General features: G+C 40.8%; 2 protein-coding genes across 2 annotated transcripts; both read left to right on the top strand.

Annotated features, from left to right (window-relative positions):
• Positions 1-5430: 5430 nt before the first annotated feature.
• On the top strand, positions 5431-15580 carry LOC307170977 (nuclear factor 7, brain-like). The gene is made up of 6 exons (XM_079892315.1): positions 5431-6020; positions 13256-13351; positions 13462-13692; positions 13810-13832; positions 13914-14032; positions 14403-15580. Exons 1-6 carry the CDS (start codon positions 5625-5627, stop codon positions 14942-14944), a joined length of 1407 nt encoding a protein of 468 aa, XP_079748441.1. The 5' UTR covers positions 5431-5624; the 3' UTR covers positions 14945-15580.
• A 31050-nt stretch (positions 15581-46630) lies between these two features.
• On the top strand, positions 46631-65041 carry LOC307170969 (E3 ubiquitin-protein ligase TRIM35-like). The gene is made up of 15 exons (XM_079892304.1): positions 46631-47213; positions 47818-47913; positions 48026-48256; positions 48374-48396; positions 48478-48599; positions 48896-49163; positions 49984-50149; positions 51421-51509; positions 51768-51831; positions 52108-52244; positions 52325-52396; positions 59281-59374; positions 59971-60014; positions 61252-61376; positions 63979-65041. Exons 1-15 carry the CDS (start codon positions 46818-46820, stop codon positions 64104-64106), a joined length of 2055 nt encoding a protein of 684 aa, XP_079748430.1. The 5' UTR covers positions 46631-46817; the 3' UTR covers positions 64107-65041.
• Positions 65042-72089: the final 7048 nt, after the last annotated feature.

Here is a 72089-nt window from a genome sequence, read left to right as displayed (position 1 = left end):
CCCCTCCGTGCACACCGCATCTCCATGAAAACGAGTGTTCGTTCGACATTGAAAGCAAGTTCGCAAAAGGTTGGTATCTCTATCTTGTGAACACCTTTACACAATCACACATTAAAAAGTGGTATAAAAATATTTTAAATTCTGAATATAATTTTGTCAATGGGTTAATGTCGACCCGAGAAGCGATTGCACCTTCTTAAGAAAGTTAACTAGTCGCAAGTTTGAGGTAAAATGCACTTTTTGGTTGTGGTTGTCGATGTCAAAACACTATATAAGCTGTGATTCAAATATTAAATAATGTTATGTCATTTTTTTTACTTTTACACTGAATGTTTGCTGCTTCAATCCAGATGAGTAGGCTATTGACTGTATAGGGTAAATTTAGTATAGGGTGTGAAAATTGTACAGCTGTGGTATTTGTATAGGGTGTGAATTCTGTATAGAAGATGTGTAGATTTTTGGTGGGGTGTGGATTTTGTAAGAGGTAAAGGAATTTCAATGGGGTGTGAATTTTTTTTCTAAAATTGTATTATGTTTTTGTTGAGTTATTATTACACAGTACTTTTTCTGACCTTTTTGAATCTTGCCCCTGACAAATAACCAAATTACAAAAAAAGACTAAAACTAACACTAAAACTAATAAAAACTAAACTAAAACTAAGCATTTTCAAAAAATAAAAACTAAACTAAACTAGCAAACCCACTTTAAAAACGAATTAAAACTAAACTGCATTTGAAAACAAAAAGTGAAAACGAAATAAAAATAAAAACTAATGAAAAATGCAAAACTATAATAACCCTGGCACGCAGCAGGTTAGATGAGTGGTTCCTGCAGGGGCGCCGACAGGCCCCTCAGCAGAGACAACTCCCCGTTTTTCCCGGAAGTACACGACGAGCTCACTAAGTCGTGGAAGGCGCCACACTCAGCGCGCCTGAAGCATTCCTTTTCCTCGACGCTTTCTTCCGTAGACGGCGCGAAGGATAAAGGATACGTGGCGATTCCTCCCCTCGAAGAGGCCGTGACCGCTCACCTCTGCCCCCCCACTGCTGCCCGCCCACTGCTGCCGGATGGAAGGCCAAAGCTTCTCATCCGTCGAAGCCCTGCCATGCTACTTCAGCTCTTGCCGGTCGCACATACACCGCCGCCAGCCAAGCTGCATCAACGCTTCACACAATGGCTGTCCTCCAAGTGTTTCAGGCGAGCCACAAAGTCGACAGCCCAGTCCATTGGCCGCAGCATAGCGAACCTGATTGCTCTCGAGCGGCACCTGTGGCTCATACTAACAGACATAAAGGATGCAGAAAAGGCGGCGTTTCTCGATTCGCCTATCTCCCCGAGTGGGCTGTTTGGTCGAGCCGCCGCCTCCACATGTGAAAGCAGCACCGACGGTCACTCAGCCCCGGCCAGCGACTGAAGTCCGTCACCGCTCTCGCTCCACCACTCGCCAACAGTTCCCAGAGAGGCGGGGACCCCGACCCAAGATTGCATTGGACCCCGAGCATCACAAGACTTCCTAGCCATGGGAAGGAAAAGGGAGAGTTTGAGTCCCGCCGAGGCCAGACCGATCTCCCTAAAGTTTCTCAAACATTCCCCAGTCCCCTCCTCACAGGCGGCTGGAAATGTCTATATTGCACTCAATGGGCCGGTTACGAAACACGCTCACCTGCAAACAAACGCCGTTTTAACGGCGACACACCGAGGTGCTCAAACTGTTGGAGAAGGGTGCTGTCCAAACAGTTTCCCCCTCACAAAGCGAGTCAGGTTTTTACAGTCGCTATTTCCTCATCCTGAAAAGGGATGGCAGTCTCCGACCCATCCTAGATCTCAGACACTTGAACAAAGCACTTAGTGAGTGCCCGTTCAGAATGCTGACGACCAAACATATCCTCACGCAAATTCGCCCGGGGGATTGGTTTTTCTCAGTGGATCTGAAAGACGCTTATTTTCATATCCAAATATCGCCTCATCACAGGCCATTTCTGAGATTCGCTTTCGAGGGACAAGCTTACCAGTACACAGTACTACCGTTCGGCCTATCGTTGGCTCCCCGTACATTCACGAAGTGTATGGATGCAGCACTTTCCCCCCTGAGACAGCGGGGACTTATAGCACAATCAGAGGCACAGTTAATAACTCACAGATCTTGGATCCTCAGCTATCTGGAATGTCTGGGCCTAAATATCAACTTTTCCAAGAGCGCACTTTCTCCCAGCCAGAATATCTCCTTTCTGGGTATAGTAATAGACTCTATGCAAATGAGAGCGCCTTTCTATTCGGCGCCTAGCGGCATCTTTCAAAGCGAGCGTCCGCGCCCCCCTCAAAAGATTCCAGAGGATGTTGGGTCTCATGGCCTCAGCAACAGCAGTGCACCAGCTTGGATTGCTGCACATGCGCCCTCTCCAACGCTGGCTAAAGAACTGAGTCCCAGCTTACGCGTGGCACTCCGGCTACTTACTGATCAGAGTGAATCACGGCTGCATAAAAGCCCTGACTCCTTGGAAAGTTATCGACTGGTACCAGTCTGGCATGAGTTTAGGTGTGATTTCGAGGAGAAAGGTGATCACGACAGACACCTCCAACCAAGGTTGGGCAGCCCTCTACAAGGGCAGGCCTGCCTCTGGCCTTTGGTCAAGCCCAGAGAAGCGCCTACACATAAACTGTCTGGAGATGAGAGCGGTCGCTTTATCACTCAGAGCCTTTCTCCCATACCTAAAAGGCGACCATGTCCTGGTCCAGACGGACAACATGGCAGTGGTGTCTTACATAAATCGTCAGGGCGGCCTCAGGTTGAACACCTTGTACGCCATGGCCAAGAGTCTCATTCTATGGGCTCAGCACAACCTGTGCTCACTGAGGGCAGCGTACGTGCCAGGCATTCTGAACCAGGGTGCCGACATGTTATCCAGAGACAAGGTTTCCCTAGGGGAATGGTCTCTCCACCCTCTGACGGTTCAGCTGATTTAGAGCACCTTCGGCGAGGCAGAGGTCGACCTCTTCGCCTCCGAAGACAACGCTCATTGGCGAATATTTTTTTCAAAGAGCACGGACGCACTCGCCCACGAATGGCCGAATCGCCCGCTGTTTGCTTTTCCCCCGGTCACGATGCTACCTCAGGTCATCAAATGGATCAGGGAGAGCAAATGTGCAGTACTTCTTATAGCCCCTCTCTGGAAGACCCAGCTTTGGTTCTCCGAGTTGACGCAACTGCTGAAATCGGCCCCATGGCCGATTCCGCTGAGGAGAGACCTCCATACGCAAGCGAATGGGACAATCTGGCACTCCCGTCCCGACTTATGGGCCCTCAACGGGTACCCGGGTGCCTCCCGGATATAGTGCTGAAAACCATCACTGAAGCAAGAGCGCCTTCAACCAGGCATCTCTACGCCCAGAAATGGAAAGTGTTCTCTGGCTAGTGCGCCGCTAGGAACCTGAACCCCCACTCTTGCGAGATACCAAGTGTACTCGCCTTTTTACAGGAGCGTTTGGACGTGGGTCGCACCCCCTCCACGCTCAAAGTATATGTGGCGGCCATAGCAGCATCGCACGTTCCCGTGGCCGGGCAATCATTAGGAAGAAATGACCTCATTGTCCGCTTCCTTAAAGAGTCAAGGAGGCTAAACCCTCCGTGACCCCCCTCTGTGCCTATCTGGGACCTCTCCACGGTCCTGGAAGCACTAAAGGTCGCCACGTTTGAGCCACTTCAGTCTGCTGACCTGAAGTATCTCTCGCTCAAACCGCTCTTTTACTGGCACTCGCTTCCGTTAAAAGGGTGGGCGATTTACACGCGCTGTCTTCGAGCGTGTCCTGTCTTGAGTTTGGACCTAACGACTGTCGTCCTTAAGCCAAGGCATGGGTATATTCCTAAAGTGCTCTCCACTCCCTTCAGAGCACAGGTTTTTCCCTAGCAGCTCTTTCCTCACCAGAGGACAAAAGAGACGCGAATTTACTCTGTCCCGTCAGGGCTCTCAGAGTGTATCTAAAGCATTCTGCCTTGTTCAGACAGTCAGATCAGCTCTTTGTGTGCACCAAAGGTCTCGCCGTCTCAAAGCAGAGATTATCGCACTGGATAGTTGACGCTATAGCGCTGGCTTATGAGTCTAAGGGCATGCACTGCCCCTTAGGCATCAGAGCTCATTCCACAAGAGGCATGGCCTCGTCTTGGGCTTGATCGAGTGGAATACCCATCGAAGATATCTGTGCGGCGGCCGGCTGGGCCTCGCCGTCCACATTTATCAGGTTTTATAACCTACAAGTCCCTGCTCTGCATTCCAGGGTACTTTCAGTATGAAATGTGTAAGCACAATACCCCATGAAACGTGGGCCCGATATTATCCGGTCCTGTTTACATGAACTTAGTTTGTATATATTATACATCATATATATTACTTATATATCATTTATTTAGGTTTGGCCCTCATTAGGCCCACTCCTCCCTTTCCCTTATGAAGCCCGTCACTGACCGGCTTATTGGGTTCAAACTTTACTCTTTAGGGCTTCAGGCTTTTGCCTCAGGCTTTATTAGAGCAAAGTCAAGCACGCACCGCGTTTCAAAGGGAGTATTGTGTAACTCGCCATGCTTGTGCTTTGGTCAGGGAATCGCTTCAGTCGATTTAACCAAAGACTTTGACGGCACGATGGGCTGAATTTATAACCTCTGGCCACAGCCATCCTGGCGGGTTCTGACGTGTCAGGGCACGAATTGCCCTGATTGGACTACGTGTCTGAGCCACCCTGTCATAGGTTCATGCAGTTGCCGCAGCACAGACATGCACGGACGAGCCAGTACATTCTGAGTGAACTGTCTATGGTCGCGTTCATTGTGAAGGGGAACGACAACGGATGTTATTTTGGGAGACTTATTTCGGGTGACTGGAGCCCCGTGCACTGCTGAACGGAGCGAGATGCCGCTGGATGAATAACGCACTGCTGACGGCTGAATGTAATTTGAAAGAGAAAAGTTTTCCTGTCGGCATTAAAAAAAACAACAAAAAAAAAACATCTGAATTCAGAAGACCATACTAGTATACTACTCATACTACATTAAACATATTTCTACGGCAGAAATAGGAAGAGTGGTATGTTAGTATGATGTTCTGAATTCAGCAACTGATACCATCCGTGACCCCCCCCCACCCCCACCCCCACCCCACACACACACACACACACACACACACACACACACATTGACAGCCTCACTCTAAATAGGCAAATATACATTTTATTAAACTTATTTTGTTTTACATTATTAAATTATCTTATAATCTTTTTTATGCTACAAATTATCACTTGATTTTTTATTCAGTTCACTGAGTACATAATATGCTTGAAAGCACAAATAAAATAAAGATAAAACTATACATCCAGTCTGTCTTCAGAAACTCCACCCTCTTACAAAACCAACCAGGAAGTGACTAGTCTTTATTTCTGCCTTTCATTTTTACTGAAAGCTAAAACGAGTCAGTGTTGTTAAGAACAGAGGAGGACACATTATATTATAGCATTTTTGTTTATTTCTGAATTAACCCAGATTAGATTTTGATTGTAATAGTTGTTTACTCTTTAAACCAAAGTTCAGAAAGTGAAAGTAAATTGTAGATCATTGGATATTTTTCAAGACGAGGAAATGAATTCAAAATCTGTGGAAGAGCTTTCTTGTCCTGTTTGCTGTGAAATCTTCAAGACTCCTGTTATTCTGTCCTGTAGTCACAGTATTTGTAAAGAGTGTCTACAACAGTTCTGGACAACTAAGAAAACTCATGAGTGTCCTGTCTGCAGGAGAAAATCCTCAAAAGATGAACCTCTAGTTAATCTAGCATTAAAAAACTTGTGTGATTCATTGATAAAGGAGGGAAATGAGAAACGTTCATCAGGATCTGAGGAGATCTGCAGTTTACACAGTGAGAAACTCAAACTCTTCTGTCTGGAGGACAAACAGCCTGTGTGTTTAGTGTGTATTAATTCACATAAACATGACAATCATAAATTCAGACCCATCAGTGAAGTGCTTTCATCTTACAAGGTAAGACAGATATCTCTGATTTCATATGCTGAATACAGTGCTAAACATCGAGTATTATTTGTGTATACAATAGACCAGAATACATTTTTGTTCAGACTAAATCTCTGTGTCAAATCTGATCACCGCCAGAGGGCAACATCGCCTGAGTGGCCTACTTATCCATTTCACAGACTTAATTTTCCATGATCCCCCCCAGGAGTGTAATCAGCATCAGGTACGCCGTACCTGATGCTGATTACACTCCTGGGGCCGTATTCACAAAGAATTTTAAGGCTAAAAGTAGCTCCTAACTGGCGAATTTAGGAGCAACTCCTAAAAATAATGGGCGTGTCACTTGTAACTTTAGGACTCCTAATTTTTTTGACTAAGAGTAATTCACGAAGCATTTTAGCCCTAATAGTAGCACCTAAGTCTGGGACAGCTTAAAAGAAGTCGAGAGGACTCCTAGCTCACTAAGACCTTCACAAACCGCCTTTTGTGGCATTTCAGGTCGCGATGTTTTGAAATGCGTATGCGGCGGCTACAGGAGCTTCCAATCGCGAGAGAACAATTCTGCATTGTAGGCATAATAGGGATGCAATAACGCCACCAACAACAACCAAAGCTACTCATTGCATGTAAACTAATTGTAACGTTTTATTGTGAATCAAATTAAAATGTTCTTCTCTTTGCAAACGTAGGCAGAGGCAAATAGTGACAGATTAATTCAATAATGTTGCAAACATATTGCATCAATCCATATGTTTCATTAGGCTACTAGGCTGTTTGTTTTGCCTTACTCTTTATTCATTAGGCTATTTATTCAGTTATTCATCATCTTCCGTCCTTCGCACTACTTGTGTAGCGCACGCATTCTCAGACCTGTCACCTGTCACTCATCCTCGTAGGGGAGGTGTTTGGAATCATTCCCGCGTTACAATCATCAGCCAATCAAGGTGGTCACTTCAGTCAAGCTCGTGCATGAGTAATGACGTCATCCATAGCAACGAAGACTCACTCTTAGTTTAGGAGTTGTCATTTTTCTTTACTAAGAGTAGGTCTGAAAGGCGTTGTGAATAACTTTTAAGAGAAAACTCCTAGCTAAAATCTTTTAGTGCGATTTACAGTAGGAGTACTCCTAGTGGTAAGATAAAATGCTTTGTGAATACGGCCCCTGATCCCTATCCCATGGACTATTTAACCAGCACTCTCACAAGCTCTCATTGCAAAGTTTTGTTTAGCTGTGGCTTACATCTCTACAGTGGCGTTTTCTTGCGGAGGCCAAGGGAAGCCAGGCTTCCTCACTTTTTCAGAATATAATCGTCATTTAATAAACACTTTTGTTCTCACAGTTTACGTAATCCTTCTGTCATCTCCTCATCGTCTCTCTTCATTCATTACTGAGCGTTTTATGATGTGTAAAACAGCGCCCCTATAAAAGTGACATGGTGAATGAGCGTTGAAAACATGGTACTGCACCCTGTGTCTGTGAGGAGGCCAGGCTGAGTTGGCATCCCTTGATAGAAAAAAAAAAGAATGATTAACCAATCAGGTGACGCTATTGTCACGACACTGCTCCCCTGTGATTGGTCAGGACAGTGTCAAGGGAAGCCATGAACTTGTTGGCATCAGGCCAATCACATCACGTTATCATCGTCAATGAATGAATGAATGAAATAGCGGAAGATTTGTGGATTTGTGTTGACATCTTGTTTAGCTAGTTAGCTAAAATTATTAATTGTAATTATGGAGGGTGGAGATTTGGAGTATTTGGTAAAAAAATCTTTTACTAAACTGCCTCTACAGCAGCAACTCAGTTTAAGAGGACTGACTGTGTGTGTGTGTGTGTGTGTGTGTGTGTGTGTGTGTGTGTGTGTGTGTGTGAGAGAGAGCGCGTCTGGTCTGAACTGCCCATTTAGCGATGTGTTATTTTTTTAATGTGATTATAGTTCGTTTCTTGCGTGCTTTGATTAAGCAGCATGTGAGTGCACTTTGTTGTTTATTGTTGTGATTGTTTGTGAATAACCACTATTGTATATCCTTACATGAGCGTCACACCGATTTAAGGGTGTATTAAATGAAAAAGGTTATCTTCTTGTTGCTTACCGTTGGCGTTTCCTATCTGCGAATGTTTTAATAAAAAACACCATGAAAGATGTTTAAGAGGACTGACTGTGTGTGTGTGTGTGTGTGTGTGTGTGTGAGAGAGAGAGAGAGAGAGAGAGAGAGAGAGAGAGAGAGAGTGAGAGTCCGTGCTCGAGTGTAACAAGCGTAAGTCCCGGTAAGATGATGCTGGGCGCTCTAATAGTTCATCCAAATAGCAACATATAAATGGTAACGTATGATTTTCTGCCCCCACCCCTTAAAACACACAGCTTAGAGGTTGTGTCTTAATTGGCCTCCTCAGAAATTTTCCCCACGCCACGCCACTGCATCTCTGAGCGGTTTTCTCTGTTTGATCATTATTCATGTCGGCACTAATGATGTTCGACTCCGCCAGTCGGAGATCACCAAAATTAATATTAAAGAGGTGTGTGAACTTGCAAGTACGATGTCAAGGACTGTAATTTGCTCTGGCCCCCTTCCTGTTCGCAGGAGTGATGAGATAGTTAGTAGATTGTGTTCGCTTAACGGTTGGCTGTCTCGGTGGTGTCCGCTTAATAATATAGAATTCATAGACAATTGGAAAAGTTTTTGGGGCAAACCTGACCTGTTGAAAAGAGATGGTATTCATCCCTCCTGGGATGGTGCTGCTCTTCTCTCTAGTAATATGGCTCATAGTCTTAGAGCTCAAACATGACAATCTGGGGCTCAGGTCAGGAAGCAGACAGACTGGCTTAACCGACTGTCTGCTAGCGGCCTCGCGTCACCAAGGTCAGATAAATCCCATCACATAGAGCCTCTTTCACCTAGCTATCATCATATAGAGACTGTGTCTGTTCCCCGAATTTGGAAATCCAAAAAACGTTTAAACCCAACTAAGGTTAAAAATTTAATTGATGTTCAACAAATAAAAAACAGCTATAATACAGATGAGCAAATGCTAAAGCTTGGGTTGCTGAATATTCGATCGCTTACTTCAAAAGCACTCGTTGTTAACGATATGATTTCAGATAATAACCTAGATGTGCTGTGTTTGACAGAAACCTGGCTAAAACCAAACGATTACATTACTTTAAATGAATCAACCCCGCAAGATTACTGTTATAAACATGAGCCTCGTCTGAAACGCAAAGGGGGTGGTGTTGCTGTAATTTATAGTAATAGTTTCAAAACCACTAAGAAATCAAGTTTTAAATATAATTCTTTTGAAGCATTGGTGCTTAATGTAAAAATATATAGTGTAAACGATAAATCACGTTTGAGATTTGTGTTGGCTACTGTATACAGGCCACCAGGGCACCATACAGACTTTATCAAAGAATTTGCGGACTTTCTATCAGAATTAATATTGACTGCAGATAAAGTACTAATTGTTGGTGATTTTAATATACACATCGATAATGAAAAAGATGCATTGGGATTGGCATTTAAAGACATTGTAAATTCAATTGGAGTTAGACAACACGTGTCAGGACCTACTCATCGTCGTAATCATACTCTAGATCTAATATTATCACATGGAATAGATGTGGATGCCGTTGAAATTCTGCAGCAGAGCGATGACATCTCAGATCATTATCTAGTCTCGTGTAAACTTCATTTAGCCAAGGCTGCAAAGCCGACTCCGTGTTTCAAATATGTGAGACCTATCACTTCTGCTACTAAAGATTGCTTTATTAATAATCTTCCTGATCAGTTTCATCATCTCAGCATCCCAGATAGCTTAGAAGAACTTGATATTACAACAGAAACGTTTAACTCTCTCTTTTCCAGCACTTTAGACACAGTTGCTCCGTTGCGCTTAAAGAAGATTAAAGAAAAAAGTCCAACGCCGTGGTACAACGAGCACACTCGGGCCCTTAAGAGAGCAGCCAGAAAAATGGAGCGCAACTGGAAGAAAACAAAACTAGAGGTATTTCGCATTTCATGGAAAGAGAGCTCAATTACTTACAGAGAGGCTTTAAAAGCTGCTAGATCTGCTTATTTTTCAACCCTATTAGAAGAAAATAAACATAATCCTAGGTATTTATTTGAAACGGTGGCTAAACTAACGAAAAATAAAGCTTCAAGCACCGAAGTTTCCAAGCAACACAGCAGTAATGACTTTATGAACTTCTTCACTTATAAGATTGATAATATCAGGGACAAAATTATAACTATGCAACCGTCTACTACAGTATCACATCAGGCAGTGCATTGTAGTCTCCCTGAGGAAAAATTTGATTCATTCGTTGCTATAGGAGAGGAAGAATTTACTAAACTCATTAAATCATCTAAATCTACAACATGTATGTTAGACCCTATACCGACTAAGCTACTGAAAGAAATACTTCCAGAGGTCATAGATCCTCTTCTTAATATCATTAATTCGTCTTTGTCTCTAGGATACGTACCAAAAAACTTTAAGCTGGCTATGATTAAACCGCTTGTTAAAAAAACGCAACTTGATCCTTCAGAATTAGTCAATTACAGGCCGATCTCGAATCTACCTTTTCTGTCAAAGATATTAGAAAAGGCGGTATCCTCACAACTGTGTTCCTTTCTTGAAAGAAATGATATCTGCGAGGATTTCCAGTCAGGATTTAGACCGTACCATAGTACCGAAACAGCTCTCGTTAGAGTCACAAATGATTTGCTCTTATCATCCGATCGTGGTTGTATCTCGCTATTAGTGTTACTCGATCTTAGTGCTGCATTTGACACCATCGACCACAACGTTCTTTTAAATAGATTAGAACATTATGTTGGCATTACGGGAAATGCACTAGCATGGTTTAAATCATACTTATCTGACCGTTATCAGTTTGTAGCAGTAAATGATGAGATGTCTCATCGATCACAAGTTCAGTATGGCGTACCACAAGGCTCAGTACTAGGACCGTTGCTCTTCACTCTGTACATGCTACCCTTAGGAGATATCATTAGGAAACATGGCATTAGCTTTCACTGTTATGCCGATGATACTCAGCTCTATATTTCTTCAAAACCTAACGAAACTTACCAATTCACAAAATTAACGGAATGCATAGCGGATATAAAAAATTGGATGACTTGTAATTTCCTACTACTTAATTCTGAAAAAACAGAGTTTCTAATTATTGGACAAAAAACTTCCTCACGTAATAATCTAGAATACTGTCTAACACTTGATGGCTGCTCTGTTAAGTCTTCGTCGTCGGTTAGGAACCTGGGTGTGCTCTTTGATACCAATCTTTCATTTGAAAGTCACGTGTCTAGTATCTGTAAAACTGCATTTTTCCATCTTAAAAATATATCTAAATTACGCCATATGCTCTCATTGACAAATGCGGAACAGTTAGTTCATGCGTTCATGACCTCAAGGCTAGATTATTGTAATGCTCTACTGGGTGGTTGCCCTGCACGCTTAATAAACAAACTACAGCTAGTTCAAAACGCAGCAGCTCGAGTTCTTACCAGAACCAGGAAGTATGACCATATTAGCCCAGTTCTGTCAAAACTGCATTGGCTCCCTATTAAACATCGCATCAATTTTAAAATATTGCTGATTACTTACAAAGCACTGAATGGTTTAGCTCCGCAGTACTTGAGCGAGCTCTTAACGCATTATAGTCCGTCACGTCTATTACGATCTCAAAATTCCGGCCAGTTGATAATACCTAGAATATCAAAATCGACTGCTGGCGGTAGATCCTTTTCCTATTTAGCACCAAAACTCTGGAACAGTCTTCCTACCATTGTCCGGGAAGCAGACACACTCTGTCAGTTCAAAGCCAGATTAAAGACACATCTCTTTGACCTAGCTTTCACATAATACATTATAGACTTCTATAATTTAATGTTAGGCTGCATATAGTAGGTCAGCCGGAACCGGGAACACTTCCCAAAAATCCTGATGTACTCGTTACATCATGAGAAGAATGGCATCTACGCTATTTTTAGTGTCTGTGTTTATCCCGAGGTTTTCCTGCAGCCTGCCGGATCCAGGCCGTATCCAGATCTGACGAAGGACCTTCGCCTGGACCGATGACAACGCAGTGCTGAAGTGCCAACTAGTCTCTCCCTATGGAGGATCCCACTACCACTCTACAGATAAGGCGTTGTCGGGAAAATTCGTCTCGCGGTCCTACCCCAAAGCAACAAATAAAATAAAATTCCTTATCAAAATTTATAAGGAAAGACAAGTACTTTGTTTAGGCTTGGCTTGTAGGGAACTCCAAACCTGCGTATATTCAAACGCACATAACTATAGAACCCATTCTAAATGCGCATGTGAACGCCATCAGTGTTTCTCACAGGTTCGCATTTAAAGTCTGTGTAGAGAGAATGGTGTCGTCTTAGCGGCCCCTAATTTAATAACAAATGATCATTGCGACGGAAGCAAATCAATTAAAACTAACTTTAGATGGAAATAACTTAACTCTGCTGTACAGCCGAAACAATCTCTGTTGCCTTAAATTATACGCTTATCTCTGTAAAGCTGCTTTGAGACAATCTACATTGTTAAAAGCGCTATATAAATGAAGATGACTTGACTTGACTTTGACTGACCCACTGCCTGGTTTGTGATTACGTCTCTACTCTGCCTTGTATACCTGTCGCCGTTGATTGTTTGTTGTACGAGTATCTCTTTTAATAAAGCTGCAAATGGATCCTAACTCTGCTGACTCAGCGTTACACTCTGATTTTCTACTGATATAAAATTCTACACAAAACTTTGATCCTCTGATGTTCAAATCTTCTTGAATATAACAGCATTGGTTCAAAATAGAAAATAAAATTTTGTCATGGGTTATTAATATTTTTCATTAATAATATGTGATTAATTACAAGACACACCAAAAAGTGATTGATACTAACATACTTTCTCTTTCTGTATTTGTATTTGCACAACCACAGATTTACAACTGCATGGATATAATAATTAAGAATTGGCCATTGCAAAAAAACACATTTGTTTGGTAAAAACATGATTTATCGATGTTCACCTTTATGAATTATATAATTAAATTATATAATTAAAAATATATGTCCTGTCATTTTCAAGCACGAATGCTTCCATGAGAATGACCCATTCAACATATGAATAATATAACAATGAAAACATTCAAACATACAATGTTTAAACCTCTTAGAGCTGCATAAGTTTCACAGATTTTCATCTTAACCTGTAGGAGGAGTTTAATACAGCACTGACGTCCTTACAAAACAAGCTCAAACATGGAGAAGAAATGAAGAAAAATTGTGATGAAACAATTGAACACATCAAGGTGAGGATATAAAGAGTTTAATACTCAACATTCACACAGAGTTTATTATTGACATTAGTGGAGTGTGTGTTCATACAGCGCTGACTGAAGTGAATGTGATTTGATTTCAGTCTCAAGCTGAGCACACAGAGCGTCAGATTAAAGAAGAGTTTGAGAAGCTTCATCAGTTTCTCAGAGACGAAGAAGAAGCTACAATCACTGCACTGAGAGAGGAAGAGGAGCAGAAGAAGCAGAGGATGAAGAAGAAGCTGGAGGAGATGAACACACACATCTCAGCTCTTTCACACACAATCAGAGACATGGAGAAGATGATGAAAGACAATGACGTCTCGTTTCTAAAGGTGACAAATCAATCTGGCTTCATTCGTTGTGCATAAAACAACTTGTATAGAGAGACTCATTGACAATGAGAGTGTTTGATAAGATATTAAAATGTTTTCAAACTCTATATTTTCCAGAACTTTAAGGCCTCAATGGAAAGGTGAGTGAGCTGCTCGTATCTCTTCTCTCAGTGGATCTGAACTCAAATTCACTGCAGTTCTGACTCCTGAATGTTCCTCAGAGTCCAGATCTCACAGCCGGATCCACAGATGAGTTCTGGAGCTTTGATTCATGTGTCGCGTTATCTGGGTAACCTGCCGTTCAGAGTCTGGAAGAAGATGCTGGAAACTGTCCAACACAGTGAGTCTCAGCAGATTTGACACCAGTGCAGAAGATAGTTCAGATATAAACACACACAACATCAACATTTGATAGAAATATATTTAAAAATCACATAATTACAAAGTGAATCTGAACTGCATTTCAGAAGATCATCAGATCATACAGCGAACTCATAATGAAAAGTATATTCCTCATAATCTATATTTATCTATTAGGGTACAATAGTGTTTATTGAATACTGATATTAAACCTGAAGCCTCAATCCATTATGACAGTAACTGAGAGACCATTGTTATGATTTATGAATTCTTTCAACAAAGTCTTTATGTGTTTAACATTTACATTTCTATAATCATCATCCTGTAATCTGATGTTATTCTCTCTGCAGCTCCGTTGACTCTGGATCCAAACACAGCAAATCCTCATCTCACACTCTCTGCTGATCTGACCAGTGTGTCGCTCAGTGATGAAGATAAAACACTTCCTGATAATCCAGAGAGGTTTGATGAGTATCCATGTGTCCTGGGATCTGAGGGCTTTAACTCAGGAACACACTGCTGGGATGTGGAGGTTGGAGACAATACATACTGGAGTCTTGGAATAACCACAGCATCAAACCAAAGGAAGGGAAAGGATTTCTTTGAGTCTAATGTCTGGCGTGTGCGATACATAGAGAGCAAATACAGCTCAGAATCCCCAGAGCAACGCCTCACTGTCTTTACTGTTGAACAGAAGTTTCAGCGTGTGAGAGTTCAGCTGGACTATGACAGAGGAACAGTGTCATTCTCTGATCCTGTAACTAACACACATTTACTCACACTCACATCCACCTTCAACGACACAGTCTTTCCATTCTTCTATAATTGCTGCACAACTCCTCTGAGGATCTTACCAGTTAAACTGTTTATTACAGCAGAAAATCACAGTTAAATCTGATTCTGCTTATAGATAAATTCAGTTTAGCAAATTATGCTTCAATAACAACACTGTAATAAAAGGGTCACGTTCATCAATCACACTTAAATATAAAATTTAGAGTTAACTTAACCCTTGTGCGTCCTTAAGCCGGGTGCACACTGTGCGATGTATAATAGTCCTTTACGATTGTTGCTGGTCAGACTGTACGAACATGATCGTACATGAACTTAACACTTCCTAAGGACATTTTTGTCTGTTTTTTTTTTAAATATTTTTTTCCTGTGTTAATGCCAAATTCATGAATTTTGGCACAAGTGTTTATTTTTATTCGAATTTTCTTATTTTACTCTCATCTTTTCTTTCATGAATCAAGTTTACACTAGTAACACAACATATTTACACTCAGGACCTTATGGACTTGTATCCCCATTGAAAACTATATTTCTTTTTTTTATTTTATCCCAGGGCCATTTAACAAACAAACATTTAACATTTTTATTCTGTTGGTAAAGATACAAAATTTAAATTTGGTCTTTTTCACAAGATGGCGCCATTTTCTCAGGTTTGGTCTGTAAAGCAAATACTCGCTTTATTCATGTTTTCTTCTTCTGCGTATTTGCTTATCAATTGGATAAATAATGCAGCTATAATTCGTGTGGATGTCAGTGTGGTTTGTATGCATGTACTAGAAAAATTGTGTGTGTGTGTGTGTGTGTGTGTGTGTGTGTGTGTGTGTGTGTGTGTGTGTGTGTGTGTGTGTGTGTGTGTGTGTCTGTCGTGTGTAATATTTGATAGAGAAAATGTCTACTGTACTGCAAATCACAAATCACAGCATTGTTTATACCAGTGCTGGCATTTAATGGGGAAAAGTTTAATACTGAACCTAAACTAAATCTCACTGAATTATTTTTTTTAATATTTTTTTTTTATTTTAAAAACTTTTTTGGTAGCAGTTTTTGAGTTTGAAATGTTTTATTAAATATATATCTATATATACGTGTGTATATATATATATATATATATATATATATATATATATATATATATATATATATAATTTTCATAAATTTAAGCCTCTAACTTTTTCTTTTTTCACTTTTGTAACTTTTTTCAACAATAATCCTCCAAGAGTCTTCTTCTTCTTGAGGGTCTTCAGAATTAAATTTGTGCTCTGAAGCTTCAAATGTTTATGACAGTTTATTTTTTGACACAGACATTTTTGTCCTCTAAAAACCTCAAAGTAACTTTATACACTGAAGCATAAGGGTTAAAAATCTGATTTCTTTTTTTTTTTTTTTTTTATATATATATTATTATTATTATTATTATTATAATTATAAATTTGATAATTAAGTAACACAGTTGTCTGGCAGTAATAAAATAATGAAAGTATGTTTAAATCCACGTTTACAATATGTATGTAAGACAACATAAAGTGTGACACATTTTAGCCATAGACCCTTTTCAGATTTCCGGGTTTCTCAGAAGCAGAAGTCGTCATATTTGGGGAAACTTCTATAGCGGTGAATGAGAGACTACATTAAATATATTTTTTGTGTTTCCATTTGCTCAAATGGCAAAAGAAAAACTCCACAATAGATAAGATTGAAAAGAGAAAGATGTCAGTTTATCCGTCACTCCCACAGTCACTGTATTAGAAAACCCTCATAGCAGTAACTCGTTTTTTTTTTTTTTTTTTTTGTAATTTGATGCAAATATTGTTGAGATGTGGATGTTGCACGCAAAAATGAATGTGAGTTTACAGTCGATTGTAGAGTTTAACCCTCAGACGGTCCTCTTCTGACCGATAAATTTTCTGTTTTGAATTTCTAAAAATCACAGCTTCATCACTACACTTCCGGCTTCTGAACTGGTTGCAGTTCCACTCTGATTCCATATGAGGGCGCTCACAGGACGAGTGCAGAATGAATGGAGGTCAATGGAGGTATACCCCTAAAAATCCACTTTTCTCAGGATATAATTTTTTGTCTAGTAATTTGAATGTTGTATTCGAAAGGAGATGCAAAGAAATTACACATTGCTGGGTGTTAGATTTTTTAGAGTCACTTATTTGCTTTAAAAAGTCTTTCAAAATGTCAATGACGTCAGAATGCTGACGTCATTAGCAGAATGCTAGCGTGTTATGGGCAACAACAACTCAACCTGTGAGAAATCAAAAGGACATAAGTACTCGTTCATTCAACTTTCGACCTAAAACCCATGTTGAACTTGCAAAATCTACAATCAGATCTGAGATTTCTCAACGGCAATCGGGTGACAGAGACAAATTTAGCCGTCTAGCCCCATTGACTCCCATTCATTCTGCACTCATGGCGAGCGCCCCCAGTGGAACTCTGGTGGTACTACAACCAAAATTCGTTACAATAGGACTTAATAGGGAGTGGGCAGGCTCTCCGTAGACGGGCTCTGATACTACTCTGCTCGCGTACTGTTTTTCGCATACTATATAGTAGGGAAGTATTCGATTTCGGACGCAGCCTAAATGTTTATTTTCCATGGTCATGCAGGTTTGCGCATTAAACTCATGGCCCCGAAAAATAGTCTATCAACAATTATGTTGTTTCCCCGAACATGACCCCTCTCTGCCAACTTTTTGTACATTTGGTCATTTATTTATTATTTAAATAACGCATAGGCCTAAATAGAAATGATCAGAAACAAATCCACAGCTGAACCGCTTCAACACGTCGAGTTGTTTTTGATTCGGTGTATTTTAAGGAATCAAACGAGTGGATTGAACTCACTCATTAAGACAGTGACTTTCTGCCACCTGGCGTCTGTTTTAGTTTCATATTAAACGTAGGCCTATCACTTCATTGATTCCATCATGTCTTCAAAATGTAAAACACTTCATAATATGTTTATGCACTTGTAGGCTAATTGCTGTGTAAATGCATTAAGATCTGTTCTGTATTGATGGCTCTGATGAAGCTCTGGTTGGATTTTAGTGGTAGGCTAACTGCCCTACAGCAGTGTTAATTTTGACAGCAAATTTTGATTTAGCTTTAGTCATAGTCTTTTGACTAAAATGCCATTTAGTTTTAGTCATATTTTAGTCATCTGAATTGTTTTAGTTTTAGTCGACGAAATACAATAAGATTTTAGTCGACTAAATCTACAGTAGATTTAGTCGACTAAAATATAATGGTTTAAATTGAAATGCATTAATTTAGAATTTCTCTAAAATTCCCAAACCCATATAGGCTACTCCTGGAGAAAACATATATTAACCTGCTAATATGAATGATTTTAAAGTTTTAACATGCAATACAGATACAGATTTAACTACTGTAACTTAAAAAAAATATCTTAAAATTAAATAAAACCACTTTTCCTAAAGTAGAACACAGTCTTCTTTTCAATGAATGATATATGCATTCTTTATAACTACTTGCATCATTCTCTATTCTTTCAAGCAGACATATTTATTTGTATGAATGAAATATAATTAATCCTTATTAAAGCTATTAATGAGCAATGAATGCTTTTCTCTTTTGCTTTTGTTGCTTGATCAATATTAAGGACACAGACCGCATTAAGTTTATTGCACTGTCACTTTAAGACATCGAATCATGTCCAATGACATGCGGATCCAATTGCACTAATGCACATGCGATACACTCACAACTGTTTAAGACATAACCGACATAATTTACGTGAATACTCTCCAAAACTGACATTTAGACATAATGTTGTGTGTATTTGTCCATTCAGACACGAAAGAGAGCTCAATTCTGTACTCGCGCGCTGTATGTGTCTGTGAATGGCTGCACGCTTCGGGTCGGGTGTGTGCGCACAGAAAACCGTACCGAATAGAGCTCTTTTTTGCGTCGTCACTATTATTCAGATCTACATGTCTGCTCTCCTCATTCTCCCAGACGTGTAGGCTACATGTTTTAACGTTTTATGAGACATGCAGCGCATGCCAACTCGTGTGCCGCTGGGTAGATCATGTCACAGTACAATTGTGCGCATCTACCACAAATGCAGGACATCATACTGGATCGCTTTCCAAATCGTCACTATCTAACATTTTCGTCTAGTTTTTATTCGTTGACGAAAATGTCAGTAGATTTTCGTCATAGTTTTTGTCATTCAAAACTAGTTTTTATTTATTTATCGTCTCGTTTTCGTCTGTGAAAAAATGTCGTTGACGAAAATAATGAAATTACCGAAATTAACACTGCCCTACAGTCTTATCCTCTAACTGAATTTATCGATGTGGATTAACGTGACGTTCATACATTTAATAAGGTTGCCCCTGGACATGAGTTTATATGCTAAAGACTACCACCGCTTAAAGCTAGGGTAGGTAATCCTGTTCAGAAAAAAAAACATTCCAAATTTGTTTAAACTGTCTTTATATACCAATACATAATTAAAATGTAAGTACTCTGAAAAAGAAAGTATAAAAATCGAGTGTCTGTAGACCTCTCACGACTGTTGTAAACACAGGTCATTATTTCCATTCACTCCACCCCCTCCCTTCTGGGCTCCTTCCAAAGCCACGCCCCCAAAACACATGAACGCGCGACGCCAAACGCTCAGGCTCAGCTGAAGACGCATTTATTATTTACCTGAGACGAGCGGAGAGGAAGGAGCGCAGTGCATGCAGTGACATCATGTCAGAATCACATGTAATAAAATACCTAACTTTATCACTATGAATATAAACAAATATGATGGCTTTTAGTACTCACTATCAAGCTAGCATATCGATACTGGTAAAGTTTAAAATATATTTTGTTTGATTCGGTAACGAGCTATATTTATAAGGCAAAGCTAGGTTGCATTGATACACGTTTTTCCATTACCATCAGTTAAACTGTGATGAAGGTGAATTTCGTGTAAGAGTCATAACATATACGGTGTTTTGCATGTAAGAGTTTCCATGATGAAAACATTGTTGACTCTGATGAGGACTAACGTTAACGTTACACTCCGGTGACAAGTACCGCATCGTCGGTTCGAGGACAGGTCCACTCCGGGGTCGGGGACGAAGCAGAGGAGGTCGTTCAAGAGTGAGGGCAGGGTCCGAGGAAGTAGTTTAGCAAAGTAGCAAAGCTGGCATTGGTACTTTTTGCTGCATTTTCTCAGCCATTGTGCCGCAAACTCCTGCTTACTCGGTGTAGTGAGCTGAATATTTCCGGGAACGGTGACATGTGATGATGAGTGCACGCAGGGCTGTGCACGCACTGGTGCTCGGGCACGAGACATGAAGGCATCTGATTGGTTCTTTACATTCGCACCGAATGGCAGTGATTGGTCAGAGTTTTTACTGTCCTACAGCTGCTACAGAGGTCAGATTTTTTCCATTCCTTTTTCTGAACACATAATGTATTGACTACTATCAGAATGGAAGGACCATTTCACCCAGTATAAAAAAAAATGTTTCTGAACAGGATTACCTACCCTACCTTTAATAGAATTAAAAAAAAAATTCTGTTGCTGTCAGTATTGTTTTTGGAAATTAGGCTACATTAAAATGCAACGGTCTCGTTTCAAAAGCAGTGGTCAATATGCTTGCGTCGACTTCACTGTAGCCTATATGTGCCCTGCTTCCTTTCCGTGAGTTCTGACCGAAAAATGGAAAATATCAAGCGCTTCCGTTTCAGAGTCCCTGTTTCATGTTTGTTAGCCCAGGACATTTTACAAATCCAGACCAAACGATGTTCTACGGCCATGTCCGGAATAAAGAGTAGCCTATCCATGTCACACAGTAAGATTTAGGATTTTTACCATATACCTCGCAGTCACAGACCGCATCAACGTCAGTGAGCTATACGTATTGTATTTCGCCACAGGGTGTCACTGTGGCCTCAACCCTTCGCCTTCGCTTACTCTGAGCTCGATTGCTATGTCTGAGGTAAACCACGCCCTTCTCATGTCCCTGCGCAGGAAGAAATGTAGGAAGAAATAAATGAAGAAATAAATAAATGTAGAAATACATAAATGTTGAAATAAATAAATGTAAAAATAAATAAATGTAGAAATAAATAAATGTAGAAATGAATAAATGTAGAAATAAATAAAAGAATCTGTTATTATTATTTTAATCTGTTATTAAATTATATAGCCTACAGAAAGCGATCAAAGAACGATCCCTATTCAATCGCCCAAGCTGTCAATCAAACAGCACAGCGCGAGCCGCGAGAGCTTATCTGGACACTTACCAAACTCGTGATGACATAATGACACTGTTACACTACACAACGAAGCTCTTACTGTGTACTCACATCGTGTTTACATTGTGATTTGGTGTAAGCATTTGTGAGAGTGCAAAAATTGCGTTGCAATGATAAGATCTTTATTCACGCGATCAACAGACTGTCTGTCATCTGCTCAGTCAGTGCTCATCATGCTGCAACCTTTCATGTGATGGAATAGATTTAAATATAATGCTTTAAATGATACTTTTCACGATTTGTTAATCTCGATAGCTGTAATAGTAAAAACGTAGTAAAAGTTTTCGAGAGAGTTCCTGTAATACTAGCTATTTCATGCAAGCATGTCAGCCAATCACAGCAGTGGGCGTTTGCACTGAAGTCTCACAGCAGACACGCCCCTTAAAACTGAGCGTTCAAATCTGAGGCAGAAATCAGGCTTGGAAAAATGGCTTTTATTTATAAATTATGACAATTTTTGATGTAAAAATCATACTAACATTATAAGGGCACCCCAGGCAACATTATAAAATAATAAAACAATCCAGTTCATGACCCCTTTAAAGCTAACGACGAAATCTCATTTAGAGCTATTTAAATCTTTAACTGCCGTTTTCTCTAAATGAGTTTTTTGCATAGACTGTAAAAAATATGGACAAAGCGTCTGTGACGTCACCCATAGACTTTCTGAAGAACGGGTTTGAAGCCGTTTATGGGGGGTATGGGCGGCGCCATCTTGGGAAATCCTAACCCCGCCCACCTTCTAACGCAGCGCACGTCACTCAGCTCACTCTGCTACCCCGGTTATCTCTGTGTATATTTCAGGCAACGAAATATGTTATAAAACACCATACTAACTCTTTTCGTTTTCATTTAAAGAAATCTTAAACATTATAGCCACACAAATGTGGTTCAGGCAACGCATACTGATTATATTCAACTGCACATAACGTTTGCCTATTTATGAAAAATATATATATATAAAACACAAACCTGCCTCTTTTCATTTTAAATATAATATAAAAATATTAAACATTCTATGGTCCAGGCAATATGTGCATTTGTACTAAACAACAGATTTTGCAGTAAACAACATTACATATCATCTTCGTTGTATTAAAATTTAAAATGACAAAAACTCAACCCAGTCTCTTTTTGTTAAATTTCAGTTTTATCAATGTTAGCCATTTTAAAAGTATAAGTAAAAGGTATAAGAAGCTATACAAATAAAGCAAACAATTCAGTCAAACATACAAAGTCAGCGCTCCAGTCTAACCATACAACGGTAAAGTTAAATAGCTTATAAAGTTATGAAACTTCCCCTCAGCCAAAACGATTGCCCTGGGAAAAAAATATAGATTCACGAGACCAAAAATCGCCCGTTAGATATACACAAGATGAATTATATCTCATGTTTAACCACTACAGAGACGCCAGAGTCCGCGGCATTGGCGGCAAACCTCAGAACGTCAAGCCGATGAAAGACTGCTCCAGGCGGGGTACATCGCGCCGAGCGCCCGGTCATCGCTGGATCAACTGGATAAAATTTTCATAAATCTTTAAATAAACCACAGATTTGAGCTTTAAACAACTACATTCTCGCCTGAAAAACTCTTAAAACTACATTTCATGATACAGAAACAGTAGTATTATATATCAACTGTATTAAAAAATGGCGCTTCTTGTTGTCATTCTCCGTGGCGCTGCCTTGTCAGCTGTCAATCAAGCTGTCAATCAAAGTTAACCACGCCCTTATTGTCATATATTTTATAACTAAATATGATCTAAACTAACGAGTTAGAAAAAAATTCACCCCCCTCACAGTTGTCAGGCACTCGGAACCTATCGAAAAATACAATAAAAGTCCATGGGACCAACCTGTAAAAACATGAATTTATGCTGTGAAAACGGACATTTTAACATGGGGGCTATGGACTTTTGCTCCCTTTTGGGACCTGCCCCTAGCGGATTTTCGATGTATTGCAGTTTTTCGCACTTCCGGGTAGGCTTCATTTTTCAGATCAGAATGTTGCCGCTTGGTTTTTTGTCATTCTCCAGTAGAAACATCACAGCCTATGTAGCACCATGTACACCAAACTTTGTACACCAAACTTTCCAGTTATACACTTAGCAGTATTCTGAAGATATTTTCAGAGGGGTTTGTTAATAAATCATTCCTGGCCTGATTTATGTGACATTTTAATAAAAAAAAATGTGGCAAAAATCGATTTTTTATGGCTATGGACCTATGCTATGGACAGTATATTTTGATTCCCTAGGTAATGAAAGCATATCCTGAAATCCCTCTGAGTTTTTATTTTCATCTTGTGTGTAAACAAAATGAAAAAAGAATTTTGCATCTGGCTTTATCATATGTTCAGATCTATCTACCGAAAATATATGCAAAATCGTGCATATTTAATGAGATAATGCCTAATTTGCATAATTAAACATACAAATTTCTAAAACTTGTAATACATTTTTTTATACTTGTGTAAGTAATCAACTGAGGAGGTTTCATGGTGATATCTATTATTTTAAAATTTTACCCTATTCACCTGTAGTGTCTTGCCTTAAACACCTTTATAACGATCGCGTTAGTTGAGCTGTATGCGCGATGGGCGCCGCCATTTTAGTTTGTGCCGCAGACGCAGTTCAGAGGCCGTTTCTCAATACCAAGCAAACTTCGGACTTGCGTCCTTGGTAGTTCGGACTTGCCAAGTTCGACTCAGGAGAACGAACTCCCGAGGACGGGAGAACGCAAGTCCGATAATTCTGCAAATGGAACAGCGGCGTACTTGATAGCGTCACTCAGCTCGCTCTGGCTACTCCGGTTATCTCTTTATATTTAGGCTACAATAAAACAAAATATGTTATAAACCACCACTCTGCCTCTTTTCATTTTCATTTAAAAAAATCTTAAACATAATGGCCACACAAATGTGGTTCAGGCAACGCATTTGACCCTTCGCAGGGAGCTTGATTGACAGGTGATCTGACCAATCATAATCCGCCATCCGCCATTTTGTCCGACAAAGCAGTCAGGAGAGTTGATTAACATGGGAGAATTTGAACTTGAAAAACGGAATGTACTGACGCCTTTCCGCGGTTAAAACAACATTCCTACTTATGTTCAAGTTTATTTGATGCTATAAATTAACTAGAAGGAAGAGATGATCGGTTCACGAGCAGCTTTAACTGATGCTCTACAGCGATCTGTCAGACACATTTAAGAGCCACAAAACGTTTTATGTATCGTTTAAATTTCTTTTAAAAAATGACCAAATTTGAAAGGTGAGACTTTGTTTAATATGTCTAATATCAAAAGTAACCGAAAAGTAACCTGGTCTGTCCTGTCTGTCAGCGTGTTGTCAGTCTCCTCTCTGCTCCGCGATGTATTTTTCACTGCGTGAGAACCAAGCGGCAACCTCCCCGTCTCTCTCTTGAAACCATCATGGAAGTGAGTTAAACTGCAATTCATTGACTGGCCGCTTGGCCTGGCTGCAGAAGTGAGTCAAATCTGTATCTCCCTCATGTTAAAATTACCAACTTTATAGCAGAAAAAAATATGTTTACAGCCTGGATCTCTCTGTGGCTTTGGTCTATACAGCTAATTTTGCCCTTCATAACAACTGTGAGGGGGGTGAATTATTTTATAACTCGTCCGTTTAGTTGATTAATATTTAAATTTAAGGGTGTGGCGTGGCCACTTGAGTGACAGATGGATTGCCGCTGTCAGTGCTAGGCTGCTGCTAGCCGTTTGTCTGCTGTTACTAGCCGTCACTTCACCTCAGCAAATGTTAGCTGCTGAACTTGCCTTCTCTGCAGTGTTTGTGCTTTTTTTCGGGATTATTTCATACAATTTAATACTTGGGTACAAAGCCCACGTCTTTGGATTCCGTCGTTATCGTTCGAGAGAACAACCAGCGCTGTATTCAGTTGTTTTCCTCTGTGAACATGCACTAGCCTACTGGATGTCTGACAATTTCGTTGCTTTTTGGGGTTTTCAAATTTAAAATGTCAATAAATGCTCGTTCGTTCTGCTCTCATGGAACAGATGGATTATAATATGCTTATGTGCCGTCAGATGAAATCATGCAGGCGTCGGCGCTTTCTCCGTCCATGCAATAAATGCACATGAATGAGCGCGGATTTTCTAGCACATTTACTTGCACTTCAAAGGCAATATATCTATGGTTTAACCCATTTGAGAGGCGGCCAAAATCAGAATTTAAAATGGACTGAATAAGCTCTCTACGAACTTGAGCAATGCCGCGCTGACGGACCATGAAATAGTGACGGACATGTAACTTATGCACATAAATCACTGTCACACACAAACACTCTCGAAGTAATACACAGTCTCACTTGTAGCCATGTCTTTTAACTATTATAATATTTCGAAGGGCAAAAATAGGAACGTTTAATTGGCTTTACATCATCAGCTAACTCGATCACGTCGAGCTAGGTGATTTCAGATAGCCAGGCCAGGCTCCTCAGTCAGCTCCACTCACGCTCCGCCTGTTTGCCTATTTTCTGTTATCCGGGAGTGACGCAAGGCCAAGATGGCGACGGCCGGCTCCGCCCACTTTAGGCTTCAAAAATGCTCTTCAGAAACCTACGGGTGACGTCACGGACACTACGTCCATATTTTTTTACAGTCTATGGTTGCAATTTGTTCAAGGTTGACCCCCATTTTGGCTTAAAATGACTGGACTATTTGGTGCCATTCTGTAGATAATATCGCCATAGTCCAAAATTGGCAGTACTGTCATCTTAACGAGGATGCATTTGGTAGCATGAGTAAAGGAAGCTTTAATGCAGAAAAGGAAGGCTAGTCTAGCTCTGACTTTTGTTTGAAGGTTATTGATGTGTGTAATGAATGACAGGGATGAATCCAACCAGATGCCTAGGTATTTATGTTTTGATATACTCTAGAGCAGGGGTTCATAACATTTTGATGTCAGGGCCCACATTTTACAGTACAAAGTGGCCCAGGGCCCATTCAAATATTAGCACTGTATTGGTTTATTGATCTCACCCTTGGTTTGATTTGTATTCAATAACTAAATGAAATCCACTTGCAGTTTAACAGTTTACTATTCATGTGTATGTAAACCTGCACATACAACAAGATGCCAAACACACAACAATTCATGGAACAAATCAATCTGCATCAAGAACAAATTTAAAGGCTCAAGTCAGGCATATTAACACAAAAATCAGTTAGATTTGACAAATTTTACTTACAAAAAAATAGAAAATGTATATAAATAAAAATAAATAAAATAAAAACAATAAAATGTGTTGCTAAAATAAATAAATTCAAAATATTTTTCAATTTAAATAAATAGGTTGTAAATGAAAATTGAAATAAAGTGCAAATGAAAAAATATAGCTTTATAATCTGCAAAATAATTGATAATTGTTTCAGCAGTCTACATTTTTGCATGGCAGAACCTGAAGTTGCTCTTCATATCTGTTATAAATGAACAATAACAGTCACAACAGTCCAATTTGAACAAGCTACAACTCCCTATTTATGTTCCCCTCTTAATGAGACACTTGGGCCTGCTTCACAGACATTATCAGATCCAGCCTGGGTGGAATGGGGGAAAGGCTCACTCTCAGAGTAGCCTCCAGTGATGCTTTGAGTCTGTTTCGGGCCTTGGTCTTAGTTGTGGCCACAATGGAGAATCCTGATTCACACAGGTATGTAGTTGTGAATGCGAGGAGTAGTTTCACAGCCCTCAGTGCTAGACATGGGTACTCTTTTGAGACAGCAATCCAGAAGGAGCCCAGATCCAGTCTGCCCCACTGCAATTTTAAAGTACTGTCAGTACTTCCAGAAGCTGGGATTCCAGATGTGAGGGCACAGCAGCATCATTTTTAGTGGGATCCACAGAAAATGGGTCCACAATCCACATGTGTCCCTCTCTGGGATCCTCAGGAAAGTAGTCATAAAATGTCACTGCCAGTTGTGAGAGGTGCTGTGAGACAAAGTCACTAATCTTCACCTGGGGGGAGTTTTCCAAAATGTCAGTCAAAAGAGGAAACATGTCCATCCTTTTTTCCTGAGCCCTCTTAATCCACAAAGCAAGTTTCCTCTTAAAAGCTTGAACTTTATCTGCAACAAAAAATATGTTGCTATTTCTCCCTCGAAGTGAGATATTCAGCTGGTTTAACTCTGTGAAAAAATGTCACAGAGTTAGGCAAGTTTAGCTGTGAACTGTGCATTGGCATAATAATGTGCAAAAGGAGAATTTCTTTCAGTGAGAAAAGATAGGACCTCATTCCTCAGTTCAAACAAACGCTTGAGGACCAGTCCTCTTGAGAGCCATCTCACCTCACTGTGATAGAGCAGCTGGACATGATCTGCTTCCAAGCCTTCACAAAGTTTGGCAAAACATCTGGAGTTCATAGCATTATTTTTAATGAAGTTTATGGTTTTCACACTTACATCCATCACCTCGTAACTCTGGTGACATTTTTTTTTTGCCGCAAGGCTTTCACGGTGAAGAAAACAGTGGGTCCATTTAGCTTTTGGGGCACAATCTGCCTGATGACACCGTGATTCCTGCCTGTCATTGACGTGGCACCATCGCTGCACACCCCAACACAGTTCTGCCAGTCTAGGCCGTTCTCTTTGAAGTAGTTATCCATGCAGCGGAAACATTCCTGAGCCGTAGTCTGTGTGGGTAGCTCTCCACAAAACAGTATGCCTTCGTGCAAACTACTGTACCAGCGATAGTGAACAAAAACCAGTAGCAGTGCAGCATTTGTGACATCAGTAGACTCGTCTAGTTGCAAAGAGAAAAATGGGCTGCTTTTTATTCTTTCTAGCAACTGATGCTGTATGTCTGTGGCCATGTCCGCGATACAGTGACTAACAGTGTCGTTTGAGAGTGGGATGGTTAGCAGCTTTTTTGCAGCAGCCTCTCCGATCATCTCACGGCACATATCCACAGCGGCAGGTAAAACCAACTCCTCCGCTATCGTGAATGCTTTCTTAGTCTGTGCCACTCGTCTGGCTACGAGGTAGCTGGCTTTCAAAGCGCATTTAGAATTTCCAGTCAGTGACACAACAGACCTTTTCTGCATCTGAAGCCCATTTTCTTTTCTCTTGAAAAATTCCACCAACTTTCCCACAAGCGATGGATGTTTGGTTTCTAGATGCCGCTTTAGTTTTGAAGGCTTCAGTGCTTCATTGGATAGCATTAGCCCACACTCCACACTCCACACACTGGGCTCTCGGCTCTGCCTCATCATCTCCAATCACAAATCCGTACTTAATGAAGTCAGGATTGTATTTGCGGCAAAATCTTGACTTTTGGGCCGGGTTGGCGCGACTTTGGCCTCCCCTTTTCCGCTTTAAAAATTTCTCCATAACTTCTGCTGCAAGCTACGGTTGACTGAGTGTCTTCTTCTGCTTATTGGCGCTTGTTAAACAACTAACTGAGGCATTACTGCCACTAGTGGTGGGATGGTGTATTGTAACTGTCTCATGGATAACAGTGGTCATTCTGGTGTCTTCAATTGATAACTTGTTTGGTCCCGCGGCCCTCGCGGCCCACAGGTGAAAAACATCAAGTTTTTTGCGGCCCTGTGGTTAAGAATAGGTGCTCTAGAGCCATATACCGTTCATGCAGGTGATTATAAGTGGAGTCTTGGTAACCGGTTTTCGGCTTAAAAGGATACATTTTGTCTTACTGCTTTTTATTTAAACTTTATTTTAAAGGCACAATATGTAACTATTTTGCTTTAAAAATAGCAAAAATCACTATATCTATGTTATATATATTTTTTTAGTTGTGTACTTACATTATCCCAACTGTTTCCAACAACTTTCAAACCAGGAGAAATTTGTAATTTAATTCGAAGACACGTCCCGTTTCTTTATTTCCGTTTTGTCGCCGTCAATTGCATCATATCTGCGTTCTCCCTGGTTTCTGCTCGTACTGCCATAGCAACCAGAGCTATGAACCAGAGCCCTCTGATAGTAACCAAAGCGACAGACGCAGACAATTGTGTAGTTCGCAATGTCTATTTGCACGCTGTTGTTGTTTCGTTCAAACATTATGGACCATGGCAAGCAGACTTTGGATAAAAAAGGAGAACTAAAATGAGAATCAATTCAGCGCGGTGTTTTCGAGATGCAGAGAGCTCCCATAGACAGTATATTAACGAGAGCTCCACGTCCGAGACTTCGACCGCTCCTACATGTACTTTATTAAACAGGTGAGCACATTTACATAAAACTAATCAATGTTATATAGTTCAACAATGATAAAATGTTAGAATATGATCTGTATGTTATTCTAATGTTGATCTAGCTTACTGCTAGTCTCATACAGACAAACTAACACATACATTTCAACACATTTAAATGCAGTTTAGTGTGATAGTGTAATGTTAGACCAAGTGAAACAGCGCTGTGTTACCTTACAAGTTTAATTTGTCTAATAAACTGACCTGTGAGTAGTAATTCTGCACTTGCGTGTAGTTCGGTAGAATGAAATGTCCATATTCCTTTTATATCCGCGGGACTCGCGTCGCGTGTGGAGCTGATAGCTGTCTCTTAGCAATCCCGAACTGCTTCACATCATCAAACTATGCCTTTGTTATTGTAAAGAGGTTAGCTACCCCTAGTGGCGATGGCGAAAAATTCCATACTGTACGTTTAACAGGAGAACCAGACTGAGACCAAGATCTCTTTTTCAGCTGAGCCCTGTGAAACATGTAAACAATGTCACACAATAAAAATACATACACAATGAAGACATCCAAATCACCAAAACAATCACAAACACATGAAACATCATATAAATCCTCCAATACATTTTTAAAATGGACCAGGGACACAAGATTGTTTATCTGAAGTTTGATCTGCAATTTGTTCCATATATAGGGGGCAAAATAACTAAATGCAGACCTACCCAGCTCTGTTGAGATTGATGGGGTCTTTAATGTAATCAACCTTTGGGATTGTAACGATCACCAGCTGGAGCTGCCCTTGTGAGCCACCAGAGGGCAGTCCACATCAGATTCACTCACTAACTACATTTCCCATAACTCACTGCCCGGACTCATCATCACTTATCACTGATCACATTCACCTGTACCTCATTCACTGATTGCATTCACCTGTCTCATCATCCTGTTAGTCTGTCTATATATACCTTGTTCATTCATTCACTCACCGCGAAGTCTGGTTAAGTGTTACACTGCTATTCTGAGCGTTTCCCTGGTTGTCTTTTTTCTTGTTTTTGGATATCTTGCCCTGTTTCCTGGATTACTCTCTTGCCTCTGGTCCCTGGATTACTCTCTTGCCTCTGGTCCCTGCCTGTTTTGTTTGTTTGTTTGTTTGTTTCTTTGTTTTGGACTGCTTTCCTGTGTATGACCCTAGCCTGTATGTTGGATTACGCCTCTGGATTGCCCCACAAAATAAAGCTGCATTTGGATCTCCTACTTCGTGTCTCTGAGCAGTACGTGACTGAAGACTTCGCCACACTTCAGATCCAGCAGCTATGACCTCCTGTAATACAGCAGTACGGATCTCACCTGATCTTCCCAGCCTGAGCCGGGAGTTCGCTGGACAGATCGCGGCCTTAGCCCTGGATAGCCTCGATCTGTTCCAGTACACCTGGGGGTTTTTTCCTCTCGCTGCCTCTTGCTCTCTGGGTGACGAGGCTATTAAGTTATGTTACCGGCTGGGGGCTAAGGAGGTCGACCCGAGGGAACTCCCCGATCTCTCTGGTCTGGATTGGAGAGAGGCACTCTCCAGATGTCTGGAGAGCTTCCTTCCGTGGCACCCCCGTCCAGCCGAGCCTGCACTTCACGCCAGTCCAGCCGAGCCTGCACTTCACGCCAGATCTGCCGAAGCCAAGACAGCAAGCGACATGCCCGCCAAGCTAGAGTCTTCACCGCTGGTCCCGTCCAGCACAGAGCCTTCACTGCTGGTCCCGTCCAGCTCAGAGCCCTCTTCGCCGCTGGTCCCGCCCAGCTCAGAGCCCTCTTCGCCGCTGGTTCTGTCCAGCTCAAAGCCTTCTTCATCGCTGGTCCTAACCAGCTCAGAGTCCTCTTCGCCGCTGGTCCTACCCAGCTCAAAGCCCTCGCCGCCGCTGGTCCCGTCAAGCTCAGAGTGCGCTTCTGCTGATCCAGAGACTGTTCACGTTGCTTCTGCTGATCCAGAGACTGTTCATGTCGCTTCTGCTGATGCAGAGACTGTTCACGTCGCTTCTGCTGATCCAGAGACTGTTCACGTCGCTTCTGCTGATCCAGAGACTGTTCACGTCACTTCTGCCGATCCAGAGAGTGAGCTTCACGTCACTTCTGCCGATCCAGAGACTGTTCACGTCACTTCTGCCGATCCAGAGACTGAGCTTCACGTCACTTCTGCCGATCCAGAGACTGAGCTTCACGTCACTTCTGCCGATCCAGAGACTGAGCTTCACGTCACTTCTGCCGATCCAGAGACTGAGCTTCACGTCACTTCTGCCGATCCAGAGACTGAGCTTCACGTCACGTCCGCCCGTCAAGTGTCTCGTCCCACCGAGACTGAATCTGTTCCTGAGCCTGAAACTGATCCGGATACTGAGCTTGAATCTGTTCCTCTTCCTCTTTCTGCGCCTGTGTCTACAGACAAGATGGCCGACTCCACACCTGTGTCTTCGGACAAGATGGCCGACTCCACGCCTGTGTCTTCGGACAAGATGGCCGACTCCACGCCTGTGTCTTCGGACAAGATGGCCGACTCCACGCCTGTGTCTCCGGACACGATGGCCGACTCCACGCCTGTGTCTCCGGACACGATGACCTCCGCCACCGAACCAGTGTCTCAGGACGAGATGGTCTCCACCGAGCCAGTTTCTATGGACAAGATGGCCGCTGACACGTCTGTTCCTGAGCCGGAGCCAGTGTCTGTTCCTGAGCCGGAGCCAGTGTCTGTTCCTGAGCCGGAGCCAGTGTCTGTTCCTGAGCCGGAGCCAGTGTCTGTTCCTGAGCCGGAGCCAGTGTCTGTTCCTGAGCCGGAGCCAGTGTCTGTTCCTGAGCCGGAGCCAGTGTCTGTTCCTGAGCCGGAGCCAGTGTCTGTTCCTGAGCCGGAGCCAGTGTCTGTTCCTGAGCCGGAGCCAGTGTCTGTTCCTGAGCCGGAGCCTGTGTCTGTTCCTGAGCCTGAGCCGGTGCCTGTGTCTGTTCCTGAGCCGGTGCCTGTGTCTGTTCCTGTTCCTGAGCCGGTGCCTGTGTCTGTTCCTGTTCCTGAGCCAGTGTCTGTTCCAGTCCCTGAGCCGGTGTCTGTTCCTGTGCCCTGGCCGCCCGAGGGATCGTCTCCGCCCTGGCCGCCCGAGGGGTCGTCTCCGCCCTGGCCGCCCGAGGGGTCGTCTCCGCCCTGGCCGCCCGATGGACGGTCGTCTCCGCCCTGGCCGCCCGATGGAGGGTCGTCTCCGCCCTGGCCGCCCGATGGACTGCCTGCTCCGTCCTGGCCTCCCGTATTACCACAGTCTCAAGGTCCTCTTCCGCTCCACGGACCTGGCCCTCCATCCCGCCCCCGGATCCGCCTCCGGGCCACCTCCCACCTGGACAGTTTTGGAGCGTCTGGAAGCCGCTCTTTGGAGAGGGGCTATGTAACGATCACCAGCTGGAGCTGCCCTTGTGAGCCACCAGAGGGCAGTCCACATCAGATTCACTCACTAACTACATTTCCCATAACTCACTGCCCGGACTCATCATCACTTATCACTGATCACATTCACCTGTACCTCATTCACTGATTGCATTCACCTGTCTCATCATCCTGTTAGTCTGTCTATATATACCTTGTTCATTCATTCACTCACCGCGAAGTCTGGTTAAGTGTTACACTGCTATTCTGAGCGTTTCCCTGGTTGTCTTTTTTCTTGTTTTTGGATATCTTGCCCTGTTTCCTGGATTACTCTCTTGCCTCTGGTCCCTGGATTACTCTCTTGCCTCTGGTCCCTGCCTGTTTTGTTTGTTTGTTTGTTTGTTTCTTTGTTTTGGACTGCTTTCCTGTGTATGACCCTAGCCTGTATGTTGGATTACGCCTCTGGATTGCCCCACAAAATAAAGCTGCATTTGGATCTCCTACTTCGTGTCTCTGAGCAGTACGTGACAGGGATCTTGTTAAAATATTTGTATGTCAAATAAAAAGCAAAGAAGATATGTAAGGAGATAATTTTAAAAGAAGAGCTTTGTAAATAAAAAGGAGAGCATGTTTCTCACGTCTCACAGCAAGAGAAGTCCATCCCACATGTTGGTATAAAATACAGTGATGAGTTTTATTGTTATCACCAGTGATAAACCTAATTGCACAATTATATATAGCATCCAGAGGTTTTAATGTGGCAGTTGAAGCGTGCATATAAATGATGTCACCATAATCTAGGACAGACATAAAAGTGGCCTGAATAATTTGGCTTCTATGAGACAAACAAGCCCTGTTTCTATAAAGGAACCCCATTTTGATTTTTAGCTTTTTACTAAGTTCAGTAATATGCTTTTTAAAAGAAAGCCTATCATCTAACCATACACCTAGATATTTATATTCGGAGACCTGTTCAATTGGAGTACCATCCAGGCTAGTAAGTACAAAAGTATTTCTTAAGGAAAGTTTTGACTTAGAAAAAAACATAAAATTTGTTTTCTTAGCATTTAAAACCAATTTAAGTTTTAAAAGAGATCTCTGTAAAATCTTAAAATCAGACGCCAACTTCGTTAAAGCTTGCTCTGCTGATGGGGCAGTAGCGTACAACACAGTATCATCTGCATAAAAATGGATTTGACATTTTTTGATACCATCACCAATACTGTTTATATACAATGAAAACAACAATGGACCAATTATTGAACCTTGAGGCACCCCTTTTAGTAATGCTAATGGCTCTGACTTAACCCCATCAACCATGACGGCTTGAGTTCTATCTATCAGGTAGTTAGAGAACCATCTGCAGGCATCAGGACCCAGCCCGATAAATGAGAGATTACTCAAAAGTATATCATGGTCTACAGTGTCAAAAACTTTTGACAGATCTATAAACAATGCAGCACAGTGCTTTCCCTCATCTAATGCATTAGCAATATCATTCACAACAAGCATTGTGGCTGTGGTGGTGCTGTGTTTAGGTCTAAAACCGGACTGATTGATACTAAGCAAATTATTTTCAGAGAGAAATGATTGTAACTGTTTGTTAATTAAAGACTCAAGGATTTTTGCAAGACAGGGAGCCTAGATATAGGTCGGTAGTTATCCAGATTGCTACTGTCGCCTCCCTTATGTAAAGGCAAAACAAAAGCTGCTTTCCACACCTTTGGGATAATTCCTGTAATTAATGATAAATTGAAGATATGAGTCACAGAACCAGCAATGATGTGTGCTGCAGACTTTAGTAAGTAAGGATCTAAGTTATCAGCACCTAAAAAACTAAAAAAACTGGTTATTATTTTCCTGTTTTTCATGGGGAGCTAAGTTTAGTGAACAGGGTGAAAAGTAATTTACCTGGCCCAGGTCATATTGGCCACATTTTTGTTTAAATAAAAACCCTGCAGAAATAAAATGTTTGTTAAAAGCATCACATATAATTTTTCCCACTTAAAATACCGGCGTCTGAGGTAATTTGCTTCGGCAGAGAAACAACAGAATTTCCCCGTTTCAGTGAGTTAACGGTTTTCCAGAATTTAACAGGATCACCAGCAGAATCAGTCATAGCACTGATGAAGTAGTTCGATTTGCCTTTTTTGCCTTGCTTACTGTCTAATGCTGTAATTACATCATCAAGGACCTTTGTGGTGGCTGTTATGCACCCATGTCCCATCCGAAAACCAGATGGCATGTCAAATAATGTATGATTTTTATCCAAGAAATCATTTAACTGTTTTTGGATGAGCTTCTCCAGAACTTTGGCAAGGGATGGTAGGATGGAAATTGGGCGATAACAATTTGGGTCAGATTCAGAACCCCCTTTGAAGAGGGGAAAAATGATGGCTGATTTCCAATCAATAGGGAACTCAGAGAGCTGTAGGGACATGTTAAATAGTCTTGTGACAGGAGCGGCAATAATGCGGGCTGCTGCTTTTAAGAACATGGGATCAAGACCATCAAGGCCAGCAGATTTGTTTGTATTCAGCTTGGTGAGTTCAGAGGTGGAAAGAGGCGTTAAGGAGAATCCACTGTTGCTTGATGGAGAAAGTTGGAGATCTGCTGAGTTTGTAACTGAAGTGTCCATTGAGACTGGATTAGGGTTTGACATTGAAACTGTATGGGTTGCATTAATAAAGTGATGGTTTAGAAGTGAGGCTATCAGAGACTTTTCAGTAATAATAATGTCATTAAATAACATAGAAATTGGTAAATGAGGGGAAATAACTTTATTTTCCATTACCTTGACTGTTTTCCAGAATGCCCTAGCATCAGTGCCACATGTGGTGAGTTTCTCTTTAAAATGAGAGATTTTGGCATTTCTGATAGCCTGTGTTGCTTTATTTCTGCATTGACGGAAGGCCAGCCAGTCAACTGGAGATTGGGTGGAGCGGGCCTTTCTCCAGAGCGCATTTTTACGATGAATAATCTCAGCCAGGTAATTGGAAAACCAGGGACTATATCGATTTTTGATTCAAAATTTTTTCAGAGGGGCATGCTTAATCATAATCAGACTGAAAGTGTTTTTGAAAAAAGACCATGCCTCTTCCAAGGAGGGTAAGGAATTAATTCTGTCCCAGGACATAGCCACAACATCTTGGAGAAAAGCTTGCATGCCAAGGTTTTTCAGAGAGCGCTTGGTTACAATTACTGGGGGCCTTTTGAATGAGAGGCCAGAGCGTATACATTCAATAGCGCAGTGATCACTTATAAGACTGAAAACTCCGGCTTAATAATTAGATGGGGTGTTAGTCAAAAGGAGGTCAATCAGAGTGGATGATGAGGAAGATTTAGGATTAGGTCTGGTGGGCTCAGATATAATTTGAGTAAGGATTAGAGCATCAAACCGTTTCAAAACTGTATCTGGGGGATTGGTCATATGTTTAGATCACCCATAAGGACAAACTCAGAGGATATGTATGGAGCTAGGAGTTAACTAAAATCTGTGAGTGCAGAGGCTGGAGCTGAAGGTGCTCTTTAGCAAACAACAACAGAGAGAGAGAAAGTAGTTGAAAGCCTAAGCTTTAGTACTAGTAGGCCTAGTTCAAGTAGTTTAGGAACTGACTTAGACAGACCAACAGTACATTGCAGATGATCTTTAACATGCATAGCTACAGTACACCACCACCCCTGGTAGCTCAGTTCTGATGAAACACATTATAGCCTGGTATGAAGATGTCAAGATCAGTGTTCTCTTTTTTAAGACAGGATTCAGAGATAGCAAGAACATCAGGATTAGATGTGTGCACCAATGTTTTTAAAGTGTGAAAATGCTTAGAATTGAACAGACTGCAGATATTTACATGTAAAAAACCCAATGATTTATGGTCACAAAATTCACCAAATGACAGCTGAGCAGTAACTGAGTTAGCTGGCCCAGGATTTGGATGAACATTACCAGAGATAAATAACATGAGAATAATTAACATGCGTCTAGAGCAACACCAGAACAAAGCCATTGTTTGTCTTTTACAAAGGGCAAAGCCAGTGTGGCAACCCGATAGGTGTATTTGAAGGATAATTTGCCAACTACGCCACTCAGGGAGTTACACCCAGAGAATTTAGTGTCTTTTAAAAGGACACGCAAGTTCGTTTCATCTATAATCGCTCAGAGACATGAAATACAAAATGGTTGATTTTATTTAGTGACACAATCACTTTAAGCAGTCATTAAAATGTATCAGACCTCAATCAAGCACAGCTCATCATAAAGGTCTTGACTCTAAAAAGAAAAGGTCACCGGGACACCAGTTAACTGGGGCTTACCAGCAGGGTCAGGCTCTCAGAGTTTATGCTGCTTATAGCAGAAAAATCATTCCTTTCACCGGTGCACACAAACACACGCACTCACACCATACTCCACGGATGGACACGGCACACTGTGAACAACACACCACCACCACGTAGAAGGGAATAAAGCTGGCCTCCCTGCCTTTGGCACCCAGATCCTTCGACACAGAGCAGAAAGATCTTAATAAGAGTCATTAAAATACACATGGAATAGTTAGGTGCTAAATTGCCCTAGGTCAAGTTAAATTAAACAACAGAACTAAACAAAAGGAATTAAAGAAATCCACAAGAAGGCAATGAATTGTAGTTTACAGAAAATAAACCAAATTAATCTCAACAGTTTGCAGAAAAATACAACACTTGGTTCAAACAGTTTGCTGAAAAATAAACCAACCGATCTCAGTCGGGTTATGATCATTAACTAAACAGCAAAACCAAAATACAAACTAGAAAAATAATGAGATTACATATAATAAGATAAATCAAATTAACCACACAAAAATGGAGGCACTGCAAAACAAAACCAAAAGAAAGATAAAGCTCTTTACAAAAATAGAAAATGTAAAGTCAATACAAAACAAACAAAACAGGACAAAATCAAAACAGCAATATTTTAAGCCGTGCAGCAGTATTTTAAAACCGTGGGCAAGACGTGAAACGCGCCCGACTAGCAGTCACAGCAGTGTGCGGGATCTGCAGGAGAAACGAATCCGTTCGTTTGAACCATACGAGAGGAAATGGCGATCAAGCAATCAGCTTACGCTTTCCAACGTTTCAGAGAGAGAGCACCTGAAATAAAATAGAATGTCACCATTCAATATTACAATGATAGAGTCTCACCGAACCTAGTAAACGCCTGTTGGACATACCGATGACGAATGATGCGCGCATACTCAAGGAGCGCACACACCCAATAACGGCAGTCACAGCAGTAGTGCGAGATCCACACGAGGGACGGAACAGCTGACTCGCACTTTACGAGAGGAAATGGCAATCACGCAATCAAGAGCTTACTAAGGTGCGAGAAAACACATGCAACCAGGGACAATTAGTTACTGATTTTAGAAACCATCTCATAAAGTCACCAAGCGTTCCTACCTCTCTAATGTCCACACCTAATGCCGGGAGCAGCCACAGTAACGTCATTGCGGCGCGTCAATGACGTCAACAAATGACGTTGACCTCAAGCACAAGTCTGTCGCACTTTATATCCCCATGGGGACAGCTAATTGGCTTACGATCCACCTATAATTATAAGGGAAGTAAAGGGCTTTTCCACCACAATCTACCCCCCTTTTCTATGTCGTCGTCCAGACGAACAAAAGACAGGAAAGGAATTCTCAGAACAATAAGGTGGTTCATCCCAAGGCCTAAATAAAGCTGAGATGGCCCCAGACACTGACCCAACAGGGACCTCAACCTCTCCTTCTGTCCCTCTCACAGTGCGTGGGAGACAATGCAGGTTAAAGTGCTACTCGCTGTGGTGCGTTCAGTCCGGCGTGTGACAACCGGCTCGTCACCCATTGAACCCGAAGGTAAATCCAAGGATACCGCTACTTGACAGGGGTATCATCCAGTACGGGGATATCATGAGAAATAAGACGGGAACAGCCTAAATCTCCCTCGTAAGCTAAAAACATCACTTGATATTTCTGAAGCAGTGCCCTTACCTGCACTTGCTCTTCTGTCCAAACAACAGACTCAATCTGCTGAGCCAGCGAAGAGACCGTCTCCATAGAAAGAGACTGAACTGTAGCAACGACTGGGTCAACTTCCACAACTCCTGTAGGTAAACTGATGACATAAGCCTCCCTCAACCAACCAATCACAGTTGTTGGATACAATACCACATCCACAGTGCCCCCATTTACAATAGGAACCCAAACTGTACCATGGGTCACTCTGACTAGTGTAGGGGATGCTAAGAGCCCAGCCGGCAAACCTGACTCAGGGGGCTCAAACAAAACTGTAGAGCCAGAATACTGAGAAAAACAGGTGGCAATAACTTCATGGTGCCCCCATGGATTCGACACGCCCAACGTCCCCGTACCCGTACATTTCCTGCAAGGTCCGAACGACTCTTATTACTCACTTGTTAACAGTGTTGTAATGCTTGCACAACACTCGGAGACTGCGCAACAATAGGCAATTCAAAAAGGGTAATGCCATGCTGTCCAAAAAAATCCTGATAACAACGGCCTAGTATGTTCATCCCCAGCACCCCAGGAACATCTTTACACATACCGCCGGGAAGGTCTCGGACAACCAACATACCACATCCTGAAACTACCCGGTCACAACACTTAACGTCAAGCTCCAAGTAACCAACATACGGGATCGTAAGCACATCAGCGGCTCTAAGCTGTAACCATTGACAAGATCTAAGACGATCCTGACACCAAGATTCGAAATGCTGCAACAAGCAACTTTCTGTAATTGTGGGCACCATGGAACCGGTATCCACTAAACACGGTACTGACACTCCTCCCATACAAACAACAAGATGTGGACAAGATGACACTAGACGAGACAATGAACGGGGAAAAACTAAATTACTTGAGCCAATTACTTTCCCAACCGGGTTGTGACTCGACAGCCCGGCGGGGGCTAGTTTCCCAAAAACTGTAGATTACGAGACTGCCCATTTCCAGTCGTATTGGCGCCCGTTAACGGTGACATAGGACGATAACGAACTTCCTCACGAACCTCTCCCTCTAGATGGTCAAATAGAAATAATGCTTGATCTACATTAGACAAATGGCATTTCCTCATACAGGCCTTTGCCTCCTCTACCCACTCATCAATACCCATACCGGTTTTACCGTTAAACTTCGGACATCTACGGTCTCGGGGTACAAAAACAAACCTTTCGGGTGCAGAGGTGCTGGCAACAGGTAACTGAGGGATTACTGGTGGTACTGCAGCAGTGCTAGCAGCAGCGGCATCAGGATCAGGCGGCTCAACTGCCACCTGAGCCTGCTGCAACCTCATGTTATCAGCTTTCAATTGACGTGCAATAAAGTTCAAAGGTACAGCACGCACATCCAAAACAATAAAACTGGGTGCTGGGCAGACAAATAGTTGCAGAGGTAAAATATTGAGTCCGCACACCAGAAAATGCTCCTTGCAATTTTAATGGTTGCTCAGCACATGTGACGTTTGGGCCCAAGCCCTTCATCAGACATGAAACAAGTGGGGAGACACACCTCCATATATACAGCCATGCAGGATCACATGATCACATACATCCATGATTAATCACATGACCAATCAAGTGAAAATGCAATTACTTCAAAGAAACAAATAAAAAATAAAGAAAAAATTATATACCAACATTTGTAATACAAAAATATATTAAACATATTAGAAATATATTAGAAACATACCAAAAATATATTAGAAACATATTAGAAATATATTAAACATACATTAGAAATATATTAAGTGGCGAGAAGGTCTGCAGTGCTTAAAACATAGCCTAGGAAAGTTATTTAAAAAATGTCTCTACCACTGTAAGCAGTAGTGATAGATGAGCAAGAATATGGATACATAAGGAATACCACAAAGGTGTGTTACATATATCATCTATCAAGTCAGCAAAACGATATCACAATATTTACAATCTTGACAGGAGTTATTTACAGAAATTATTTACAAAAATGGCCTCAGGTCAAAATCTTCATTCAACCCTTTTGGAGCTAAAGTGTCCAGGGTATAGATCCAGAATGCTTCTCTTTTGAGTAACAGACAATTTACATCTCCTCCACGGGAGGGCTGTTTCACAAGTTCAATGCCGCAATATCTAAGAGAGGAAACGTTATGAGAGGCTTGTGAAAAATGCACCGCTACTGGACTTTTGATGTCATGGTTACGAATATTTGATCTGTGTTCTGAGATTCTTGTTTTCAGTGGCCTGGTCGTTTTTCCAACATAGGCCAAGCCGCACGAGCATTTGAGCAAATAGATAACATTCTTTGTGTTACAGGTGATCACACCTTTGATGTCATAGAGTTTTCCAGTACGTGGGTGATTAAAGGTGGAAGTTTTATGAGTAAAGTTGCATTGAGGGCAGTTGCCACATCTATAATTCCCAAAGGGAATAGACTGCAAAAAATGTGGTGGAGTCAATGGTGGAAGATGAGCTCTCACCAACATGTTTTTGAGATTAGGTGCTCTCTTATACACAATGCGGGGTGATGTGGTGAAACATTTAAGTGCTGGATCAGAGTCAATGATGTGCCAATGTTTTTTAATGATGGATTCAAAATCTCTGCCAAGAGGTGAGTATTGGACAATACAGTTGACTCTGGACTCAGAAGGTCTGGATCTGATGTTATTGAGACAATCAGTTTGCGATATATTTTCAAAGCGATTACGTGCTTGGGTAATCCATTCATGTTTGTATTGTCTCTGTTGAAAACGTTTTTCTAAGTCAGCTGCCTGGGCTTGGAAATCATTATCAGAACTACAGATCCGGCGAATGCGACTGAACTGAGACAATGGCGAAACGTCACATGTGGTGAGCAACCATTAAAATTGCAAGGAGCATTTTCTGGTGTGCGGACTCAATATTTTACCTCAGCTTTCAATTGAGCCACCAGTTCTCTCAATTCCTGCAAGTCAGCCTCCATCTTATCAAAAAGATAAAACGAACTTACCAAAGACGAGTGCTATCTCACAGGAATATTACAAAGGAGGATAACCCACCCACGGAAACACTGCTGCCCTGTTCAAACACAAAAAGTCACAGACAACAAAAAAAAAAAACCAAGAAAAAAAAAACAAATTAACCAAAATCAAACCTCAAAATGTACCCATGTCTCTGCCAAAATATTAAGATGATACCCTGCCGACTACGCCAGAATGTGGCAACCCGGAGGTGTATTTGAAGGATAATTTGCCAACTATGCCACTCAGGGAGTTACACCCAGAGAATTTAGTGTCTTTTTAAAAGGACACGCAAGTTCGTTTCATCAATAATCGCTCAGAGACATGAAATACAAAATGGTTGATTTTATTTAGTGACACAATCACTTTAACCCCCTGAGGTCGGCAATCACGCCGGCGTGATCTGCTCGTTTTTTTTATATATCAGTGCAAAATACTCTGTTGATTTTGATTTTATATACTTGTATTGTACATCATTCAAAACTGTTAAATGTCTTCTTTTATTTGTGTACACTCATAATAAAAACAAAATGTTGTGTTTTTCGTAAAACAAAGAAAATAAACATGATGCACGTTCTGCCGTCTCTCTCAATGTGAAACTCATTCTGAAACGCGACAGAAAATGACCTGTAACTCAGCGAATGTTTGTCACACAGACTTGAAACGCATGTCTATACAACGCTTGGAATCTCTATTTTTAAAGTATGTAAATTATATAAAAAACAAATATTCTATTTTTAAGTAATCCATACGAAAGCAGCGGCATGTACAGTTTCTCAAACGCGTCCTCATTAAATTTAATTTGAACACGCCTACGCGCGCACGAGCGATTGACATGCAAATGATCCATGCGGAGAAACGCAGACCTGTAAACGCCCTCATCACCTCAAAACAAAGAAGCAGAGACTTCGTAACTTACTCCTTTTCATCGCGTTTGGACGACTGTAAGCTGTGCTGTGCTGTGCTGTTTACCTTGAATTTGCCTCGGATTTACTTCAAACGCGATTTGAAGATGAGAAGATTTTTAAGGTAAGCCATGTTAAACTGGTCGTGCCAGATTAAAATGTATGTTATGAAATGAGTTTGGAGTAAAAACATGAACTAAGCCTAATTTCATATATGTACATGTATATATAGACAGAAACATGAAATGTGAAATGTGAACTAGAATGATAGGCAACCTTTCAGTGCTTGTATATGTGTTCAACACGAGGATGTTTTTATATTCTATAATAAAACACAGCATGGTAAAAGTAGTATTATAATATTTAGACCCGTGTTTACTGTTAAGCCTACTGTGTTTGTGGATATCTGGTCAAACGTAGATATGTATGATAACCATAATGTTTTATATTTGAGCGCGATCGCGTTTGAATGTATCAGATTTTGCAGCGCGATCGCGTTTGAATGTATCATTTGAAAATTATAAAAAGCAAAACACACCAAATGGCTTCATGTTTTTACTATTATCTCATTTCATATCATAACGAATGGCAACAATTGAAGTAACATGATAATCAATATATTTTTCTCTAGCTTGGTTGTTACTGAAATATTTTGGAAGATTTATACTGCTATCTATTGTTATTATTATTTTACCCAGCACTGCGCATAGCTTATGCCTACAAGGCACAACAAACCTGGTGTTCATTATATTATATATTGTTGGAAACATTTGTGTGTGTGTGTGTGTGTGTATTTTGTGAATTTTAAAAAGCAATTTTAACAAGAAAAATCTAATATTTATTTGCAAAATCGTGCAGGCCTTTCTCTTGATATCAGTATGTTCACTTTTTTTTCAGGGCCCAGATGCCACTGAGTCCGGCCGACTTCAACATTCACATGAGTCTCTGGAACATGAACATGGTAAAGTGAAAATCAAACACATTGGAAATGAAAGGTATGTACAATGTTTTTAGGAATGGCACAAAGATCTCTGTCTTTCAATAAGTGCTTTTTTTCCATTTGTTGTGTCTATTTGGATTATGTTGTGTAAATAAATCAAACAATCTAAAAGCCATTCTTTTTTAAATCTCCTCATTTACAGTATTGTGCAAGGTTGCTCAGAATGATAGGGGCCTGATAGCTCCTAATAGGGCCGTTAGGGAGTGTCTTTGTCTTTCTCAGGTGAGAAAACCCATACATATTAATGAGCTCCCGCATAGAGCTTTCTCACACAAAACACGTCGTAAAAATTTTAAATCAATATATTGTCTTCTCTGAATGAGCAGTCAGGGTGATTTTCACATAGTTTTAGAGCAAATATTCTAGGCTACGTCATACAATTTTCAATAGTCTTGTGAAGAAATAATCAGTAGGGGTTTCATGGCCTTATTTCAGTGAGAATTTTTTTTTGTATTTTCACAAACCACGCATAAATGTCATTATCTCAAAACTACAAACTTTTACATACATGCTGTTGATATATTATTGTAGCAGAGTTTGTGCTGAATACAGTGTAATTAGACTTTAGCCATGAAAATGTCACAAGTAACAGAAATAACCAGAAATGTGAGAGCATGTCAGAACACCTCCAGGGCCCAGAAAACAGCTCAGACCTCAGAGGATTAAGCAGTCATTAAAATGTATCAGACCTCAATCAAGCACAGCTCATCATAAAGGTCTTGACTCTAAAAAGAAAAGGTCACCGGGACACCAGCTAACTGGGGCTTACCAGCAGGGTCAGGCTCTCAGAGTTTATGCTGTTTATAGCAGAAAAATCATTCCTTTCACCGGTGCACACAAACACACGCACTCACACCATACTCCACGGATGGACACGGCACACTGTGAACAACACACCACCACCACGTAGAAGGGAATAAAGCTGGCCTCCCTGCCTTTGGCACCCAGATCCTGCGACACAGAGCAGAAAGATCTTAATAAGAGTCATTAAAATACACATGGAATAGTTAGGTGCTAAATTGCCCTAGGTCAAGTTAAATTAAACAACAGAACTAAACAAAAGGAATTAAAGAAATCCACAAGAAGGCAATGAATTGTAGTTTACAGAAAATAAACCAAATTAATCTCAACAGTTTGCAGAAAAATACAACACTTGGTTCAAACAGTTTGCTGAAAAATAAACCAACCGATCTCAGTCGGGTTATGATCATTAACTAAACAGCAAAACCAAAATACAAACTAGAAAAATAATGAGATTACATATAATAAGATAAATCAAATTAACCACACAAAAATGGAGGCACTGCAAAACAAAACCAAAAGAAAGATAAAGCTCTTTACAAAAATAGAAAATGTAAAGTCAATACAAAACAAACAAAACAGGACAAAATCAAAACAGCAATATTTTAAGCCGTGCAGCAGTATTTTAAAACCGTGGGCAAGACGTGAAACGCGCCCGACTAGCAGTCACAGCAGTGTGCGGGATCTGCAGGAGAAACGAATCTGTTGGTTTGAACCATACGAGAGGAAATGGCGATCAAGCAATCAGCTTACGCTTTCCAACGTTTCAGAGAGAGAGCACCGATGACGAATGATGCGCGCATACTCAAGGAGCGCACACACCCAATAACGGCAGTCACAGCAGTAGTGCGAGATCCACACGAGGGACGGAACAGCTGACTCGCACTTTACGAGAGGAAATGGCAATCACGCAATCAAGAGCTTACTCTCTAATGTCCACACCTAATGCCGGGAGCAGCCACAGTAACGTCATTGCGGCGCGTCAATGACGTCAACAAATGACGTTGACCTCAAGCACAAGTCTGTCGCACTTTATATCCCCATGAGGACAGCTAATTGGCTTACGATCCACCTATAATTATAAGGGAAGTAAAGGGCTTTCCCACCACACCAGTAACAAGTTAGAGTCAAACAGTTCCTGCAGCAGCATAATTGAAAAATATGGAAGGGTTCGAAATACCTGGGTGGCAGAAGGTCCAACAGATTTAGTAATCCAATGGGATGGGACATCTCTCAATTGTAGAATGAAGTCTAATGTTCCCCGACAGTGAAATGCTGTGGCAGACCCCAGAGTGCGTTTACCAGCAAGCCTGATACTGTACATGCAGTAAAAAAGGCGAGTGACAAAATCCAGAAAACCAGTAGATTTTTTATGAAGAAAAAACATGATTCAGAAGCTTTAGCAGTGTAGCACAGGCTTCAATGTGTGCTGGAAAAAAGCCACAATGCAGCTAGAGATGGATCTCTGTGTTGTTATCTTGATGTAAATCTTGATTCAAAAACCCCTGCCACAGATCTAGGCTGAAGACAAGCCACACTGCAGCAGGTCCATGTAGGCCGAGAACCTCTCAGAATAGCTGTACCCAGATAGCATAGGCTTTAGTGTGCGCTGGAAGCAAACCACAATGCAGCTGGAGATAGATGTTATCTTGCTGTAAATCATGTTTCAAGAACCCCTGTCACAGATCTTGGCTGAAGACGAGCCAAACTGCAGCAGATCCCTGGGCTGCAGCATGAAGATAGGCCTCAAACCAAATAATAGGCCAAGAGCTCACAAAAATAACAGGGTAGAATATCCATAGTCACAAAAACTTATTTAAGATTAAATGAAGGGACTATCTGGAATATTTCAGTGAAAGGTGCCCTAAAATCCTTTAAAATCCTTTAAAGAAGTTAAAAATGGACAGACAAAGAGCAGACAGAAATACTCATAAATTCATTAACTCATGAACTCAAAAGTGATTCATAAATATGCCTAAATATATATTTTAGTAAACTTATTTTGTTTTATATAGTAAATTATTTTATAATGTTTTTTTTTATGTTACAGACTTGATTCTTTATTCAGTTCTTTGTTTCCAGAATATGCTTGAAAGCACAAATAAAATAAAGATAAAACTATACATCCAGTCTGTCTTCAGAAACTCCACCCTCTGACAAAACCAACCAGGAAGTGAGTCTTTATTTCTGCCTTTCAGTTTCACTGAAAGCTAAAACGAGTCAGTGTTGTGAAAAACAGAGGAGGACACATTATATTATAGCATTTTTGTTTATTTCTGAATGAAACCAGATTAGATTTTGATTGTAATGGTTATTTACTCTTTAAACCAAAGTTCAGAAAGTGAAAGTAAATTGTAGATCATTGGATCTTTTACAAGACGAGGAAATGGATTCAGAATCTGTGGAAGAGCTTTCTTGTCCTGTTTGCTGTGAAATCTTCAAGACTCCTGTTATTCTGTCCTGTAGTCACAGTTTTTGTAAAGAGTGTCTACAACAGTTCTGGAAAACTAAGAAAACTCAGGAGTGTCCTCTCTGCAGGAGAAGATCCTCTAGAGATGATCCACCAGTTAATCTAGTGTTAAAAAACTTGTGTGATTCATTGATAAAGGAGGGAAATGAGAAACGTTCATCAGGATCTGAGGAGATCTGCAGTTTACACAGTGAGAAACTCAAACTCTTCTGTCTGGAGGACAAACAGCCTGTGTGTTTAGTGTGCAGAGACTCAGAGAAACACACCAATCACACATTCAGACCCATCAGTGAAGTGCTTTCATCTTACAAGGTAAGACACATATCTCTCATTTCATATGCTGAATACAGTGCTACACATAGAGTATTATTTGTGTATACAATAGACCAGTATTTATTTTTGCTTAGACTAAATCTCTATGATTTACTACTTATATAAAATTCTGCATTAAGCTTCGACTGCTCTGATGTTCAAATCTTCTTGAATGTAACAGCATTGGGACAAAACATGTTTTGAAAAAATCGATATGTCATGTTGATATCATATGTAAGGAAAAGTAGTTTTTTATTAATATCTGATGTATTACAAGACACACCAAAAAGTGATACTAACATTCTTTCTCTTTCTGTATTTGTATTTACACAACCTCAAATATACAACTGCATGGATATAATAATTAAGAATTGGCCATTGAAAAAAACACATTTGTTTGGTAAAAACATGATTTCTTGATGTTCATCCTTTCCAAATTAAATAATTAAAAAATATATTTGTCCTGCAATTTTGAGACTCAACTGTTTCCATGAGAATGACCCATTCAACATATACATAATATAACAATAAAAACATTCAAACATACAATGTTTAAACCTCTTATAGCTGCATAAATTTCACAGATTTTCATCTTAACCTGTAGGAGGAATTTAATACAGCACTGACGTCCTTACAAAACAAGCTCAAACATGGAAAAGAAATGAAGAAAAAGTGTGATAAAACAATCGAAGACATCAAGGTGAGGATATAAAGAGTTAAATACTCAACATTCACACACAGAGTTTATTATTGACATTAGTGGAGTGTGTGTTCATACAGCGCTGACTGAAGTGAATGTGATTTGATTTCAGTCTCAAGCTGAGCACACAGAGCGTCAGATTAAAGAAGAGTTTGAGAAGCTTCATCAGTTTCTCAGAGACGAAGAAGAAGCTACAATCACTGCACTGAGAGAGGAAGAGGAGCAGAAGAAGCAGAGGATGAAGAAGAAGCTGGAGGAGATGAACACACACATCTCAGCTCTTTCACACACAATCAGAGACATGGAGGAGATGATGAAAGACAATGACGTCTCGTTTCTAAAGGTGACAAATCAATCTGGCTTCATTCTTTGTGCATAAAACAACTTGTATAGAGAGACTCATTGACACTGAGAGCGTTTGATAAGATATTAAAATGTATTCAAACTCTATATTTTCCAGAACTATAAAGTCACGATGGAAAGGTGAGTGAGCTGCTCGTATCTCTTCTCTCAGTGGATCTGAACTCAAATTCACTGCAGTTCTGACTCCTGAATGTTCCTCAGAGTCCAGATCTCACAGCCAGATCCACAGATGAGTTCTGGAGCTTTGAATCATGTGTCGCGGCGTTATCTGGATAACCTGCCGTTCAGAGTCTGGAAGAAGATGCTGGAAACTGTCCAACACAGTGAGTGTTGATAGAAATATATTTAATAATTTCCAAGTGAATCTTACTAGATCATACAGCGAACTCATAATGAAAAGTCTATTCCTCATGGTCTATGTTAATGTATTAGGATACAATAGTGTTTATTGAATACTGATATTAAACCTGAAGCCTCAATCCATTCTGACAGTAACTGAGAGACCATTGTGATGATAGCATGATTTATGATTTCTTTTAACAAAGTCTTTAAGTGTTTTACATTTACATTTCTAATACATCATATTTCATCCTGTAATCTGATGTTATTCTCTTTGCAGCTCCGTTGACTCTGGATCCAAACACAGCAGATCCTCATCTCACACTCTCTGCTGATCTGACCAGTGTGTCGGTCAGTGATGGAGATAAAACACTTCCTGATAATCCAGAGAGGTTTGACGGGTATCCATGTGTCCTGGGATCTGAGGGCTTTAACTCAGGAACACACTGCTGGGATGTGGAGGTTGGAGACAATACATACTGGGGTCTTGGAATAACCACAGCATCAAACCAAAGGAAGGGAGAGGATTTCTCTAAGTTTAATGTCTGGTATGTGTACAAGAACAGCGAATACACCTCAGAATCCCCAGAGTAAAGCGTTTCTGACTGTGCTAGTAGCAGGGTTCATACAAGGTGCTTAAAGTTCTTGAAGTACTCAAATTGGACTTTTTGACATTTAAGTCCTGAAAAACCCTTGAAAACAGCCATATTTATGAAAAGGTACTTGAAAAGTGCTTTAATTATTGAAAGACAATATGTGAAATTAGTGTTTCATTTTATCGATAAAACAATCTTTTTACACAAAATATTGATATAGAGCTGTTTTTGCATGACTTTGAGCATAATAATCCTCATATAATCCTCATATCCCAGGTCAATCATATATTCATGAGAAAAAAAAATCATTTTGAATAAGGAAATGGATATCTGTCATAATATCCTTTTGATGATTAAAGTTACCGCAGTCATTGCATCTGTTGCACTTTATTTTTACCATTTTGTTTTATTGGTTTATTTTTATTTATCTGTTTACCTTTTTTTAGAATTTGAAGCTAATAAAGATATTGTTTAATAAGTGAGACCTCTTATTGTATTCCTTTAAAACAAAAAAGTAGTGCTTGAAAAGTCCTTGAAAGTCCTGGAATTTCATTTTACAGTATCTGTACAAACCCTGTAGTAGTTATTAGGGTCCATGTAAACTCAGCTACTGCTAGCTTAGAAGTAGAACGATGATAACCTGTTGTGAAAAACCCTGTTGTGTATAATTGAACCGCAGACCGGTAACTTTTCACATTATTGAGATCAGATTGTAATTTTTCCTCCTCCTAAATTGTTGATTAATCATGATATCCCCAACTCTTTTCTGCAGCTCGTCTAAGCGCGCTCAGGATAGAGACAAGGAGTCTGCACCCTCTTCTTCCATCACGCAGCCGACAGCTAAACCTGAGCACCCACGCAAGCGCACGTTGAGCCAGTCCTCCACCTCGGTTACCAGCAGCAAATACAGCAGCAAAAGCGGCTCCAAACACCGCAAGGTGCGTTTGCCTTTTTACACACGCAGACACTGGCATGATGAACGTGAGAAAACCTCAGGCTGTTCCAGAAACTTATCGCTTCACACACACGGTTTACCATCTCCACCTTTTACGTTACACACCCTGTATTGTGTACAGTACATACAATTATGCAGTGATTTACCCAGGGATTGCATTTGCAGAAAATAAAAAGCCTTGAAGCTTTGAAATGAGGCTTCGAAGCCTCAAAGGAAAATTTCATATTTTTCATTCATTCATGGTTTTATATTCTGCAAATGCAATTTCTGTGTAAATGCATTAATGCCACCTTTGTTTTGCATATATAAAGCTTCACAGCTTCTGTCCTGTCACTTGACTTTCAGTTTTCCCATAGCTAACAATCAAAATAAATAATAAAGATTCTGAAGTGTGCATCTGATATACTTTACTATCCCATGAGGCCACGGGAGAGGGTTTATGAATGGCAGTGAAGCGACACAGCTGATAGGTCACGTGACTATATTTCCATCCACCTATTTTATGCAATTTTGGGTTATCGCATTAAAATAATTGCTGGGTGGAAACGGCAAGATGGGGCATCAATTCTAAAAATGTGCATAATCTATTGCACTCAATTGAGGCAAAACCTGATAAGAAGACGTGCATAAAATACGATTAAAACACATTTAAATCCCTTGATGCGCAACAAAAAGCTCACGTGACTGACTCAACAGAGGATGTTCTCTTCAAACGCAAGAGAACATAACCGTGTTTATGGCGTTTCACCTGTGTGCTTTGAGACGCAACTCATTTATGATGTACCAATGCAGCAACTTTCATTTTTATAACAGATATTTTGAGCCAAATTTCTCTTAAATACATGGGATGGAAAAGGTGCTTTATTCGCTAATGTTTTATGCAATAGGGTATTCCATTTTTGTGAAAAGTTAAATTTGTAACTTTGAACTGAAACATGACTAGTGAAAACATGGCAAATGTAATGCATCCGGATTACATTCTATATAGTATGAATGTACTTTTTTTAATGGTCACGAAGTAGTTACGTTTTCAAAAGAAGTACCGGCACATCGTCTAACTTGCCCTGTAAGATTCTGTCTAAGTTGTCGCTGTGCCGTGAAAGTCACGTTTCAGAACACAAGACTCACTAAACATGGTTAACATGTAAACATGTTCTTGTATAGAGTTTATTTCAGTGAAGTCCAACATTAAAGTTTGTCTTGACGGATTTTCATTTTCTAATTTCTCAATGTCATTTTTTAAAAAAAAAACAGGAGAAAAGCTCTAAAACGGAAAATCCTGTCACAGTGCTTCACATCTCTGATGGCTCCAAATCCAGATCCAAACTCCTGTTTGAGGACAGGTATGAAGTCTTGATCATTTGTCTGACTAATTAATTAATTCCTTTAGATTCTTTTATACTGTGATTTTAAAGCTACCATGTTTATCTGAGTTTTTGTTATATTTTTTATTGTAAGTTTAGTTTTATTATTGTAAGAAGCAACTATATATATATATCTCGATTCATATAGTGGGACGTTAAAGCATCATTAATGTTCTCTTGTGATTTGTTGGGATTTTTGTGGGTGTAATAACAGCCAATCCTCCATCTGAATTGCAGGATTCATTCTGCTGATCATTACCTTCAAGAGGCGAAGGAACTGAAACACAACGCGGATGCTCTGGTGAGGGTTAGTTTTACTGGCCTACGGTTTTCACATCTGTGTTAGTTAATCTGCTTGATATTTCTGTGACCCCGGACCTTTTGTGTTAGTCCTTCATTGAGAGCGACACAACAGGTGCTCTCTTCACACGGAGCCAATGTTTAAAACTCGGGGTCAGTGATGTTTGTGCCAATGGCAAGATTGTTTTGAGTTTGTGTGCCCCATATTATCACATGTTATGTTATAGTGTCCGTTTAGAATCTGTTTTCCTCCTCACACGCGTTGTGTTTTCCACAGATGGACAGGTTTGAGAAGGCTGTGTATTACCTGGACGCTGTGGTGTCGTTTATCGCGTGTGGAAATGCCCTGGAGAAAAGCACCCAGAAGGCCAAATCCCCCTTTCCCATGTATGCCGAAACCATAGAGCTCATCAAGTAAGAATAGAGGAATTGAGATACTTTAATATCTCTACATATAATGCTTGAGTTTGCTCACAAATGTGCATGTTTGGTAGGTACACGATAAAGCTCAAGAGCTTCATGGCACCGGATGCGACATCTGCAGACAAAAGGCTAGCAGTGCTGTGGTACGTAGCGGAGACACAATGATTCTGCGTGTTTCGGGTCAACAGTTTTTGGTTCACAGTTGAGAAAATCATCGTTTTCATTGTTGACTCTCTTGAATCATCTTTTATCTTTTGGATTGTGTTTTAAATCAATTGAAGTGCATGGTCATGAGAACTGAATCAATGTTTGGTAATACTTTATTTTAGTACATTTACGCATGGATCATGTCACGCTTTTTATAATACAGATTGTTTCAAAGCAGCTTTACAGTGATAACAGGAAAATAATGCAACAAAGTTTGTTTCTAGAAGAAAATAGCATTATAGTCCAGCTTAAAGGGGGGGTACAATGGTGTTTCATGTATTCAGAGTTGTTTACAGTGTTAAAGAGATAGATTCTCATGCTAAACATGGGCAAAGTTTTTAAAAAATATTTTGGACGAATAACGGAGAATTTCTATGCTGAAAATCTTACTTCCGGGTTGGTACAAGTTTCGGCTGGGTTTTTTTAGATCGTGGATCTAATGACGTAGATAAGAGTGGAACTCCTTATATGAGCATTTCTCTCGGAAAAGCTCGCCCGCGAGCACGTCGACTAGAGGAGAGCGAGACCGCGCACATCAACGCGCTTCAACAGGAAATCATCGGCAGCCAGCGCTGCATAGGATTTGTTCAAGAATGTCTCCAAAAAAGTGTGTATTTGGATGTGAGGGAAAGCTTACCGTGTTCAGTTTTCCAAAGAACCCAGTGTTACAGGAACAGTGGATGCAGTTTGTTTTTCCGGGGCAGCAACGGAGTGTAGGAAGTGCGGTTGTGTGTTCTGGTCATTTCAGTGACGAATGTTTTATTAACAAGGCTCAGGTCGACGCTGGATTTGCAAATCGTTTGCTATTAAAACGTGGAGCGGTCCCAGTGATAAAAGACCCCATTCATGTAAGTACAACTGGATCAGATTTCTGTCTTTTGCTGGAAATCAAGAACTACCGCTTGACTCTATAGCTCCGCCTCCAGGACCTCGGCTTTTTCCGGAGAGAATCGGAAAGCTGTATTTTTCTTTTCTAAATATAATAAAACTAAACACTTTTTTGAGATATTAAGGATGCACTACTACTCTATAGGTACTCAAGATTAACATGAGATTAGGTGAAACTGTGCATGTTATGTACCCTTTAAGTAAGTTCAGCGATGTTTCATTTTTGTTGTAAGAAAGTTATTAATTTAGTTCATTTATATATATATATATATATATATATAGCCGCTCTGGAGAAAACAGTGATGTCACCGTCCAGCTCAGTTCTGTTCAGTTCTCATATAATGTTGTCAATGCAAGCAGATCAATAATATTGTTGAATATTAATAAATCATAAATCAGATGTATGTACAATAACATTACGATGTCCAGCAATCGATTTAAATAGTACATTGGGTTTAAATTGTCGTTTAATGAGGTCTAATATATGTTGTTAGTGGCGAGAATTTTCACGTGAATAAATACCTAGATTCGACTTTTTTTAAGCGTGTATTTAAATGGTCCAGTGGCAGAACTTTTTCCAAGCGTGTCAGAGGTTCTGGGTTCTAATCCGCACTCGTATAAGTTTGTTTTTTCTCATCAAAACCGATTATGTTTATCAGTGGTTGTATATCAGGCAGGGACACGTTTGTGTGCATTTTGTTTTGTAATTTCACCGGAACGAATAGAGAGTCTCCACAACGGATTGAACCGAGTGACGACTGTGCGCGAGTCACAAGAGAATGTCTCGGATGCGTATGCAACCCTCGTTCCCTGAAGGAGCGAACGGAGATGTAGTCGACGTTGACTGAATGGGATCACGCTAGGAAGTCTGTCATCTTTGAGTACTATTGAACGAGCCAATACAATTGCCGTGCGTGATTCGCATCACACACATTCCGTCCCCGCGGCGCGGGTATAAATACGGAAGTGGATGCATGCACTAATTACTTTTCGCTGAGGAGCCGAGAGTAACTCGGAGTCAGCGGTGGTCCAGCTATAGTGGCTAAGGGACTACGTCTCCGTTCCCTCCCTCAGGGAACGAGGGTTGCATACGCAACTGAGACGTTCCCTTTCAGTCGTTCACATTCGACGTAGTCAACGTCGACTGAATGGGATCTACTATGGAAAGCGCAACTAGAGCTGCCACCTTCCAGTGCCTGGACGAAAGCCTCCTGACCCCCCCGCAATTTTGAGGCGGAGAAGGGCAAGGCTTAGGCCAGGGAAGTCAACTGCTGTTCCACAGGACCACTGGGAAAGCGTACCCTATCAATGGAAGGAAGGGATGCTGCGGAAACCACATCCTGCCCGAAGGGAGGTGACGTGGAAAATACACATATGGACTGAGCGGATGACTGGCAGTACAACATATGGAATGTCACTGGGATGACTCCAGCCTATAACAGGGTGGAGGATCAACTGAACAGTGACGGCAGAGTCGACACAGGCTCGCTGCAGGGAGCCGTACCGTGGAAGAATACACATATGTGATCGCCATAGGGATCACAACATATATGGTCCTAGCCTAACACAGGTTCCACCAGTGCATACGAGTGATAGGCCTGGCTTCGGACGTTCCGCCATGTCCGTTGCCGAAGGGTATGGAGGAACTTGACAGGGTTCGGCTACTAAGGGGAACTCACTGGAGCAAGAATTGCGCACGTATCCAGTCCATATGGCACAGCAAGCCGAGACTTCGAACTGTGCTTACAGTGAAACTGGCTTCATGTGAAGGGAGCCCACGGGAAGCAACAGTTCGACACATAGGCTAGTTCTCTAGCGAACGTGTATAGGTGTCGCCCAGCCCCCAACTCTATTTAACATCTGTTCAGCGAGGCACTCTGTGTCAACGCCTAGGAAGGAGCAATACCCTTGCTTAGGAGGAGCACCAGAGATAAGTCCCAAGAGGGTAAACAGGGACGCAAAGAGGTTATTTCTTTTCTCCTTGCCTCAGGAACCTGACAATCAAGTCGTACTTCCCACGGATTTGTATCTACTGCATCATGATGAGCATCAATACAGAGGCCACAACATTTTGAGGTGGAGGAGACACAGCCCTCACTCCAACCGTTAGCAGGAAGGAAGCACTGAAGTGATCGAACACCTTCGGGATCTCCTCACCGAGAGAAGACTCAATTCAACAAATAGGTTCCACTTCTAAGGGGGAGCGAGCCTCTTTTTTGAGAGGTGCTCTCACAGAAGTGATGGTCTCTACGGCATAAACAATGATTGCAGTAGTAACCAGAACCTCCGCATCCCGTTCTTTTCAGAACCAGTCCTGGAACTCTCCAAGGTCTAGACGTGAGTGCCATCATGCCCCATCCCTAAGAATGTACTCAGAGGAATGAGTCAGGAAGGCTGTAGAGAGGAGAGGTCGGTTGGACCAATAAGGGGCAACTATCAGGACCAGCTCCATCTCTTCCTGATTTTAGCACCGTAGTGCAAGAAGGCTCACTGGGGAACGCATTTCTGCGGGGGCCCCAGGGCCAGCTGTGGCCAGAGTTTTTTCTGTGTCGAGGGATATCCACTCAGACAGGAGAAGAAACAACAGGTGGAGGGACGAGTCCGGAGGGGCAACAGACGTAGCTGTGCGGCCCCGAATTGGTCCCAAACAGCAGGCCAGCTCCACTCTATCTGGACCAGAGGCTGTCGTGAGGCTTGTCAGCGGCACGATTGAGCAGGCCAGCAGTAATAAGTGGAATGAAGCAACCTTAGAAGCTTCTGACTCCAAGGAGGAGGTGGCGGGCGAGTTGCAACATGCGAGGGGAGCGTAGCTCGACGGTCGCAATGTTGTCTTTTCAGACCAGTACATGCTCGCTGTGCAACGGTGTCTCAAAGCGAGGAAACTGTAAGCAACTCGAGGCAGTAGCAGTATACGTGGCCCCTCAGCCGGTATTAGTGGGCACTCATTCTAGGAGCCACTGGCCTGGAGAAACGAAAGGTCTTTTTACGGGCTGAGGGTTTGGCAATAGGCCAGGGTGTTTATCACACGGAGCATGTCGCTCTGCCACGGTCACCTCGGGACTCGGCCGTGAAGCCAGTGCTGAAGCGGTCTTCATATGGAGGAAGCCGTGTGGCTGCGTCTGCCATATGCCCCAGGAGCCTCTGAAAAAGTTTCAGTGGGACCCTTTCTCACTTCTTGAATAGCACTGAGCTGACACACCTCTATCTGTGAGATGCGCTGGACCGAGACCATCTCCATACTAGAAAAGAGATCCTCAACCCTTGGGTGAGTTTACTCTTTCCCAGTTGACCTGAAGACCCAACTGGCTATGGAGCACTCGAAGGGTAGGACCATGTACTGATACTTTGTACCTTCGAACGCAAGAACACAAGAGGCCTGTGGAGTGGAAGGATAGAGATCTGAAGTACATGTCTTTCAGGTCGAATGCTGCAGACCAAGCTTGGGGACGGGGCATTTTTGAAAATGAATCTCTGTGTTTAGCAAGTGAACGGAGACTTTCGAAACGGGCCCGTTTCAGTTGACACAGATCAGATCAGTTGACAAGATGGTCATAACCCACCACACATTTAGGGTACAATAAAGTACGAGCTCATGGAAGCCAGACTTCATATCGGCTGGAGGGAATGGCTGGCTTGCGTCCCTCCTGCGGCCGGCTCTATGCTGCCCACAGGCCTTGTAAGCTCTGCCCGTCAGAATTGGTGAGAACTCACAGGCTTTAGGGGTGAAACGAGGAGCCCCATCCAAAAAGCTGCGGCTGCTGGACACAGGTGCACCTGTGTCGCGCCAGACCGCTCTATTGGAGGGACAGCCTCGCAACCCTTCACCGCTCCTCCGTCAAGGGTAGTGAGGGGGGAAAAGCTTATTCAGGCAGTTTCTGGCAGAGAAAGGTGCCGTCTACGACCTGGTAACCTCTACATGCACTTTGGGAAAGAAATGCACTGGGGCGGCGAGCTGAGAACCAGCGCGGCCCATTCCGACATACCAATCATCCAACCGAGACTGTTCGGGACACGGTGGAGGATTGCACTCGAGCCTGACAGCCTAGGTGGCCCGATTCAGCATAGCTGATGTTTCTGGATCTGGCTTGGGCAACATTACACTCCCAGAGGGAGATAACGCAGCCAAGTCATCATTTCCAGAGGTCAGCTCACCCTCCGATGCTGCAATCGGCATCCTGTCCTCTGGAGAGGCCCCGAATGAAACGGCTGATCGGTCCATTACAGAGGGACCAGCGCGATCAACGGGGGGCTCCACCGGCTGTGATGTGATAGAGGAGTGAGGGGCCCACAGGGATTGGTTACCGGACGGGGAAGCCTCACTATGATCCTCTGATCACCCATCCCACACGGCGCCGTAGCGTGGTAATGGGGACTCCACCTTCACGCATGAAGGCGAGTCTCGATCTCAACACCGCGATAGTCATATCCTCGCAATGAGAACACAAACTATCCAGAAAAGCTGCTTCAACGTGCTGCATATATACACATACATTATATACACATATATATTATACATATATATATACACACATATATACATATACATTCTACAAACACGTGATAATACTATTGTGACCGTCCATTTGGGGGGACAGGGAACGATCGCATCCAGAAACGCACAGGTGGCATCTTGAAAAATACGTAAACATACCCGTGTTTCTCTTTCAGGAAATGGGGCCCATCACCAGTGCCAGAGCACACAGGGGAATGACAGCGCCAACACTGAACAGTGAACTGAAACAGTGAACCACTCATTTTTCCGCCCTCTAACCAGCCATCAACAAACACAGAAATTTGATGCTGTTAAAACAGCAGTTGAGAGCTCAAAGCTCGCGTTTACCGCTGCACTAGCGCTGTAGAACCAGCAACTGGGAGAGTCTTCCTAGAAGAACACCGACACATTCGCTCGTTGTATACAACAATACTCTTCTGAGATGATCGGCTCCGAAGCAAAAAGCAACTAGTGCGTGCATCCACTTCCGTATTTATACCCGCGCCGAGGGGCGGAGTGTGTGATGCGAATCACGCATGCCAATTGCATTGGCTCGTTCAATAGTACTCGAAGATGACAGGCTCCCTAGCGTGATCCCATTCAGTCAACATCGACTACGTCGAACGTGAACGATTGAAAGGGAACACAGTATACGTGCCACTGATCGCAGAGGCAACAAGCACTTTGATCACTTGATTTCAAAAACAACACATTTCAGCGCTAGATCGCCTCTTTTGAACCCCTCGAACGAAATGAATACTCTGCTAGTTAACTGGAGATGTTTTATTTATTTGTATTGGTACATTCGTTTCGCGAGATGTTTCAAAAGTGGTGGGGACAATATCGACCTTAGCAAAAAGTGGTTTGGACATGTCCCACCCGCATCTTATGCCTATGGTTTTTGTGCAAGTGAGATGAGTAAATGCATATTCACATTTAGTCTAGATCTACAGTAATCATAATGTTCACACACACAAACTCAACGCCTCTGCACTTACGCTTTCTCTCAACATTAGGACAGGAGAGCTGTCAGTCAATACACAGGGAAACAAAGTAACTTGTGTTACTAGTTTGAAAAAGTAGCTCAGATAGTTTGTCGTACATTACAAGTAATGAGTTACGTAATCAGATTACTTTTACAAGTATCTAGTAAAGTAACGCATTACTTCTTAATGTGTTACCCCCAACACTGCTAGTGTACTTTAACAATCATTATTAAACTTAATGGCTCTGAAAACAATCAATGCAATCTTTCACAATAAATAAAATGTTCTATTTCCAGCAGAATGGTGTTAAATGTATTATTAGTGATTGATATCAACCATCTTTATTTGACTATCTTCATCAGTAAGGTCAATGGTGTTAAAGCTGTTACTGTGCACTCAGTATTTGGTAAAGCTGTGGCTAATGTAACCGATGGATATGTGTGTGTCTCTGCAGTCTGAGGTGCCAAGCGCTCCTGTATTTGAGGCTTTTCAAGCTACGGAAAGAAAGTGCACTGAAATACTCAAAAACACTCACTGAACACTTGAAGGTAACATGATTTTCTGTTCTTTCTTATGTGTTTATTCCATGAAAAACAATAAAACAGTAATATTGAAAGTACAGTTTAAAGTAAGTTTGCTTTTTTATATATATTTTAAACTGTCATTTATTCCTGTGATCAAAGCTGAATTTTCAGCATCATTACTCCAGTCTTCAGTGTCACATTTTCCTTCAGAAATTATTTTTAATATCCTGACAAATTTATGATTATTATCAATGTTGAAAACAGTTGTGCTGCTTCATATTTTTGTGGAAACTGTGATTGAAAAAAAGTAGGATTCTTCAATGAATAGAAAGCATTTATTTGAAATAGAAATCATAATGAATGTCTTAACTGTCACTTACTGATCAATCTAATGTGTCCTTGCTGAATAAAAGCATTCATTTTTTTCATAAAACAATCTTACTGACCCCAAACTTTTTGACTGTTGTGTAGGTTTGGAATTACCAGTATGACTCAATTACAAAAACACAGGAAAGATGTAGTTTATTTTGGAGATGTCAAATTCATGTTAATGTTTCTTTAAACAGAAGAACGTAACGTATACAAAAGTATTCATTACTCTATTACTCTGTTTTTTCCAGAATTCGTTGAGTTATACCCAAGCTCCGTCTCCTGGAGTAGCAAAGTAAGTTCCTTTTATTGTTTTATATATTGTAAATGGAGAAACATTGGAGAAACACCCTGACAACCGCATGTTTAAAACCATTCTAGTTACAAAAATGCACCAATAGGTTACATCTCTGCATTTTTTATATACTGGATCACACATACAGTCAAACCTAAAATTATTCAGACACCAGATATAATTTTTGATATTTTTTTACTAGTGGGTGCAGTAAACTATGACATATTATACCCAAAGATTCTTCATACAGTGACTACCAATATAAATACAAATTGGGGCCAAAAATTATTCAGACACTTTGACCTTATAATGTTTTGCTGAAGTGTTTTTTCTTTAATTGCTAATGTGACTTTTTTACACCACAGACTGAACAAAATTAAGCACTGCTTGGTAATTGGTTGACCTAAATTGATATTATCTACTTGAGTAGTTAAATTTAACAGCTGACAGATATTCAACATAATTCATCTGTGAGACAGTCTAACAGAAGGATGGACAAAACCAGTGAAATATCAACGAGTTCTTGTCATATTTTATTACCATTTTCTAAACTATAGCGAATAAACTGTGATAATGTGAGAGATGTTGAAGGTGTCTGAATAAATTTGGTTTTGACTATTAATGAAGTTTATGAAATGATATGGTAGTTGACATGGTTTGACATGGTACACTTCATCTCAAACTATACTCTACAACTCATATTAATTGAATGACTACATGGATTGCTTTTAAAATTTTACACTGAAGGAGCATTTAAATAATCCAGTGATGGCAAAAAGATGGTTAAAAATTCAAAACATTTTCCAGTAAAATATGTAAACATCCTTTAAAAAAATTTTTTTTTTAATTGTAAATGTTTTTTTGTTGTTGTTGTTTGTTTGTTTAGCATTAATATAATTTTGAGCATAAACCAGTTTTATTCTCAAAACAAGACAAAATAATGTCAACGGGTTGATAAAAATCAAAGCAAAGTTCATAATCTTTAATCAAAATGACATTTCTTCTCTTCCCCGATGATGTGTTTTTACAACCTGTCACTACTTATGGTCACTACGCTGGATTGAAACGACAAGATATGCATCAATTCTAAAAATGTGCATCATAACTTTTTTTCATCCGATAAGAATACATGCACACAGGGTTTGAAATTAACACCCACCAAATGCAGGTAAAAATTAACTGTGGAGGGTAATGCTGTCAAATCACTAGCCAATTTGGCGTGTTACTTCTCCTCCAGCTCCTCCGTCACCATCACTCAACGCATACACCAGATGGCCGCCAGCTACGTGCAGGTCACCTCAAACTTCCTCTACGCTACCGAGGTGTGGGACCAGGCTGAGGAGCTTGCCAAAGAGCAGAGAGGTACTGATGCCCTTCTCCAAACACCTGCCTCAAACTCAAGCCCTCCTTTCTGCTCCTGTAACAGGGCATATGCTCTCTGAAGAGCCTGATATTCCCATGTCAACTGCTTGAACCGCAATACTGACTCTTCAGCCGCCAGACCCTAATAAAGAGAGCATGAGAAATACTGCACAATGAGTATTCGAAACAACACAGACAGCAACATAGTGTCGGCCCAGATCTGTGTGGATTCAACGTGTACCAGATGTGGGCCTGATCTGGGCCGACACTATGTTGCTGTTTTGGAAATGCACAATAATAATACAAAGCATACCGTAGAGAAGAAGTCAAGATAAACGCATGAACCCTTAGTGAGAAATGAGTGAGTTAAAGGTGCAGTGTGTAATTTTTAGCAGCATCTAGTGGTGAGGTTACGAATTGCACCCAACAGAAGTTACGATGTCCAACAGGAAGTGATGTCGTCGTCTGAGACAGCAGAGAGTAGCCAGTTAAGCAATGAGGTTTCTTTACAAAGATAAAGTAAGAAATTAGGTTTACTTAATTATTCAGTAAAACGATATGTTATTACGAATAGTATTGTTACTTGTACATCATTGTGTCAGTGTTTTATTCTCTGACTTTAGCTAGCTTCTTAACATGAAGAACAACATAGTGATGAAACGCGTTTGTCCATTTAGGGCCACTGTAGAAAAATGACGATGTAAGGAGACCCGCGGTGTGTGTAGATAGAAATGGCTCATTCTAAGGTAATAAAAACATAACAGTTCATTATGTAAGGTCTTTATACAGCACTGAAAACATAGTTATGTACTGTATATGATATTGCATTTCTGTCAACAGATCCTCCTAAATATTACACAATGCACCTTTAACTCTGCACAGCTTTTCTGCAGTCATTCTGTTTCTAGCTTTTGAAATAGTACATTTAGTACTTTTTCTAGTACTAGGATGTATAGTACATCCTACTTTACCCCCATACATGCAGTACACTCACTAAAAGCAATATAGCAAATACTATATAGCAAATCTCATTTTTATCATTGCAAAAATGTTAACTGTATTACTGCACAGCTATCTATATAAAGTTGAAAATGTATATTATATCCAGGGGTGCACTTAACAGGTGTGTTCTCATTAATTATCAGAGATGCAACGGATTGCAGTTGATCCGTGATCCGTACGAACCAGCTGCCCCACGGTTCGGCACACATGTGATTCGCAGATTAACTGCTAAATTTAACCATCATAGAGTGAAAATGTATCATTTGGACATGTTTTGTCATGGCAATTTACACATTCAAACGATTCTCTCTCAAACGAAAGAGAGAGGCGTGTTTCAGATAGAGCTCGAACACCAAATTGATTCCTCTTTTGCGTTTCCTTGTGCTTAAACGGACACATACACACAAAATGATGTCAAAATAGCCGTCTAAATACCGGATGTGCACACAGACGTGTGTGCTTTTGAGTGTACTGCATGTATGGGGGTAAAGTAGGATGTACTATACATCCTAGTACTAGAAAAAGTACTAAATGTACTATTTCAAAAGCTAGAAACAGAACGACTGCAGAAAAGCTGTGCAGAGTTAAAGGTGCATTGTGTAATATTTAGGAGGATCTGTTGACAGAAATGCAATATCATATACAGTACATAACTATGTTTTCAGTGGTGTAAAGACCTTACATAATGAACCGTTATGTTTTTATTACCTTAGAATGAGCCATTTCATTACCGTTCCTAGGCCGGACATCCTTTTTTAACACTACTGTACATGTTTTATATTCATGTAAAGTGATTGATATATATATACACATATATACACTGTAGTCAACATTTGAAGTGGATCAAAACCTTTCATCAAAGTTGTTTTAAATTGACACATACACAGAAAATCATGTCAAAATACCCATCTAAATACCGGTATCGGCAAGTATTCTCTCGGTTATGTCATAAGTGAACAGTTGGGAAAGAAACCGGATGCATTCGCTCTTAAAGTGATAACAGCCTAATATTCCTGCTGCTGCCTGTGTCATTAATGTTAATCAAATGTAAAAAAAATATTGTTGAACACGTGACAAAATAATGTTGGAGAGAAAATAAGAGGTGAGCAGTCAGGAGGAAAGTGATAACTACATCTTGTAGGATAAGTGTGAAGTGTGAGTCCAAGCAGCACCTCCAGGAGCTCCTGCGAGAACCAGACCAGAAAGTTATGTGCACCCCTGACTATATCCAAATTAATTCACATGCAGAAGTGGGCAAAAGCAATGTCCGGATGGAATATTTGTTTTTAATGGCCCTACAAGACTGATATACAGTATGTTCATTTTTAATTTTATCATTATCAACCCGATAAGAAAGTTTAGCCAATATATTGAAGACGATAAATAATGTATTATTTCCTTCAGCTGAGACACTTCAGATTCGCACTGTTCACCATGATGGTTTTGAATTGCTTGAAATATGATTGGAATTACTTCAAAGAAGGAAAATACAGTTCAGTGCAACATGTGCAGCACAAGCCTGTTTTATTGGCTACATAAAATTGTAATGAGAAGATCACATTGTTTGTTCTTCTTCTCTTGTGTTTGGTATTCTGCACAGAGTTCTTCTGTGACCTGGACAAGGCGATGGGCGCGCTGATCTTCAACACCAGTAGCATGACTGAACTGGTGTGCTTCACACGGCAAGGCCTGCACTGGCTCCGGCTTGACGCTAAGCTCGTCCAGTAGACCGTCCCAAACACTCACACACTCGATCTGCCTCAGACATCTGTGACACTGTGTTTGTTTCTTCACCAGCTTGCCAAAAACGAAAATAGTACACACTCCACCACAGACCCTATAATAGAGGAGGTTGCATGTTCATCTGCAGAGCCTTCACACACTGCATCGTCCTGCTCATATCATTGGCTCGTTTCCGGAAGAAGAAAAAAAAGGCTCTTTTTTTACTGACTTTGACTAATGGTTTTTTTTTTTTTTTTTTTTTGCTGTTGTTTTGCTAGCTGTAAGCAAACATGAAGAATAATTGGATGTTTAGCTTTTTAATTTCAACAAAAGTACCTCCCTTTAACCAAAGGTGCTTTACAATTCCTCCTTTTATCATTTTATTGTGCCTTGTTTTTGAAATACAGGAAACTAAGAGACAAGTTCTTGAACTACACATCTGAAAAGGTTAAGGTGCGAGGTGTGGCACGTAAACGAGAAGCAGAAAGAACATATAAAAGAGTGGCATCTCAACTGATTCTTGCATACCAGACCAAAAGACTGTTCGGCATTATATCAAGGCATTATTACTAATGTGTTGTGTTTTGTTTCTGTTCGGCCTGGCTCATGCACACATCAGAGTAAGTCAGTTCTAGCCCGTTGGGTCACTACTGCAAATACCCAGGCCCAGATTTTCTTTTTTATACGAAAAATGTAATGCTTGCATCTCACCGTTGTGGGTTTTCTGGTATTAAACGCAGGAGTATTTTATTACCGTTGGTGACGCGCCTGTGCCTTAAATACATTTTATTTAGATATTAACAACTTGGATTTCACTCTTGGATTTTCAGGCATGGATACAGGGTTGCAATACGAGATGAGAGACGTATTTCTATTGTGTATGAAAATATTAAATAAAACGATTTATTAAAATGATTAAAATGTTTTACCTGTTTTGCATTACTTTGAAATAGTGCTGTCAAATCGATTAATCATTAATTTACAAATCATAAGTTTGTAAATATATGTGTGTGTGTGTGTTTATGTATACATACTGTATATAGCCTACAGACTCACATTAGTGTACTATATATATATACACACACACACACAGTGCTGTAAAATCGATTAATCGTGATTAATCGCATCTAACATAAGTTTGTAAATATGTGTATATATGTATGTGTGTAGGCCTATATATACACACATTAGTGCTGTCAAATTGATTAATAGTGATTAATCGCATACTTGTAAAAGTGTTTTTGAGTATTAATTTTAGTGTTTTATTATAAACACTATGAATTTCATGCATAAGGTGGGCTAGATATTGAAAGAAATGCAGCAACAAGAGTCTGGCATGGGAACTTCTTCCGAGGCTGAACTAAAACCTCATGGAGGCTTATCGCTACCAGATTTTTGGTCCTATTATTTAGCATACCAAATGAGACCACTTAGGACTTGGATTGATGTTGACTCCCCTTTGCCATGGTGGGCCTTAGAAACTAATATTATTTACCCATTGCGTCTACAGGATTTACCTTTTACTGGAATACCTAAGAAAGTTCTGGAAAAGTTTGGTCCAATTATATGCCATTCTATCAAAACCTGGAGAGTGGCAGAAAAGATCATGGGAGCTTTAGATTCCTACTGTGACTCTAACCCCATTTGGTATAATAGTAATCTCTGTACGGGTAACAAACCCTTTGTTTCCAAATGCTGGGTTAAATGTGGGGTTTATACCCTGAAAGATCTGTACAGTGAGTATGGACTTAAGTCCTTTCAGATTCTAAAGGATGAATTCTCTCTTCCAGGATTTTCCTTCTTTTTGAATCTAAGATTGAGATCTGCGCTGAAAGCCTATGGAGTACCCTGGTCGACTAAAATATCTTCTCATCCTATGATAGACTGGATAGATTCCAGTATGGCTTCTAGGGGTATTGTTAGCATAATTTATAAATCGCTTGTGGTACGACAGTACTCGAACATTCCAACTGAGGACTTCTGGGATAGACATTTATCACACAAGACAACTCGTCAGTTTCCCCCTATTGCAGCGACTTTTTCTTGTGCATGTTCTGCAGACAGGGTGACCATCCTTGATTAAGTTTCCCTCAGGACTTTTGTTAAAGCCAAAATATGACCACACCTCAGAATTGGTTCTTTTAAAAGGCTGAAAAATCTCCCGAGCATGCCCAGCGCCGGCGGGCAATTGATGTCAAATAGATATCAAATTGACGTCAAACACAGTCATCAAAGAATTGGTCAAAAATGCAAATCAAATCGATGTCAAAACTTGACATTAAATTGACGTCAAGTTTTGACATTCATTTGATTTGCATTTTTTTAAAACATTTTTTAACACATTGATGTTCTATTCTAGACCACAAGAATAATGACAAAAAAAGTATTAAATGCAAGACGTGTTTTATTAAATCCACTGGTTTATATCAGAATTTTATATATAAATTTTAATCTGATATAAATCTTAATTGATGAAAATAATTGCATTACATTGTGTCATCACGACAACATTTTACATATTATAGGTTTTTACATCAAAGCTCTCAAGACCTTTAAAAACAAAGAGCAAGTTAAATGAAAATAAAACCAGTTTTGTAATTTGTTTCGTAGATAAACAAATTAATGAACAGAAACATAGATAAACAATAGGTGCATTCTACATATTCAGAGTCTGAACAGACCTCAATGGCCGATTTCCCCTTTTGCCGTCCCATACCCCCATATCTATCAGGAGCAGACCGGAGATAGCTGCCCATGTATTTCTTTATTTCGGCCTCTGACGCAGAAAGTTTCGACTGCTGTACAGCACCTTAATGAATATAAAGCCACAAATAGCATTCATTTTAAGACATTAAAATACAGCATACATTTTTCAGCAAGCATCACTTGTACATGTACTGTAAATCCACAAAGTAATTAACTTTTTAAATAAGCATGGATAACCATCTAGTGGCTCAGTGATCCTCCTCATCATTCTTTTCAAGTGAGCTGCAACAGCAGGAAAACAGAAAAACTGAATCCAATTTTTCAATGTCCAACTTTTCGTTTTTTGGATGAAAAAATAAACTGATGATAAGTGCTACCCATCTTAACTAAAGGTGGCATAGGTATAACATAATTCACACATTTAAAACCTGTGCTTTTAATATTGTCTGAAAATTTGTAGAAAAACAACTGCATTTTTTGAGTTTATGCATGAGAGCGCCCTCTGGCTTTTGGATGTGGCAGCATTTGACCGTAATTTATTGAGAAACTGAGCATAATAATTGCACAATTAATTGTTACACCCCTACAGTATTGTCACTGTGCATCTGTGATGGCTAAAAGTTTGCCGCACAATGGGTAACACTGGATAGATACATTCTGTACAAAGCTGAAATTTATCCTGATGGTGAAGAGGAAAGGTAATGAGACCAAAACTGACAAGATCCACACCCCTTGAATAATTCATTTGCATAACAAATTTACTGTGACCATGATTAGTAGATTTTCATATTTGCCTTGGAGCAAGCATTTGATGGGCTGACTATGTCCATGCTTGGCAATGGGCCAAAAGTACTACAGACATCTGACAAACATTCTACATGGTTATGTCAAGTACAACTTTACACCTAAATTATTGTAGTAACCAAAGATATGTTTAAGTCTTTCTCTGTGTGATGCAGAGTCGGAGACGTTCGGATCCATTTGCAGTATGTTTATTAAGAATAGTCAAACAGGCAATAATCAGAAAACAGCGTAGATAATGACGAAGGAAATCCAAGATCATAAACGATACCAAGCAGAGGTCAGGGCAGGCAGCAATATCCAGAATCATAAACAATAACAGGCAAAGGTCAGGGCAGGCAGCAGACAAAGAAACAGGAGTCAGTAAACAGTCACAGGTCAGAACACGGGGAATCAATAACAGAGAATGAACGCTTGGTAATGTTAGCCGGGGCAGAACAAACATCGCAATGTGTGAGAGTCAGAAGGCAGTTCATATAGAGGGGAGAAGTGGGAACACCTGTGCCGGTGATTAGACCTAGGTACGGGGCTTATGGGAAATGAAGTTCAATACTCCGGTGAAAGTGTTCTTTGATGAGCGGAGAGAGCCACAGAGGTGTGATCTATGACACTCTGAGTGACCCTTTCAATCACAAAAAAAGAGTAACTGACCCAGCATCATGCTTGTCCAAAGAGCTGCATGAGGCAAGAAGTAGGCAGCCAGAGTGGAGATGAATGTCTCACTGTAGGACACATTTGGATCCCCTTTTTTATCGAGGGGTGCAGTGCCAATGACCTCCATGAAATGTCTGTGAAAAGACGTCTGACTGAAGGTGTCCTAAAATATGAAATTTTACATGATGTTTACATGAGTGATTTTAATCAGGTTAGCAGAAGACATAATTTGAAGACATTTTTCATGTTTACTGTGTACCTCAAGGTCCTCAGGAGCAATGCTGCTGTCATCAACAGCTGATTCCCCAGTGGTGGTCAACAAAGTCTGGATGTTGTTGAAGTGCTTCTCAACATGTTCAGAGCTGCATGGGCTTGAGAAGATGACAGTGCAACCAAGGAGCATTTCATCAAACTCTACAATGGGACTTGCTGTGGTCCGAAAACATGCATGGCCAACTTGTAGTTCTTGGGTGCACTGAGAGAGAAATAAAAATAATAACATTGTCATAAATCATCATGAATAATTTGTTGCCATTCATCTTTTTTATGAAAAAATATAAAGATTTTACTTAGTGCTTTTTACACAGGGATTTAGCATTTTTCATTATATGGCTTAGACAGCGGTGGACAATAGGAAGACTGAAGTCTTCAGTGGTGCCTTTCCCTGTCAATATTTGATAACTTTGGAGCAAGACATTGAGGTTAGTTTGGCAGAAGACGAGTGAGGACCATGGATCCATCACATATTATCATGAGTGGACTGATGTTTTTGTGTCCATATTGCTTGGCATGATCTGTCTGGAAAGCACTGAGAAAATACATTATAGATGAGGTGGTGTGGTCATAGGTCACATACGAGCTGCTGGAAAAGGAGAGGAACCCTTATTTGGGTTTCTGACCACCAGCTTGTATACGTAACAAGGACCTGTGCTGTGTTTACTTTTCTTCACAATGCTTCCTGTTGCATCAAGATATACTATGTCGTCTTTACATATTTGGTGGAATATGTCAATGCTTTTCTTTGACCAAAGCATCACACCCTTAGGATGGAGGATCGCTTTCTGGATAACCTCATCCGGCTCATCTCTTTTTTTCTTCTACCATCATCTGGAGACTGAGTGTTTCATTTTTATGTTTCCTGTCCTTCATTCTTTGTCTCCAGGAAATGGATTTCAGAACACCTGGCGATGGTGCCTCATCTCGACAGCCAGACTCTACCACAGATCCTTTAAGGTTTTCCAGTTTCTTAAGATAGAGTGCCCTTGGTAGTGTTGTTTGCAATTGCTGATTTATTTCCTTTTGATCACCAGCTCTTACCGGTCGCCTTTGCAGCTCTGTTTTATTGTGAACTACCATGTCACCTCTGAACGACACCTGTGCTTTAAGTGTGTTCTCACTGTGCACAACAACATCAACTTCTACTGGGCAGTCAGTGAACAAGCAATAGCCAGAGCATTTAAAAGCAGGTGTGTTCCTGGTTGATCCCTGTATTTTAACCCTGTGGCCTGTAAAAGCAAAACTGCAATGTGGATGGATTGTGTGAATGCCTGAAGAGATAATGTTAGTCCACTGCAATCCCTTGAAGTGATCCTTTTTTGTTTTTATTTTCTTATTTTTTTCCAGGCAGTTTGAGGAATATAAAAGAAGGTGGTGCAGGAACACTCTCTGTAAAGGATTAATCTTCTTTGGCAAGACGGACATCATCGTCAGTGTCACTCCAACTGTCACTGTCTTCCACCTTGGGATCTTTGTTGAGGACCTAAGAGAATAAACAGTAACTAGATTAAAAAGTTCGTCGAGACAAACTTTAAGTTGGCTTGAGAAAGCCGGACCAGAAAGTTTAAAGTAGTTTGAAGTTTAAATTAGTTTAAAGTTTAAAGTAGTTGAAAGTTTAAAATAGTTGAAAGTAGTTTGAAGTTTAAAGTAGTTTGAAGTTTAAAGTAGTTTAAAGTTTAAATTAGTTTGAAGTTTAAATTAGTTTAAAGGTTAAAGTAGTTTAAAGTTTAAAGTAGTTTAAAGTTTGAATTACCGGTAGTTTTAAGTTAAAAAGTTGCTATGGTGTTTCTAGTGGGTTGCTAAAGTGTCCTGGGTGGTTGCTAGGTGTTTGCTAGGGTATTTTGGGTGGTTGCTAGGGTGTTCTGGGTGGTTGCTAGGCAGTTGCTAGGGTGTTCTTGGTGGTTGCTATGGTATTGCTAGGCGGTTGCTAGGGTATTCTGGGCGGTTGCTAGGGTGTTGATATGCGGTTTCTAGGGTCTTACTAGGTGGTTGCTATGGTATTCTGGATGGTTGCTATGGTGTACTAGGCGGTTGCTAGGTGGTTGCTAAGGTATTTTTGGTGGTTGCTAGGGTGTTCTGGGTGGTTGCTAGGTGGTTGCTATGGTGTTCTTGGTGGTTGCTATGCTGTTGCTAGGCGGTTGCTAGGGTATCCTGGTTGGTTGCTAGGGTGTTGCTATCCTCTTGAATTAAGACCTTCTCCCTCGTATGTTCTTTTTCATATTCCTTTTGAAATGTAGTCATCTCTTGTGTAACTTCCTCCTTTGCGCCTTCAATCTCTGGTACATCTTCCTCTCCATCTTCCTCTTTTAGCGCTGTCTCCACCTCCTTTGAGTCCTCTTTCTTTACATCCACTGGCCCAAACTCTTTCTTTTTTTCAGATTCTTTCTTTCCCTCTTCTGCTTTTAAATATTCCTCATCTTGTATGATGTCCTTCTCCTTAAAGGGGTCATATAATACCATTTTTGTACAAGCTAATATGATTCTTTAGGGTCTAAATTAAAAGTTTGTAATATACTTTAATTAAAAATTTTCATTAGTATTGTAAGAAAACACTCATTTTACCTGGTCAAAAACAGCTCTGTTTTCAGCACGCCGTTTAAGTGCATGTGTCTTTAAATGATAATGAGCTTTGCTAACCCCGCCCCTCTGTTCTGTGCATACACCGTTTCTAACACAATAACACAATAACCATAACGCATTGTTCATTATAAACGTGGGATTATGAATTATATTGAGAACGTTGTACATAGAAAACATGCCCTAATGTAACGTTACCCTAAGTGTAAACCGCATTCATCGTGAAGCGTGCATCAAGCGATTTGCAAAGATTAATATAAATATTAATATAAAGGTTAATAAAACGTTACACTCACTTCAGTTCTTCTGGAGGTGCAGCAGGAACACGAATAGTTGGTAGGCCTACCGATCCTTTTTTCAGGAGCAGCTTCTTATACTGACCCTCGTTTGTAAAGCAGTCTGGTGTGTGAAATGATTCGCGCAAACATGAAAGCTTTGACGTTGATCGTGGGGAATATTCCCTCGAAAACTAAACTCAGCCACTGCGTCTTCAGCGGTTCGGATTTAGGAACATTAAAGCGGCTGGCCAATAGTGGGCGCTAGGGCCCTATTTATTTATTTTAAAATAAATAAAAATTAAGTGAATTGATGCTTAAAAAAAGCACAATGATCTGCCAATGGGGTAAGATTAAACTTAATTCAAACAGAAACAAGATTATTTTCTTACCCCATTGGCAGATAATTTAACTTTTTTTAAGCATCAACTCACTTAATTTGTATTTATTTCCCCAGAAAACAAGACTTAATATCTTATGTCATTTTACTCATCTAGTAAATGCATCTTGATTTAAGAATTGTTAGATATTTGGACTGGAAACAAGACAAAAATACTAAGTAAGAGAAGCATTTTTGCAGTGTTGAATCAAAATCTATTCGCAAGCTCGATTCTCACTCCAAGCTGAACTCAAAAGTTGGCAGCCCTGGAAGATGGTGATGTAAGTTTTCCTATTGGAATTAAAAAACAACAACATCTGA

Source organism: Squalius cephalus (genome assembly GCF_949319135.1).
Source record: "Squalius cephalus genome assembly, chromosome: 14".
NCBI lineage: Eukaryota > Metazoa > Chordata > Actinopteri > Cypriniformes > Leuciscidae > Squalius > Squalius cephalus.
This window is presented reverse-complemented; position numbering and strand designations above follow the sequence as displayed.

What these genes read in the sequence shown, in the direction of transcription:
- LOC307170977 (XM_079892315.1), top strand. Translation starts at nt 5,625, where the DNA reads ATGAATTCAAAATCTGTGGAAGAGCTTTCTTGTCCTGTTTGCTGTGAA. An exon ending in AAGTGCTTTCATCTTACAAG is followed by an intron (nt 6,021 to 13,255) that starts GTAAGACAGATA and finishes CTTAACCTGTAG; the next exon opens with GAGGAGTTTAATACAGCACT. An exon ending in AAACAATTGAACACATCAAG is followed by an intron (nt 13,352 to 13,461) that starts GTGAGGATATAA and finishes ATTTGATTTCAG; the next exon opens with TCTCAAGCTGAGCACACAGA.
- LOC307170969 (XM_079892304.1), top strand. Translation starts at nt 46,818, where the DNA reads ATGGATTCAGAATCTGTGGAAGAGCTTTCTTGTCCTGTTTGCTGTGAA. An exon ending in AAGTGCTTTCATCTTACAAG is followed by an intron (nt 47,214 to 47,817) that starts GTAAGACACATA and finishes CTTAACCTGTAG; the next exon opens with GAGGAATTTAATACAGCACT. An exon ending in TTCTCTAAGTTTAATGTCTG is followed by an intron (nt 49,164 to 49,983) that starts GTATGTGTACAA and finishes TCTTTTCTGCAG; the next exon opens with CTCGTCTAAGCGCGCTCAGG.